Source organism: Numenius arquata, chromosome 20 (assembly GCF_964106895.1).
Source record: "Numenius arquata chromosome 20, bNumArq3.hap1.1, whole genome shotgun sequence".
In the NCBI taxonomy this organism is placed as follows: Eukaryota; Metazoa; Chordata; class Aves; order Charadriiformes; family Scolopacidae; genus Numenius; species Numenius arquata.
In genome coordinates, this window is record NC_133595.1 from 2,487,078 (window position 1) to 2,554,615 (window position 67,538).

The 67,538-nt window shown below is 47.6% G+C and overlaps 8 protein-coding genes across 11 annotated transcripts in view; 2 read left to right on the forward strand and 6 right to left on the reverse strand.

Annotated features, from left to right (window-relative positions):
- TMCO4 (transmembrane and coiled-coil domains 4) overlaps nt 1-15,995 on the reverse strand; it is a 38,530-nt gene extending 22,535 nt beyond the window's left edge. The window contains exons 1-8 of the mRNA XM_074161480.1: nt 15,666-15,995; nt 14,964-15,138; nt 10,239-10,266; nt 8,143-8,275; nt 3,603-3,700; nt 2,761-2,904; nt 2,130-2,249; nt 1-121 (exon numbers count right to left, since the gene is read on the reverse strand). The exon at nt 1-121 is cut by the window's left edge and continues 44 nt beyond it. Of these exons, the coding sequence (XP_074017581.1) occupies nt 1-121; nt 2,130-2,249; nt 2,761-2,904; nt 3,603-3,700; nt 8,143-8,275; nt 10,239-10,266; nt 14,964-15,138; nt 15,666-15,844 (998 nt within the window). The 5' untranslated portion in view covers nt 15,845-15,995. The remainder of the gene's footprint in view (nt 122-2,129; nt 2,250-2,760; nt 2,905-3,602; nt 3,701-8,142; nt 8,276-10,238; nt 10,267-14,963; nt 15,139-15,665) is intronic.
- An 8,298-nt stretch (nt 15,996-24,293) lies between these two features.
- On the reverse strand, nt 24,294-25,214 carry RNF186 (ring finger protein 186). Its single transcript, XM_074161805.1, has one exon. It carries the CDS (start codon nt 25,212-25,214, stop codon nt 24,294-24,296), a length of 921 nt encoding a protein of 306 aa, XP_074017906.1.
- A 3,689-nt stretch (nt 25,215-28,903) lies between these two features.
- On the forward strand, nt 28,904-40,701 carry OTUD3 (OTU deubiquitinase 3). Of its 3 annotated transcripts, XR_012463609.1 has the most exons (10): nt 28,918-29,110; nt 29,860-30,008; nt 30,760-30,872; nt 33,963-34,085; nt 34,806-34,931; nt 36,373-36,469; nt 36,740-36,921; nt 37,267-37,703; nt 39,977-40,263; nt 40,365-40,701. XR_012463609.1 is itself a non-coding variant. In XM_074161482.1 (8 exons), the coding sequence occupies exons 1-8, from the start codon at nt 28,941-28,943 to the stop codon at nt 37,441-37,443; spliced, it is 1,137 nt and encodes a 378-aa protein (XP_074017583.1). In that variant the 5' UTR covers nt 28,904-28,940; the 3' UTR covers nt 37,444-40,701. The 3 variants fall into 3 exon arrangements, 2 of the variants coding, with proteins under 2 accessions (XP_074017583.1, XP_074017582.1); XM_074161482.1 differs by having other exon boundaries at nt 28,904-29,110; nt 37,267-40,701; XM_074161481.1 differs by lacking the exons at nt 39,977-40,263; nt 40,365-40,701 and having other exon boundaries at nt 28,941-29,110; nt 33,963-34,084; nt 34,799-34,931; nt 37,267-38,240.
- Nucleotides 40,702-42,006: 1,305 nt separating this feature from the next.
- On the reverse strand, nt 42,007-43,694 carry LOC141473836 (basic phospholipase A2-like). The gene is made up of 4 exons (XM_074161441.1): nt 43,664-43,694; nt 43,373-43,520; nt 42,753-42,859; nt 42,007-42,149 (listed from the first exon to the last, which is right to left on the reverse strand). Exons 1-4 carry the CDS (start codon nt 43,692-43,694, stop codon nt 42,007-42,009), a joined length of 429 nt encoding a protein of 142 aa, XP_074017542.1.
- A 4,919-nt stretch (nt 43,695-48,613) lies between these two features.
- LOC141474043 (phospholipase A2, membrane associated-like) lies at nt 48,614-49,488 on the reverse strand. The gene is made up of 4 exons (XM_074161725.1): nt 49,449-49,488; nt 49,037-49,181; nt 48,815-48,921; nt 48,614-48,741 (listed from the first exon to the last, which is right to left on the reverse strand). Exons 1-4 carry the CDS (start codon nt 49,486-49,488, stop codon nt 48,614-48,616), a joined length of 420 nt encoding a protein of 139 aa, XP_074017826.1.
- A 1,937-nt stretch (nt 49,489-51,425) lies between these two features.
- LOC141474071 (phospholipase A2, membrane associated-like) lies at nt 51,426-52,985 on the reverse strand. Its single transcript, XM_074161763.1, has 4 exons — nt 52,901-52,985; nt 52,241-52,385; nt 51,889-51,995; nt 51,426-51,571 (listed from the first exon to the last, which is right to left on the reverse strand). The coding sequence occupies exons 1-4, from the start codon at nt 52,935-52,937 to the stop codon at nt 51,426-51,428; spliced, it is 435 nt and encodes a 144-aa protein (XP_074017864.1). The 5' UTR covers nt 52,938-52,985.
- A 5,404-nt stretch (nt 52,986-58,389) lies between these two features.
- Nucleotides 58,390-60,714, forward strand: UBXN10 (UBX domain protein 10). The gene has a single exon (XM_074161741.1). It carries the CDS (start codon nt 58,390-58,392, stop codon nt 59,257-59,259), a length of 870 nt encoding a protein of 289 aa, XP_074017842.1. The 3' UTR covers nt 59,260-60,714.
- A 1,827-nt stretch (nt 60,715-62,541) lies between these two features.
- LOC141474090 (ATP-dependent RNA helicase DDX19B) overlaps nt 62,542-67,538 on the reverse strand; it is an 11,802-nt gene continuing 6,805 nt past the window's right edge. For both annotated transcript variants that reach the window (XM_074161794.1, XM_074161795.1), the window contains 6 exons: nt 67,234-67,348; nt 66,885-67,062; nt 66,206-66,443; nt 65,009-65,171; nt 64,031-64,222; nt 62,542-63,619 (listed from right to left, as the gene is read on the reverse strand). In XM_074161794.1, coding sequence (XP_074017895.1) covers nt 63,558-63,619; nt 64,031-64,222; nt 65,009-65,171; nt 66,206-66,443; nt 66,885-67,062; nt 67,234-67,348 — 948 coding nt within the window. In that variant the 3' untranslated portion in view covers nt 62,542-63,557. The remainder of the gene's footprint in view (nt 63,620-64,030; nt 64,223-65,008; nt 65,172-66,205; nt 66,444-66,884; nt 67,063-67,233; nt 67,349-67,538) is intronic.

A 67,538-nucleotide genomic window follows, 5' to 3' on the forward strand; every position in this document is an offset into this window, starting at 1 on the left:
ACAAACCCATTCAGCAGGGAATCTAAGGCGTTGCCAAGCTCCATCAAGTACTTGGATTCCCAGGCCAGGCAGTACTGCTCCCTCGACTGCAACATGCTGCTCCACGGCGCGGTGAAGCTCCCTGAGAAAGGTCGCAGAGATGGAATTCACATTCAGAGAAAACACAAGAACTCTTCTTGGCAAGAGGAATCCAACAAAGAATCAGAAAAGAAGCTGCAGGACACTGAAATATACTGATATACTGTGATAATCAGGAACCGTATTTTCAAATACCGTTAGATTTAGACTCTGTATTTCCACTGTTTTACAATAAATTTGGGGTTTGTAAATAATGCCACAGCTTTAGCTGCCTTGGCAAAGAGTCTTCAGTGTGGACAAGCTCAGACTTCATGATCCATTCAATTGCCCCAGAGACTGCCAAGACAGATGGACGTTAACACTAATTATGTCAGGTATTAAGGACATTCCTCCTATCATCAGATCAGGCCAACTCCTGCAGCTCTGTCTTCTCATACAGACCAAAGGAGAGCCTGCACTGAGAAAGCGCTGAATGGCTGCACAGACTGACTTCGGTGGGACCAGAAAAATGGAAAATATGCAAGATCTTGTCAAAAATAAAAATCTATCGCAGAGCATCTTCCCAGCACTTCATTTAGGTGGGCAAGGATTGCATTAATGGTTCTGTCTGAAAGCAAGGAATCTGCATTTTCAGATCCAGACTGCAATTACTTTCACTTTGCCATCTAGCCTAGTTAGCCACTTCAGTTTAATTTTTTTCCCTCCAGATGCTAATGAAGAGAGATAATGGATGATTTACACTGTGCAAGCCTCATTTTTGGCTGCAAGAACAATTTTGAAGCCATACTCTCTCTCCTGTTTGCTGTGTAGCTTGTACTGAGCGGCCAGGAGGGGCCTGGCAACGCTATTAATGGCAGATGGACTCTGAAGGGCAGAGCAGAATTTTTGTTTTAATTAACTCAAACCCTTCCCACACTGTTCCTTCCCCAACCAAGTGCAGGACAGGTGGAGACAGCTGCTGACCTAAGTGGCACAAAAGAGCCCCAGGCCAGGTCACAGCCTGATATACTGTACAGGTAGGCAGCTAGTGGAGCTCAAAGATCAAAAGGTAATAAATTCCATAAAAATCTCATCCTCAGTCCCTCTGTTTTAAGGAGTCACGAAAGCATGCAAATAGAGCTGTAAGGAAGAAAACGGATGACAGTTCTAGTTTGGCTGTTTTAAACACTATAGCAGATTGCTAGTTATGGAAGAAGAATGCGTGTCATTTGTAACTCCCTTTTAAGGGCAAACAGACACAGAAAGGTTCCTGAAGGGACCCACTTGTCTCTGTAGGAGCCCTCCAACCCCAAGGATTCGGACCCCTTGGCAAGCAGACAATGAGACAAGCCAAAGCGCCGTACTGCAAAGTGAAAATAACCTTACTCTGACAGCAAGCTGCAACCTAACAACCAACAGGATGGAGACATCCTTCTGCATTAATGATATCTCATATTAATTATGATGCTTCTGAATAAATTGGCAGCTGTTCAGTCAGGTTGCTGAACGCATCAGCAGACAGTTGACATATTTTATATGACAAGCTATACTGGAAACTAAAACACTACAGACCTTTCAAGGTTGCTGCCTCTAACTTCACCTCCTGAGTGCTGTGCTTAACAGGATTTACTTGCCAGAACTTTCTTGCCAATAAACCTCATTAGCTGGCAGATACTGAGAACGAAAAAAGACACTATTTTCTGTTAATTGCCAGAGGATAAACATAAGGTCTCAGAGATAGGTGAGACACTTTGTACTCCTGCTGGAAATCATCCACCCCAAACAGACCTTTCCTAGCAAAACCAGACAGCATTTATTAACAGAAACAATCTGCTACGATTACTATTAATTCTGCTATCACTGCTACCAATCTACTACCCTCTCTCTTTCCTCCGTTTTAATTGGGATTGTGGATTGGGTTACAAAATCTTATGTTGAGAGTCGATCTGGTTTAGTCACCAGGCCATGGAAGTGTGGGGAAGACACGGTGCTACGAGCGCACAAACACTGCCTGGAGTGGAATGGAGACGTGGCTCTCCAGGTTCCTCTCAGCTTCCTCGCCTTGTTCTTACCATATTTGCCAGTGCACAGCCATCCAGTAATTGCTATGGTGATATGAAGCTGTTTGCCTTCAGTAAGTGGGAGGAATTCAAACTCTTCTATGGCTCCCACACGCTTCTTCATCTTGTATCCTACACACAGCAAGGCAGAAACACGAGTCTCAAGAAATCACAGGGCAAGGACAGACTCTGCTAACAGTAGAAATTCATAAAAAATTACTTGGGTAATTTGGATAGAGTTTTTTTTTTTTCCTTTCCAAAACCCTCAGCGAGTCCATGCATTACTTAGGGCTTGGTATGGAGCCAACATGATCCTTCTGAGCTTGTGTGATCTGAGGAAATCCCAGCAGAAGGCTTTTTTGCTGCAGACCAGACATTAGCTCTAACAGCTGCTGCTCTCCACGACAGCATCTTCCTAATCCAAAGCACCAAGCTTTCATTTCCTTCATTAGCTGCATACCAAATTTGGTCATCAGGGGTTACACAGTATCTTAATCAGCATTGAAATACAAAGTTCACAGTTGTAAGATTACATCTCAAGTGCCTTCCCTTGCCCTGCAGAGCTGAGTTAAGTCATTAGCTCTGCATTTGCAGACGTGATCCTGTCCCTCAGTAGCTGGGAAATGTGCGGTCACTCTCTTACCAGTAAGACCAGCTCCAGCTGCTCCAAAAAGCGATGCCATGACAGCAATTCCAGCAGTCGAACCCAAAGCAGCCGCTCCAGCACTTCCAATGACAGTAGCAGCTCCCGCAGCAACCAGAGGGGCAGCGAGACCCCCCGTCAAGCCTGAAGATGCAACAAGTGATATCACCGATTTATTATCACGTACAAAATCCAGACAGTCATTTCCCAGGGCTGTGTGAGTACTCCTAATGCTACTGAGCACGTACAAATGATGGTCTTTCTTGCATCACCAATAAAGGGTCTTTCTGAGACCCTCCACAGGCCTTGAATCTCTGCACAGATTCTTTGACTTCAGTAAAAACGAAGAATAATTTAGAAGTCAAAGGAAGAATGTGTGGTAGACTGGGGTGACCTATGCCCTATTTGCTTAAGAAACATTGATCCAGTCTCACACTGTTCTGAATTTAGAGGTGAAGATCTGATCCCCTTATAACACAAGAGCAAAAGAAGAGAAAACATATTTATGGGTGACAGCCTCAGACTGATATTTCCTCCAGCCAGTGAAGCTACACTGGAATAACATTTCTAGCTCATTCTTTCAGTTTTATTTTCGTGTGGCTGAAACTTTTCTTGGATTTGAGGTTTCTTTTGTTGGGTTTTTTCTTTTGCTCGGGGTGTTTTTTGGCATCTGAAGTCACATACTACCTTCAGCCTGGCAAAGAAAAGCAGTGAATGCTTTAAAATTAGAGCTTGGGCTAAAAGGCATGATGGTTTCTGCTGCTGAATGTATAATTCAGACCCCCCCTCCTCTGCCCCTGGTGCTGTGCATGCAATTCAGGAGCAGCCTTGGGCAGCCTCACCGATGACTGTTCCGCCCCCAACGGTTGCCAAACCGATCAGCAGGTATCTCTTCAGCTTTTTTCTTCTTTCTTTCTTTTTTCTTAATACTTCTGCGGTTCTGCGGGGGGGTTAGAAGCACAAAAGCTGATGAAAAAGCTTGACAGATAACAGTGCTGCATCAGAATCTGCTTTTATTCTCCTCAGTTTAATTTCTTTACTGCGAACAGTAAAAAGTAACATGCAGGTGTGGACTGTGACAACACACTCAGAGATTTATGAGCATGGACATAAACCCACAGATTTAAATGGAAACGATTTAATTGCTGACAAAAGCCAACAGATGGTACTTACTTGGAAAACCCTTCCTAATAGGGCTGAAGCTTGTAAAAAAAGAAATGAAAAGTTAAAAGCATTTCAATAACTTTATACTGTCCATGTGTCTTAAAAAAACACAAGAAAGCTAAGTGGAAACAGAGGAAAGTGATTGAAACAAAAGGGAATAGGGGTAATTTGTGCTAACAAAGAGATGGAATTAAACTATTTTCCAACAACAGTGTTTATAGTGAGCTGCTTTCTAATTGCATGTCACAATATAGTAACATAATAGGTATTGAACACAGTCATTAGTTCATTTGTCTGTGGGCATTTAAGCTGTATTTTAACAGGCTTATCAGAAACAGGTAAATAAACCTAAAAGGAACAAATATAACTTATTAGGCAGTACTTTCGGCTTCTCTCTGCCGTCTTTGGTTTCTCTCTTAGAAGAAATACTTCCCACTTCAGAGGAAAGTGCGAGAAACAGAGAATACTGGAATAAGTTGTTTACAGAGGAAGGTTCCTTCTAGCCTGCTTACGCAGCGGTTAATCTGGGCCTTGAAACATGAGAATTTATCTTGCTTCCAAACTTGGATATTTTCCCTCTTAATCCTAGCCTAATTGTGGATTTTCATTATCCATATAATTGCCTAATCCTTCCTGGAATCCCCTAAGCGCGCTGTAATTTTGATAAAGACAATTTTAGATGAGTCCCAAACAATACGCAGCTTTGTAAAACACAGCAGGAGGAGAATGAAGCACAGTGGGTGAAATCCCCGCCTCGCTGAAGTCAACGGCAGAACTCCCACTGACTTGCATGGCACGGAGACATTGTCTCCGCAGAGATCCTCCGAAAAAAACCATCGTGTATTACCTTCTGCAGCTGCAAACATGACCGGCTGCAGAGAACAACAGCGCAGCCTGCCATGGCTACCTCTTCAGCAGTTTCTGTACAACCAAATTCACTTTCACACGATCACAGAATGATATGGGGTTGGAAGGGACCTCTGGAGATCATCTAGTCCAAACCCCCTGCCAAAGCAGGTCCACCCAGAGCAGGTTGCACAGGAATGTGTCCAGGCGGGGTTTGAATGTCTCCAGAGAAGGAGACTCCACCACCTCTCTGGGCAGCCTCTTCCAGGGCTCTGGCGCCCTCACAGCGAAGAAGTTCCTCCTCACATTGAGACGGAACTTCTTATATTCACGTTTGTGCCCATTTCCTCTTGTCCTATCCGTGGGCACCACTGAAAAAAGACTGGTCGTCTTGACACCCTCCCTTTAAGTATTTATAGGCATTGATCAGATCCCCCCTCAGTCTTCTCTTCTCCAGACTAAAAAGACCCAAGTCCCTCAGCCTTTCCTCAGCAGAGAGATGCTCCAGGCCCCTCATAATCTTTCTAGCCCTTTGCTGGACCCTCTCCAGCAGTTCCCTGTTCTTCTTGAACTGGGGAGCCCTTTCTACAAGGCCACGGTCAAAGCAATATTTGGATGTGCCCTAGTTTGTGCCTGCAGCCACCAATCATGCCTGGCATTGGAGAAAATTGCTCCTGGAGTTCTTTAAACAAGTGCTGCAGTCTGACTGTTAGTACCTAAGTTGGCACTATCCAGCGATTTCTGTTCCACGTAGTGGTTCCTCAGCTTTTATAGTCGATGTGCTGAAAATAATGACACTGAGAGAGCTGAAATACAACTAACCTGGCTCTAGTTGCAATAATGAGCAATTTGAGTTACGTGGGTTGAAAGATAGTTTGCAGCTAAAGCCTGCCTGAAGATGCAGGAAGAACAACTACTGTTATGAGAACTTTTACCTGTCACGTCTTTCCTTCCGTAGCTGCTAGCAACTGCTTTTGACAGTCGCTTTCCTAATAGCTTCTACATTACAATTACCACTTGATTACCAGACTGCTTTTTATCCACTACGGTAATTAACTGCCTCTTCTGGTACTTCTCTACCCTCAGTGATCTTGGATGTGCAGCTTCTTGCCTGAACTACAAATTATGCTCAGAGAGATTTTATAGGTGGAATGACAGGTCATTTTCCAATGATGAAAAGAGGCAGGAGTACACATCAGGAAGCAACTGATGGCATGTTTTCCAGTTTCTTACAGAACTGTGTACAAAACAGAGGTTCACACCTGCAAGTCAGAACATGTTTGGTGGTAGTAACATGGATTTAAGAGCATTGTTCTAGAGATGATTGTACATTTACGATTAATGGCTAGAGAGCAGCCCTGAGGAGAAGGACTTGGGGGCGTTGGTGGATGAGAAGCTCAACATGAGCCGGCAATGTGCACTGGCAGCCCAGAAAACCAACTGCATCCTGGGCTGCATCAAGAGAAGTGTGGCCAGCAGGTCACGGGAGGTGATTCTACCCCTCTACTCTGCGCTCGTGAGACCCCACCTGGAATACTTTGTCCAGCTTTGGAGTCCTCAACACAGGAAGGACATGGACCTGTTGGAACGAGTCCAGCGGAGGGCCACAAAAATGATCGGAGGGACGGAGCACCTCCCCTGTGAAGACAGGCTGAGAGAGCTGGGGTTGTTCAGCCTGGAGAAGAGAAGGCTCCGGGGAGACCTCACAGCAGCCTTCCAATATCTGAAGGGAGCCTACGGGAGAGCCGGAGAGGGACTCTTTGTCAGGAAGTGTAGTGACAGGACAAGGGGTAATGGTTTTCAATTGGAAGAGGGGAGATTTAGATTAGATATTAAGAGGAAATTCTTTCCTGTGAGGGTGGTGAGGCACTGGAACAGGTTGCCCACGGAAGTTGTGGATGCCCCATCCCTGGAAGTGTTTAAGGCCAGGCTGGATGGGGCTTTGAGCAACCTGCTCTAGTGGAGGTGTCCCTGCCCATGGCAGGGGGGTTGGAATTCGATGATCTTTAAGGTCCCTTCCAACTCTAACCATTCTATGATTCTATGATTCTATGATTTAACCTTGCAGGTTCTGGGCCACAGGCCAACACATCCACAGGCAGAAGCAAAACCTCCTGTTAACAAATACCAGTAAAAAAGGCCTATGCAGAAGCTGCCAAACCCCTCTTTGGTTGTTACTGCTCCAAAACCTCTTGCAGTGGATGGTCAAAGCTGGAAGCATCCTAAGGAGATGTTAATGTATTCCCTGCCCCCAAAGTCTGTGAGGTCAAAGCGGTGACAGGTTTATATTCTGCTTCCTTCCCCCATTGATTCCTAACTTTAAAACAAACAGAGGGTCACCGATTCCCCACAGATCTCAGCCTTGTGCCAAAAGCCACAGCGAAACAGTCCCCATTAAGACCAACCCTTGCTCCTGCATGCCAAATGGTGGCCTGGTTAGCAGTCCATGATCTTTGAGATTATTTTGATTTTCCCTTTTTACAGTGTGCTGTAAAGTTAAGCTTTATTAAATAAAGCTATAACAGAATGATTCCCGTCACAGGCTGGGCCCCACAGTAACGTCTGAACTGTACTGTGTCAGGGACGTTGATTAAAGCCTTTATTAGCACTCAGGTTAATCTCATAACCTGTTTGCTGAGTTGACAGACAAAAAATATTCAACGGTCCCTCGAAAGTCCACTACGAGCATGTTTACTGCCTCACATATTGCTAAACCTTCACACAATCCCTGCCTGATAACTGGGATGAACAAAAATACTACATTTCTTATAGGTACCAACATTTTGGCTGTTTCACATCTAAGGACTGGCGAATAAGAGAATTAATCTTATATTAATAAAGCAGAATTAGGAGTCAGGTCCGTAAGTATCTACAGATGCGGGCTGTTGCCCTCAGAGATGTACCTTCAGTAGGAGTTAGACAGCTGGCTCTTAAAGAGGACACAGAGAAGGACAGATCCATAGAAAATCAGCAGCTGAGGATCTAATCCTGAAATTTGTAGGAATCTCATGTTCTATCTGAAGAACATTGGGCCGAGACATAAGAGACACAAGATCTTTGTGATGTATTTAAGCATAATCTACAGTCTAGGAGAGGCAACTGGCACAAGGAAATGAGGCAGTTCAGCACAGAGTGGCCTTTACCAGCTTGCAAAGTTGCGTCTCAGCTCTGATTTTAAGAGTGCTGAGCTTTTCTGCTTCTCAGTGCAGCTGAAGTGCTGCGAGGGCTCTGCAACCCTAATCAAGCCATAAATGATTATGCTATTCCATGGAGGGAATGATCAGAGACTGGACTTAGGCACAAGTAATTACTGCTAAGCTTTCAAGCACTGGCAGTGTTTTTTCATCCCATAGTCAACCCAAATGTTCTTACTCTGACTCTTCTTCTTTTTGCTCCTTCAGGCTCTCAAGCAGAGATTCCTCCAGGACTTCCAGCTCCTCCAAAGGGATTCTCAGCAGCCAGATGATGTGGCAGATCAACACCCTCGCTCGAGCATCGTAGTATCCTAAAACAGAGGGAAGCCCAGGAAATCAGTCTTCATCGCACCAGATTAAATAGCAAGCAGTGAGCTCAGCTGTGCTAGAGAGCCACGTCACATACAAGCATTACTCCTTCCCTCAGGCCCTCTTTGGCTTCCATGTATTTGAAAACAACTCCTATTATCTAGGGAAGAGAGCAATAAATGGAAAATCCTTCTTCCCTGCAAACCTCACGCTGCGAACAGAGTCACTACCCCAGGTAATTGCCTCTACAGCAGAAAAAGGATCTCAAATCCTTTGGTCTTCATCCTCTGTGATAGAGGCCTTTTGGCTCTAGGTAGGCTGCATCTTTCTTCTTCACAGAGAAATGCTGCAGCAAGACCAGTCCTAACTGGAAAGATCAAATATATATATATGTGGGTAATGTGACACAGTACACTCAACTATGCACCAATGCAAGATATGGTATTTTGTAAAGGTGCAGCTCCATACTAAAGCTTTATATTCAGCTCATCTTGTTGCCAGCAGGAGGGACTCTGGAAATTAAGACTCCACACCAGCTCACCCAGCAGCATCACTGACAATGGTCTGCATTTACACCTCTGCTGGAGATGCAGGAGCAGACAGTGCATTCAGACAACACACGATAGGAGAAATGATTACTCCTGAGCTCATAAGCAGGTGTTCTTAAAGAAAAGACATTTTAAATTTAATAGATTTTAAATTATTTGTGCCCACTCTTGCTTTTTATATGTGTTTCTCTCAATAGCACCTGCTGCTTCCTGAGGGTAGGCTTTTGTAAAGGGTTCTTGGTGCGTTCTGGATGAAAAATTCAATTGCTTTTCTAGCGGTGGGTGAAGACACCAGCAAGACCCAACTACGTACTCCGATACCCGTTGCACGTAGATCATGTATAGCATTTGGCAATCTATTAAGTTTATTTATTTATTACCATCATCACCAAGATACCGAACTACTTCGGTAGGCTTTGATGACTCCACTTTTAAGATTCGTGCTTAGTTGAGAAATAAGGATAGTATTTCTCTTCACTTCATCCCCAATATGTGCCACGTCTTGCGAGCCCCAGCAGGTGTTTTAACGAGCAGCCTTCTTGATTCCTGGCTGCTAAGACACAACTTCGCTTTTGACTCAGCCAGCTTGGCAGTAAGTCAGCGAGGCTTGAAAATATATTTCTTTTAAATTCCAGCTTAGCAAAATAAGCAGTTTTGCAATAACTAACTTGTCAATTTTCCATTAAAAATAAAGCAAGCACAAAAATGGTACTTTGTTCTGCCCTGAAACAGGCTAATCAGCAACCAGTGAGTTCTTTCCTGTGAGAACATGTTAAAACAGAGATTCAAAAAATGCAAGCAGTGATATAAAACAGGCTTCTTTTAGAAATGAACATTTTGCTAAGTAGGCAGTCCTTATTTCCTTAATTTTATCAGACTAATCCATGCTAGGGATTGCAAACCAGAAAATTGTTTCACGTGTAATGTAATATACGAGTAAAATCACATTTATTTATAACAGGCTTCACAGAACACTCTGGAATTTATTCCCTGAGTATTTTTTTTTCTTTTTAGGCAACAAGTGATCTGCAGAAAATTTTCTAGGCTGAGATTTTTCACAGCAGCTTCACTGCCTTCCTGAAGGAAGAGGTGTCTGCTCCCCTGGAAACACTGCAGAAAAAAACACCCCAGTATTTCACGTCAGAACTTTTCTACCATCACATATAATTGCATGCCAATATGCGACGTGAAGGTAAGGAGGTAAACAGTTGTTTAATTTTTAATAGGCATTATTAATCATTCCTAATATAATAGTTGCTTTTCCTGTAGAGGACGCAGGGAAAGAGTGTGCTGCTTTTGCTATAAGGGAAGCTAAGATAAAATAGGATGGTACCTTGAGCTTTTTGAGCATTTTAAAGTATCAGATGTAAACTCATCTGCATGATTCTTACAAAGGACAAATGCTAGATAAACTTACCATCTCTAAGAGAGAAGGCTAGAAGGTCCTAAAAAGAAAAAAAAAAGAATATTCAAGTTAAAACTGATGATGTAAACCTGGAGGTATCAAAATAGAGGCATGAAAACCCATCGGATTATGATTTAATTACTGCAGCATGACAGTAATTCCCATAAACATGGGAAGCCAGCAAGCTATAACTCCGCACGGCAGCACAGAGCAAAGCCAGATGCTTCCAGGACAAAATTCTCCATATGCAGGTACAAATGGCCGGACAGAAGTAGATAATGCTTGGTATATGCTGAAGTATCCCTTATTTTTTTGTTATTAGTGATCCTGTTGATCTGAAAGCACCATAATTACACCAGACTTCAAAGTCTGGAGAAATAGGGCTCTAATTCTCCTACCACTCTAATGCTTATATATATATATTCATATATACCCATATTTTCTAAGTAACAGGTTTGAATGCTACTTGAATGGACCAGTGGCCCCCATTTTCTTTGGCATTCTGGGAATTCATAGCTCTAGGCCATAAGGCTGAACTGGCATGAAGTTCTTTTGGATTAAGTGCTCAAAAATAGAAAACTCAGAATTTTATGGCCATCTGTCAAGATTGGGGGACTTGACTTCTGTGTTGGCTCCTCACCATAAAAAAAATCAGAAAAACAGATCAATCCCATAGATGGTTTCTATGGGCAAATCCATGAAAAAAGAGGCCAGTGTTTTTACTACTCTGTTCTCCTCTTTTATTATCAGTGGATAAATTTTAAGTTCTTTATGTAACTACAACACTAAGTACTAGCTCAGTCTAGCTACTTCCCTCTCCTGCACACAAATAAAGCACAGCTGAATTTTACAGGGAATCCTTCAGCCCTTTGGGAACACAAAAACATGCAGCCAAAGATGTAGGATGCTGCCAAAGAGTTTATGATTATTAGTCCCATAAGCTCCTAAGCAAAATGTGTATCGTAAAAATGTCTCTAATCTTTTCCCTACTGCATGAGAAGTGTAGAACAGAGAACGAGCCATCCTTAACTAGCTCCTACTAGAAGAGTGGCAAACTGTAGATATTATCCAGGCAAAAGTAAGTGCCTGGACTCTGAATATTGTTTTAACACGAAAAGAGTCTGCTATTTGGTGAAGGAGGAGAGAGTTTTTGCATAGCACTGGGGAAGCCAAAGGATCAGGGCAGCTGAATTCCCACCTATGGGTGCTTTCTCACAAGATATAGGCCCAAACCCTTCGCTCTGCTGCTGCCTGATGTTTTCACACACATCTCTACTGTTGAATATCTGGGTGGCTGTTCCCATGCACAGAGAAAGCCTTCTTTTGCTTGCCTGTCCTGCAAGTCCTAAGGAGATAAGCATTTCCAGAAGGTATGCGTTCGGCTGGGCTCTGCACAAAGCAGTCACCACTGCTCCTTCATCCTGCATCCCAATGGCCAGAGTGCTCACCCAAGAAGAGGAAGGTCCTGGTTCGCTATCTCCAGTGTGTGAATAACCCTTTTAATTTAAGGTAGTCACTGAATCAGAGCTCTTCTGTTCCCCCAGTCACCACACTGCTAAAAAAAAAAGGCTCCTTTTTAGCTTCAGCTACAATTAGTACACACACAGCGCAGACTGTTCCCCAGGGCGGTTGGTGGGATGTGGGAATGGGAAACGTTCATTCCCACAGGCAGAGGGAGGAACGTAACTCTGGTTTCCCAGAGCCCAAGTACTGTAACTACCCAAGTATTAGATATGGGGTCACCATCATCTCCCCCCCGGCTTCAGGTTTGTGAGGAAGGGGTGGCTTAGAGGTGTCGAAGCCCAGCAGAAGGTCCCGGGCTGGGAGTCCCAGGCAGAAAGCTGACCAAGCAAAGAGCCTTAAATCTAGAATAAGGTGAAGCCTGTGGCTTTGCTGCCATCATTTTCCATGGGTTAATGTAAGCAGCCTCTTGAACAGGGTTACTGGTTTGTGCAGAGTCCGTTTGCAGGCAATAAATTCTCCCCGTGTGCTACAAAGGGAGCCGTGGGTGTTGACTCAGGTCCTGTATGACACACCCAGGATCCTCTGTGGCACCTAATATCAAATAACCTCTTTTAAAAATCTGGCCTAAGCATTTACATCCATGCATTTCAAAAGCTGAGGGATGGAATCAGGTAATCAGGTGACAAACTGGAACTACTGTTTTTATTGCATCTGTGCCAATTCGCATTCTCAACTATTTCTAATTGGTTTAGGCTCTGCACGTACTGCTGTGCAGTCATCTGGAATGCAATCAGCATTGATTAGATTAGCTCACGAGTAGTTTGCTTTCCTCCTCTAAGCAGCAGTTATTACATTTCAGTCTTGTTTTGAATCTCCCTGTGAACTCTATGCACAAGACTACCCATCCCTATGATTGAGAAACCCTAGAAAGAAAGGGAAGCAATCTTTATTCAGTCTTTGCCAGCTTTTTATGAATTGCCGCAAGTTCAAAACCCATTTCCCCAACAACAGAGAGCACCCAATCCACATCGCAGTGGGTGTGTGTAGAAAAACACAGGAAAATGAGCATTTAAAATATGTTCAGAGAAAAAAACACCACCTTATTCATAGTAAGAGCTTTCAACATTTTCTAAGCTATCATCACTCCTTCACCTTTTATTGTCGCACTGCCTTCTCATACCACACCCACAGCCTGTGTGTTATTGACTACTGTCCACAAAGGCATTCAGTTAACGAATGTTTGCCTGCAACGAATGCAAACAAATATAAAAACCCATAATCCCCCAATTCTTATTGAATCAACGGTGAGCTCATCGCTCATCTCCTGACCTCATGTATCATGCCTTCAGCACGGCTGAGACGGAGGGCATTCAAAACTGCAGGCACTAGTGCCAACAGGACCCTGCCACTGAGCAATTAAAGCATGCGCTCATTAAATGAACAGTAAATGTTGCGTCAGTAGCATCTGAATACAAAGAAGCAAGAGCACCATAAAGTAAAGTGTCAAGATACCACAGAGCTTTGTCCCGTAGCTTGTTTATTTTCAGGTAAGAAGGAAAAAGATGATCTCAGCTTGATGCACTGAAGTTTCCCACACACCAGTCTGCCTTCCCCAAGACCCCTTGCAAGCCTCTGCTGCCCTGCTCTACAAAAAGCCTTTAATTCTATCTTTCCTTTGTTGAAATCAGTCACCTTGCCCATACACATGATTGCATAAGGTACTGATGTTGTGGCATTAAGCCTGATAGCGATTACTGATCTTTGCTTTCAACTAATCAAAGAATTGTTATCTACGGCTTCTGTATTTCACCTGGATCTAGGTGATAAGTGCCTCGGTTCTCTGGCTCAGAGCAAAATGCCATGTACTCCCATTGATCCAGAGCCGCTTTTGTAAAAGCACAAGGAGACCTTAGGCAACACAAGCTAAATTTCACCAAAATTTCACCCTTAATTAACTCAGCAGCAATGCAGGAAGACTTCCCTAATTCTAGAGAATCCATCCTGAAGCAGAGAGAACGAGGGAAACAACCTGGGAACTACCAAGCCATCTAGATGCAGAAAGAACTGAGAATGGATTTATTGATTTTGAGCAAACAACATCAAAACGGCGGCTCTTATTTTAGAAGAGCTGTCCTAACATATTAATTAAGCTTAAGATTCTCTGTAACTGTTCTCCTACTGTTACAGGACTTTGGGCATTGTAACATTTGGATGTTTGGAGCAGATACTCTGATGCCTTTTATGGAGTGACTAGAAGACACGAAAGATGGCTGAGATAATGGCAGCTGGTTGTGATGACCAAGAAAGTTCACTCCTATCATATCTTCACTTGCGCAGCCCTGTTCTCGCATCTACTGTTCCCTCAGGCCGTTGCTAAAGGTGAGTGTGCGATAACTATTACCCAATATCAGAGCGCTTGTCTGCACACAGGATGCCTCGCTGTTTCCTCGTGTGCGGTACAGAGCAAAGGGTGCGAAGTGACAGTGGCCGCGTTACGGCTGGCAGCAGCAGCAGCCTACCCTGCTCTTCGCCCCGCACAGCATAATGTGAGCCTGGATGAGCAGATATCCTCCCCAGCTGAGACGCTGCAGCAAAGGTGAATGCCACCAAAATGCTTCGCCTTTTTAATCTTTACATCAGCTTTTACATCAGAACATGACAGAGTAGTCCCAGTGTCACTAATACTTTCTCAGTGAAAGAAAATAAAGTCACGATAACTTAATTCCCTTGTGGCCAAAGCTGACTCTGGAATCATAGAATCATAGAATTGTCTAGGTTGGAAGGGACCTTTAAGATCATCTAGTCCAACCATCAAAAAGAAAAAAGACTCTGGAACTTGTGCTATTTGGAGCACGTACCTAGAGATGTTCTGTATTAAAGGTATGGTGAAAGGGCTTTGAAACAAATGAAAATCAGGTCTATCACGTTTAGTGTTTCACCAAAATCTGTAGAATGCACCTATGAATCAAAAACACTGCAATAATACAGTCAAAGTGAAAAATTTGTCAGTTCTCAGTTCTGTAGAGCAAAGGCATCAAAGACACAAAACGTTAATTCAACACACAGTAACGTGCCTCACGTTCATCACTTCCAGGAGCTGTTAATGGAGAGAGAGACTGACGGGCACCCACACAGCTGCTCGGAAATATATGCATATCAGAAATATTGAATTGTTTCCTTGACTGTACAAACAGAACTTCAGTTGGAAAGAGAGAAGTGTGACAAATCTCTCGTGCAAAAGCAAACAAGGGCGAGGGGAGCATATGAACTTACCTGGGTAATGACAACCGGGTTTTCTTTTACGACGGGATCCTTCAGCAAAATCTCAGTAAAGGTTTCTGTGCCCTCACCTCCTAAGCCACTAGCGAACGCTCTCATGGCAGGTAAGACAGCATCGGGCAGGTCCAGCCATTTCACAAAGCCCTCAATGAACTCAGTCCTGAAGGAGCTGTAAGGGAACAGTAGCAGTTAAGGCTCCCTAACTGGGTATTTTTGCAAACTTTGAGTGGCCCCTGCTTTCAGATGTTGATCTGTTGCCATTCACACAAAAATCAGAGTGTGGTAAGAAGTCAGCAGGTGGTGAGCTGCTACACGAGCTGGCTAAACAAACAAGCGAGCGATCTGAATGGGGCCAGCCCTGTCTTCAATATAAGGGATGCAATTTGGACTGAAGTATAAAAGTCTTAAAAGCGTAAGAAAGAAAATCGATACCATTAGGAAAACACCTCATGTCAGGGTGTGCTTTGCCTTTCAATGGGCTTCAGAACAACACCGACAGAGAAACAGTGGGAAAATGTCAACACCAGCAATCAGCTTCTAGGCTCTTTTTGTGTCACCTTCCTGAATCTGAGCATTCATCTTCGGGAAGACACCCAACACCAGAAAGATCTTCCACTCCCCTACATTCAGAAGATCCCCCCCCTCCGGAGTCTGATACCACCCCCTTTGCTCACCCCTTGCTATCCCGTATGGTACCTTTGCTCGTTTTCAGGGAAGAGCCATGCCAGGGATATCCCACAAAGCGCCGCGTAAGCAAATCTTCCTGGCTCCCCCAGCCGCTGGCCCAGGAGCACACATGGTTCCTTTTCACCTGCCTCTTCAGCCCCACTGCGCTGTTTCGAAGCCCAACCTTTCCAGTTCTCTTCCGCAGCCATTTTTACCTGCAAATTCAAAGAGGAAAAAGCAGAAGGAAAAAAAAAAACCAAATCAAGAAACAGTTGGAAACCAGGAAGTAAGGAGACAAACTGCCTGTGTTTTTCCACTGTCACACTTGCTTTCGGTATTGTCAAGTCTTTCAAGGTCGACCTTGTGTCTCCCCCGCACTACATGGTGCTGTGCCCAAAGAAGACAACAGACTTTCTGTTCACCAGTTCTCAAATGCTTTGCACAAAATGAGCCGACAATACTTCACACAGCAAAAGGAAAAGTCCCCTTCAAGATGCAAAGAGACTGGTCTCCACTCAGGTATATCATTCACGTTTACCATAAAAATAACGTGTAAAATAAAAGCCCTGCACCTGGTGCAGGGACCAGTCTACAGCTGCCCGGGAAATAATTTGCCTCTCTCATCCTCAACCCAAATTGCTGCTCTGTTCATTTTGCTGATGGCGCTAAGAAAGTTGAGTCCAGCTGCAGCCTCTGGTGAGGAGACTTTTAATGGGTCCCATGGACATTGCTAAGCTTTGCTCGTAACATTCTCTCCTCTATACAACCCGCCGCTGCTTTTTCCCTAATCATAAGATCCCTGCACCACACAGACCGTCAGCTGGGCCAAAATACTGGTTTTTCAGAGCATAGATGTGCACATTTCCAACTGAACGGCTTCCAACTGCTCCCCGGCGCTCCCCTGATTCTACAAGCAACGAACCGAGATGACTGACATCAGGCAGATGGGACAACAGCTCATTTCACAATTCAACGTGGGTAACAATCTGCACCAAAGCTCACTCACATCATCTGAAATTTCTACTGACTTCAGCGAGATTCAGTCGGTATCTAAGGGCCCATACCACCTATTTCATTATATACTTCCTATTTAAATGTTTCCTTTCTTTCTGAATCCTGTAGAAAGTGGCTAAATAGGAATTAGGAGCCCATACTGAATCAAATACAGAATCTCAGAGGATGCAGACACCTTTTATGGGACAGTTTTAGAGTCCCAGAAGAAAGAAATGCAGCACAGGAGCAGCTCTTTTTAAAGAGATTTTATTATCTGCTTGCCGTCTGGCATGGTCTTCCAGGAAAGGTGTCTGTCTTGCCTTCCCGCTCAGAAATTTATTCGAGGAGATTCGTATTTCTCAAGGTTTGCACTATTTAACTGCTGATGTATAAATGGAAGGCAAATTCATCACTCAAGGGCCGATGGTTATCGTAACTCGCACCTTTCTCCCTGGGAGAGCTCAGTTCCCCACAACACGTATCTCCCGATGCCGTCCGGCTTGAGCACACGGGTCTAAGGCATCTCGGTCTGTTTCCATGGAAACATCACATTCCAGCAACATGGGAGCACAAAGTCCACAGGAATAAATAAACTCTGTTGTTTCCGTACCAACTAGAGAAGGGAAGGGCCAGATTATGCTTCTCCAGGGCACCTGGGATCAATGGTCCCGGCAGGTCCCAGCAGATCCCTCGTCCCGGCAGGACCACTCCGATACCAACCTCAACAGGCAGCACATTTACGCTCCCCGAATCCCAGCTGGGAAGGTGGCACAAGATACGTCTCCCTGCTTTCCAGGACTTTCTTACAAAATCCCAAGATTGTTTTATTACCTCAGGAGCTCCAAACCCCTCATTTGGACCCCCAAAATCCACTTCACATCTCTCACTGGGCTCTGATCTTCCTAAAACATCCAGACTTAGGGACCAATTTGCCCAGGAATAATCTAACACTTCAAGTTTCGATAACTTTACAAATACTTGGCATGTCTACTCACCTCTGGACACAGATTTATTAGCTTGTTATGGGAGATGACATTGAAAATAAAATTCCCTTCCCTCCTGTGATAGATTTATTGATTTGTTAACACAGGCTCATATGAAAAGTGAAGCAGCTAAAAATGACCCCGAAACAGTACAACTGTTTAACCTTGTTTCGCAGTAATATAGAAGATGTGAGCAATTATGGAGTGACACCATAGTGGCTTCTCACATGCAACTTTATTGCCCTTATGCAACAAATAATTCATGATGCTAAACATCTAGAACACCCTGAGAAAGATATTGAAAGACTTTGCTCTGGAGATGCTCTGATCAGTATGTGCGATGCGAGTCCCTCAACATAGATATCTATTACTTCATAAGTAGCCAGGAAAAATGGGCTTGGATTTTCAGACATGCAGCATAAAAAAAAAGGGCAACATGGGATTTAGATGCCCCATCCCTGGAAACATTCCAGGCCAGGTTGGACGGGGCTCTGAGCAACCTCATCTAGTTGGAGATGTCCCTGCTCATGGCAGCAGGGTTGGACTAGATGAGCTTTAAAGGCCTATTCTATTCTAGTCTAGTCTATTCTAGTCTATCTCTAATCTATGATTTAGTAAAGAAAACTTGGGCCATGACGTTTTGCCCCTAAATCCAAGATGAGGGAATTGAGAGCTAGAAATATATCCCCAAAGTTATTTAGAGTTTGTAGCACTGGAATTCACGTCTCTGCCTCACACAATGTGATCCAGCAATCAATAGCATTGCCGTAATCTGAACTGTCACTTGAAAGAGAGATTTTTTTATCACTGCCAGCGCTCACTTTTCACACAAAGCCCTTTGTTTTCTTGAGAGGTGGTGTATTTTATATAGCGTCTCTCACAATCCTCTTTGGAAAGCAGAAAGATAATCCTTTTGTGGATTTAAAGCCGTACAATACACACGTGCTTCCTACTGCTGGAAGAAGAAGAAATACAGAGATGCTGGCATCATGTTTGCCCTAAACCATGACAGAAGTGACCAAACTGTTAATCTCAGAGACCCTCAGAAGTTAACGAGGCATCTCTTTAACCTCAGAGAAGTAGTTGTAGATAATTATTCAGATGGGGTTGGCCAAAAAGTCCCTTACCAAGGTACATAAGAGGACAGTACGGCCGAATTGCAGTTAAGCATCGGACACAACGCCGTGACCGTGGAAATATTTGGGCAGATGAGTTTTCCTGGGGACGTGTGGAGGGCTCCAGAGCCCCACAGGTGCTTACACGCTGGGAGCAGCACAGCCTTCACTTTTAATCTGTAGATACGAAGTACAAACACAGAATGCAATTAATTCAGTCCCCGATAAAACCATGTCTTGACGTAAAACGCAGGAACGTGATACAGGCGGCCACCGCAGAGACGCGTGCTAAAATCAGGGACCAGGGACTGAGGGGATGGGGATGTGGAAAAGGTAAAAGCTGAAGCTGTTGCAAAACTGTGTGCCTTTGATTTGGTGCATCCAGAGGCTGGTAGCGGCTGCGGTCAAAGCTGCGGAGGGAGGTGACCATCGGAGAGAAGCCACCAGTGGGGAGTGCCTGAAGGAAACACCTCAGCTGGGAAAGCTGTGAGGACCCACATCTCCACAGCTGCTAAAGCTCACTTTTATCCCAAGCCCTCTGTGTTTGCTGCTAGAACACGGGATTGTTGGGGTTTTTTTTTTACAGGAACTAGCACTTTTGACAACCCCTAAGGAGAGGAAACCAGCCCCGGCAGCAGAGGGGGGACGCCGCCGCAGCCCTCCCCTCAGGGAGCGGCCTGAGGAGAGGGTCCCGCCCGCTCGCCCCCTCAGCCCAGAGCTGCACCCCAGCCCTCCCCAGCCCCTCTCCCCACCTCTCCCGGCCCGGACCCGACCTGCTGCCGGCCCGGCCTCAGAGAGGAGCCGCCGCTCCCTTCCGCCGCCGCCGCCCGCCCCTTCCTGCCCTGCCCGACGCCACTACGCAATTTGCGTACGGCTGGCGGGCTGCTCTGGGCCGTCCCGCTTCCCTACGCGGCTGGCGTAGCGAGGCGCGTAGATTGCGGAGCGTAGGGAGGGAGCCGCGGTGGGCTGAGGGGATGGCGAGGAATGGCGGTACCCCCCCCGCCCCCGGCTGGCCCTTACCCGGTTCCCGGCCCCTTCACGGGGTTGGTGGTAGGTCTGTCTCCACCACGAGATGGGTATAGCTGCTCTTTCCTCGCTGCCCACCTTTATCTGCAATCTCGGGCCTTGTCCGCCACATTGGTGCCTCACTCAGGGTTTAGGCCTACCTGGATACCGGGCCTTTTGCTCCTTTTAAAGCCTTTCTTCCTCTACGAGAGCGCCTCCTTCTCTGAGAAAGGGTTACAGAGAGAGGTAGCGAAGTGCATGTGGTGAAGCTGCTCTCAGGTTGCTGCCCCAAGATTTCTTTGGCATCTCCCTGCAGGACAGGTTGGTGTCTCTGGTGGTTACCCTGAGGAAAATTAAAGTTTCAGTGGTGTCTCATTTCGTGCTGTGTTACCAGGTGGGATCCCGAAGACATACGGACAGAAGCTGGAGTATGTGCATGTGTGTTTATAGATACATGCACTCATCAGGCAGATAGGAGGGCCACGTATGTGTTGCTTCTGATAGCAGCAGGCTTACTGGCACAGTCCGCTCAGGAGGCTTTGCTCCGTTGTTGTTAATTGGCCTTGCAGAAATCCTAAAGCTTTGGAGTTAGTTCAGCTACCCGAGCATAACACTTTTGCATTGTTTTGGGTTTTTAAGAAAAGCGTTTGCTCTGAGAGCAGTATCAGGCTGGAACCCCAAGTCCAATGTGCAGTGATTTTTGGATAAATTGTTTTTTCAGGGGAAGGAGAGCAGTTTTCCTGCATGGTCGAATTTCACAACAGCAAAACTAGTTTTGGTTGCTTGGTAGCTGGGGTAACCAGTTTATGCTTTAAAATGTGCTATGTGTGACAATAGCTATAAATAACAAAAAAGATAATTTGGGTACCAATTCTGTTTAAACACCGATTTTGATTTGGCCAACTGTCTTGTCCTGGTTGCTTACTACTAATATTAGAGCCCCTCAGGTTTACTCACACAAGCACTCATGTTACATATAGGTGTTTTGAGCATCATCGTATATAGTCGTTAAATGTGACACTGAAGTTCAGAAGGTGAGTTCTGTTGATCCCAGCTAGGGCACAGAAGGTGTCTCCTCTACTTGTGACTGAGGTAACTGCACAACACAACGGACAAGTTGCAAATGGTTCACAACAAGAAAAGAATCTCCTGGACAGCAAATCTCTGCTCTCAGACCAAAATCTGCAAATTAGTTTCTTTACAGATTTGACAGTTCTGTGTTTGAGGACCTAAAGTTCTCTTTGTACAGAATCTGAGGGATGTGGAAGTGTGAAATGTTATTTATTCCATGTTTATTTTCACCTGTTTATATCTCTCTGATAACACAGAAAAGCTGTTAAAAGCGGCCCAAAACATTGAATGGAATGACAATTGGGAGTGGGTTTTACCAGATGTTGTAAACTTGGGATCTCATTATATAGTTTAATGGTAATCAAAGCCAGCAAAATTACGGATAATTTAAAGTTCTGTAGATAAAGTGGGACTTCTACATTTAACAGTAATTTAGAACACCTACACTCAAAAATTTTTCAGGCACCTGTCTCACAGTCTTATATAAGCAACTAGTGACTGGTGGGCGATGGTGGTGGTGTTCGTTGATGAGAAGCCTGAAAAGGCATGGGGATAGGGAAAATTGTGGCTTTCGGAAGGGTCCTGTGGGCAGGGGGCAGAGTGGGAGCACAGCGTGACAAAAAGAGAGGCGTATTTTTCAATGAAAATTGGCTGGTGTATATGCATTGTTAAACAAACCACCTTTGAAGTTTCTGGTCCGGGATTCTGTCTGTACAGACTAAAATCGTTAAAAAATGCTGTTGGGTCTTGCCATGCTCTTAATATCTCGATGGGGTTCTGTCTTTGTAAGTCACAGTTCTCAGATATTTATGCAGTTTGTCAGGTACAGCTGAATAATACTGCCCAGGCCCATTTCTCATTATAAACCTTTCTTTCAGGCTACAGATTGTTACCTAATCACTATCCAAAATTGGAAGCCAGCTAGGTAAGGTAAGCAAGGCAAGGTAATTCGGAGTTGAAACTTTCTTGCCAAAAAGACTGGCATGAATTAAAACTGAGTACAGGCAAATCCTTTACATTTTAGAATAAGAATACGATTTTGTTGGCCTTTTCTCCATAAACTAATTGCTGCTTCAAAGGTTTGCGTTGTCATTGAGCCTTATCCTGTCCGATGAGATGCAAGAGCTGTTATAAAGACAGCGGGTTGTAAGGCCTGATGACTCCCACCTGAATCAGCTGGTTTTTAGAGGCTCTCAAAGGCTGAAGAAACGTTTCGGTTGAACTGCTGGAAGGGGCTGGTACAAAGCAGTGGGGATGAAAACCTGGACTTCCAGGGCTGATGATATTACTGTATGGATCCATAGGGGTTCCCCCTTTTCTTTTGGCCATTTTTTTGACACTGTAGAAATTAGTGTAATAAAATTGAACGCACCCCTTTGGAAGGGCAGGGTGATGCGTAACAAACTGATTTTTCCTGTTCACATGAATTCTCTGATGTCGTCTGTTCACACCCCTGTGCTGAGGAGCCCACACAGGCTGGCCACGCTCCGTCAGGAGTGATACAGAGGACAAGGGACGCTGCGTTGAAAATCTTCATTATGTTTCTTGACTGGTGATGTAAAACTGATACTGGGTGCGACTTACACACCCTTCTGGAGCTGGTGGTGTTTGATATCTTGCTTGGTCTCATCCCTCTTAGGCAGAATTCCCCAAGCTTTATCTTTTTTTTTTAATTAGGATTATTTTATGGCTCTAATCCAGTTCATCGTTGTCATCTTATCTTCAGGACAGTCTGTTTCTTCCTCACTATCTGGTTGTTTGATTGAGATCAGTGTTCTGTAGCAATTAGCACATGATTTTCCTTTAACCCTTCTAGTTTACTCTGGTGCATTCATGTGTGCTGTGTTCAGGCCACTATCATATATTTGTAACAAATCTCTCCAGTACCAGTCACCCAGTGCTGGTGAACGGATCTTGGCAGGAAAATTGTCTGTGAGCTGAAAGACTTGGCAAGAGTTTCTGAAATTATTTTCGGTACATGTGAATAACTATTATGGTCTTTGTATTTAGAGTAATACAGTTCAATAAAATACTTGGGTTTAAAGCTACCTGCATTTTCCCAATTGAAAAGCCTTTTTTTCTGGTTGGTTATTAGCAAATGTTACTACATACGTACTTTGCAATAAGTCAGTTGCTGTTTAAATATACTAGAAAAAACAAAGCATGTATTTCCCTTGAAGGTCCGTGTTCTTAGGCAGAAAATAGTCCTGTTTTTTCCAAGACTCCAGGAGGACAGCAGCTCCTTACCCTCTAAGCCTAATCTGTTTTATCTGCTGGTGAGACACTATGTATATTTATATACTGAGCAACTGGAGTACATCTGTTTCCATTCTTATCGAACACAAATATTTACCACAGGCCTGATCCAAGGTCTACTGAGATCCTTGGTACTCTTAAAAATGTAACTTAACTAGAGCAAACTCCTAATTTTTTTTTTCCAATTTAATTTTAGTTAGGTTATAGGGTATTCTCTTAGCAACAAAGTATTCTTTTAAATAAAAGGGAACATATTCCTTTTTTTCCTTTACTCACCAACTCAGCCGTACAGATTCCCTAATATGCTTTCTCAGCTGTAGTTCCTGTCAGTGAAGAAACTGTGAAATGTTTTGACATTAATTGTCAGCAAGGAATTGAAACACAGAAGTCAATGAGCAATTAACATTATTAAACTTTAATGGACACATTCCATATAAAAATATCACACCAATGGCATAGCAATTGACAGATTTCTCTTTATCTCTGTGGGTATCTCCAAGACAAGAAGAGAGACGGTGCAGGGAGCCAGATAAAGGAGTTCAGATGAGAGGAATAACGTGGGGAATTTGGAGTGTCATGAGCTTTTGAGAGCCTTGCCCTTTGCAATCGCAGGCTCAAGGTTAGGAGTGTTGATTTTTGCCTCTTCCTCTCTAATTTCGTGCGTTACTTAAAAGTGGCATCAACTGACATCCCCTTTTCCCAGTCCCTTTCCCATCCCTGCCAACAACCGTTTGGGCAGGGATCGGGATTAAAGTGATAACCTGGGTTAGAACTACTCTCTTCCATTGAGGGTAGGCACCCAGCCCCTGATTTAGCAGTCTTATTTCCCCACATCGTCACAAGAAAAGGCGTATGTGTGTTAAAAACGCAACCACAGCCAGGGATTTTCACAGGACATCATCTGTCAGGTGTTTCAGATAATGTTCTGCGGCGCTAATCAGAAGATGGTACGAACAAGAACAAAATGGCCAAAGCAAAACAACAAAATGATTAGCCTGGGATAAAAATCGTGTGGAAAACCTACAATTTTTATCTCATAAATATCAACGTATAAATATTTGACTGTGTTTCCGTTAATGACATTTAACGAGGCTGTGCGTTGCCATTGAGCCTTAGTGGGATAACTTAGCCACCTGTTGAATTTATCGCGTGAATGATTGCGTTCAAAGTCCAGTAACGTGCAGCTTGGCAGGCAGGACCGGGCCCTTCTCTCTGGGCGGCTCGCGTTAACCGCCTCAGGCAATAGCAGCGATGTGGGTCTCCTTGTGGCAGGAGGTGAGCGAGTCCCTGTTACACCTCCAGTAGAATTTAGGAGTGCAGCAAAGCACCATCGACATGACCAACCCCAAACCAAGCATGAGACAAATTACCCATTTTATCAGCCCGGAGTATATAAAGGGGAGGATGAGGATGGTGAGAATCACCACAAGCAGCAGGAGCAGCACCAGTCTCTGGACAGCCAGTCTGTTGTCTGCTGGAACGTCCTCCTCCCTGTATAAAGCGTCTTGGCTGCTCAGAGTCCAGCTATTGCTGTCCAGCCCTACGGCAGAGATGTGCACCTCGAGATTCAAATCGGGGTTTTCCAAGTGCTCCATGATGTCTTCTTTATTTTGAAGTGTGCGGATGAGTCCTCCTGAGACAAAAGTGGCTTTTCTGCAGAGGGGGCAGGTGATGATCCAGGTGTTCTCTTCTTTCCTGAGGATAAGCTTGAGGCAGACAGCGCAGAAGGCGTGCTGGCAGTCCAGGAGCTTTGGGACTCTGTAGATGTTGTACTTGTTGAAGCAGACCAGGCAGTCCATATCAAGAGATGTTGCGCTTGAACACTGGTGGTTTGTTTCCAAACCGAATCCTTCGGGAGAGTTTTTGTTCGTTAGCATAACGAGAGGCTCCGAGTTTGGACAGTCTTGCTCCAAAATGGCTGGTTTAAAGGCATCAGGACTGTCGTGCTCTGCGCCTGAAGGTCTCTCCATGTCTTTAATACATTCTTCAGTAAATTCCAGCGTCTTTATGTCTGCGGCGTTTTCTGTGAGGGCTCCTGCCCTGCTTATTTCTGCAGCACCTTCGGCAGCAGGCGCAGGATGGTCCTTCTCAGCCTGCGGAACCGCAGGAGCCGTCGATCCCTGTCCATTGTTTACCTTGTCAGTGGATTTCTCCATGGAGATAAACCTCCGTGCAGTTTGTCTTCCCTTTGCTGAAGTATTTGCTGAGTTTCTGGCTCCTTTTATGTGCTGCTTTATTCCCGTTGTATGCGTGATTGATTAGTGACAGTTGGCTTTAAGCGTGTTGTGCTCTTACAATACGATGTTTTTATGAGATGGGGACCTGAGTTAATGATTAACTTCGTGGCCAGGACATTTTACAACGGCTGATAATGTCACTGAGCAATTCCCGTCCGGAAGCTGACCCCGTGGCATTGGCAGACTGCAGCTTTGTTCACTGCCAGAGCCAGACACTTCCATTAGTACTAAATTAGTACTTTATTTCTTGAAAGTGATTTCATTGGTCTCTGAACGCTGCCTTGCTGGAGAGTGACAGACTCCGAGGAATTATCTAATATTAAAATTGGTGCACTGAATGCAGTGCTGTGATTAGAAAGAGTCTAAGTGCCACCAATTTTGAGTGCTCTGGGTAGGAAATCTGTTCTTGCTTTAGCAATATTCACTACCCTGGAGCTGTTACCCTCCAGCACAAAGTGAAGGATGAGACTGAGATCATTAATGTTGAGCGTTGAATGTCTGATTAATATCAACTCTTTTATCCTAGGAGCATCCCTGTTGGTTTCAGTCATCGGCAGGCTTCAGGTGCGAACTGAAGCATGATGGAGGGTCACGCGGGGTCTCAGAGGGTCCACGGGAGGTTTCTGGAAATTAAAAGCAAGGTTATTGTCTTGGTGTGACAGTTTGAGGAACCCAGAACAATCTATTGTCGTTCAGACAATTATTCTCTCACCCAAGGACCCCTCCCCAGCTGGGAGGGGGGATCGAGGAAAACAAGGAAACCTGAGGGTTGAAATAGAAAGAGATTTAATAGAATAAGACTAGGTAATTAATGTTAATAATGCGAAAGAACCAGTATTGATCCCGATGCCAATATGAAACACACCAGGACTATCCCCAGCCCATTCCCCAGCAGAAGCCGTGCTCTTCCAGCAGGGACAGCCAACGTGGGACCCTGTGAGCGCTGCGGCTTCGGGAGGAAGGGGAGGGCTCAGGGCTCCGGAGTTCTCAGGATGGCAGCCATCAGGGGAGAGACAGAGAGAACTCCTCAGCAAACTTTCTAATTGATATTAAATGTGACGTTCATGGTGTGAAATAACCCTGTTGGCAGCTTGGGTCAAGCGCCCGGGTCTCGCTCCTCCTCATCCCCACACCTGGGGAGCTCGAAAACACCGAGACCTTGAACCCCACACCCCAGAGCTGGCTGTAAAGTAAAGATTGTCACCAATTCACACAGCAGAGTCTTCGAAAAGTGCAGTTTTCCCCAGCATTAGAAGTTAAATCAGTCCTGTGTCGCTCAAACCAGGACACTTGGTGGGACCATCTTCTTTTTCTTGGCATTTGGAGGACAACCTCATGCGCTCAGGAACGCCTTGTTGGGTGCTTTTGTGAATGTTGTGAAAAATAAATGCCTGAACGAATCCCTCACTCTTTAATTTCTCTCTACCTTTTTATTTGAGGGATAAAATACCTCAACTGGCTTCTCAGTAAGAACCCTGTGGAAGGAGGGAAGGTAGAGAAGGAAGGGTCATCATCCCAGAAAGCTGGGCCAGCTCAGCATTACCGTCAGAAGACACGGAGTACCGAGTCGGTTGCCTCAAATGCACCGGAACGCTCCGGCTGTCTGCGCTGTCCTGTACCGCCCCTCCCTTCGACAGAAACCCGTGAAACAACCCCAATTCGGGACAGCAAGGAGTTCAGGAAGATTTTAATCTCCTGAACTCGGTGGTAGGGAGAGCAGGGTGAGAAGAGCTTCTTGTTCTTCTTTGCTGAGAAAGAGGAGGAGGTTTGTTGGAAGCAAAGTTTGTGGAAGCGTCTTGATGTTCCTGCTGAGGTGGCAGGCGGCAGTGTTTGAGGGACTTTTGGGTCACCCCACGTTTTGGGAGCCTGAAGGTCTTCCCGTGGGACGCACGGTTGAAGTGCAAGAGCGTCTGGCAACGGGTTTTGAGTTTAAAAATCGAAGAATTCTCTATTGCAGTTCACCCACCTCTATCTTAGTAAGATAACGCTGTTAAAAAGAAAAGATGTGGGAAAAGAGGACAAACCTGCCATTTTTACGATGCTTTAGAAATTTCAAATTTAGTCGGTCACTTCCCGTGTCCAAAATGGAAATATCTTAAAATTTACAGACTTCTAATCTCTCGAATGGTGCGAAACTGGCTTGTGGGTGCTGGGGGGGCTGGAGCAGACACCGCCGGGGGCGACGGCTCTCCAAACTCAAATATTTCGGTTTAAAATCGGGTGGGATGAATGTCTGCCTGCCCTGGCTTCTGGCAGCGGGTGGCAGTGACATTTGTGTGCCTTTCCACCGCGTTGGAGTCGAGCGTGGGCTCCCCTGCCCGGCTTTTACCGGTCGTTTTGGGTTAAAAAAGACACTTTGATGACATTTTCCACCGGGCGCCCAAGGACCTGCCCCCAGTTTTGACTCAGTTTTGTCCTTGGCGTCACGAGCGACGTTGGCTGGCCTGCATGCAGGATTGTGCTCAACCGAATTGCCTGTTGCCCCTTGATGCTGCTTAAGCTAATTAACGGTTTCATTAATCATTTGCTCGTTTTCCTGCTTTTACAGTGTTTGCGTAAGAAAAGGTGTTGCTGTGAAATGCTTCTTACAGACTCGTTTATGGCAGGAAATGGATGTAAAGGAGCACCAGAGTGAAATCCTCGCTTGCCTTAGGGCTTTCAAGAGAAGTGTGGCCAGCAGGTCACGGGAGGTGATTCTACCCCTCTACTCTGCGCTCGTGAGACCCCACCTGGAATACTTTGTCCAGCTTTGGAGTCCTCAACACAGGAAGGACATGGACCTGTTGGAACGGGTCCAGCGGAGGGCCACGAAGATGGTCAGAGGGATGGAGCACCTCCCCTGTGAAGACAGGCTGAGAGAGCTGGGGTTGTTCAGCCTGGAGAAGAGAAGGCTCCGGGGAGACCTCACAGCAGCCTTCCAATATCTGAAGGGAGCCTCCAGGAGAGCCGGAGAGGGACTCTTTGTCAGGAGATGTAGTGACAGGACAAGGGGTAATGGTTTTAAATTGGAAGAGGGGAGATTTAGATTAGATATTAGGAGGAAATTCTTTGCTGTGAGGGTGGTGAGGCACTGGAACAGGTTGCCCAGGGAAGCTGTGGCTGCCCCATCCCTGGAAGTGTTTAAGGCCAGGCTGGATGGGGCTTTGAGCAACCTGCTCTAGTGGAGGTGTCTCTGCCCAGGGCAGGGGCGTTGGAACTCGATGATCTTTAAGGCCCCTTCCAACTCTAACCATTCTATGATTCTATGAATATGTGGACCGCCCAACACCCCGTGCAGGTGACAGTCCCCTGGGGTGGCTGTCCCCTCTGCTTTGGGACGCTGGCACTCTGGACGAGAGGAACTTAAAAAAAACACGCCACCGGTTGTCGTTTTCTCACTGTGCCCCTCTCTCCAGCCCCACTCCGCGGTTCAGAGTCTCCCTCGGTGCCCGGGGCTTTAGGAGACGAAGGTTTAGCGTGTCCCCGCCTGTGACATGTCGTTAATTGCGGCAGCTTCAGCCCCGTTCCGCTGCTGCCACCTGGCGGGGTCTGCGGGGGGGACCATAGAGAGGAGCAGGGGTAGAGCGGCGCCGCTCGGGCCGCTCTGGCGCCAATCTCGATGGTGGCACGGTCACGTGAGAGGCGCCGGCGGGCGCCCGGCGGGGAATGTCCCGCAAACAGGCGGCCAAGGCCCGGCCGCCAGCCGGGGCTAAGAAGGGGCGGCGGAGCCGGCAGCCCACAGCAGGACCGGCTCCCGGCACCGGCTCGGGAGGCGGGGGCCTCGCCGGGCAGCTCCGGGCCCTCGGCCTCAAGTTGCGGGAGGTACCGGGCGATGGGTGAGCGCCGCGCCGGGTGTCTCCAGCACACCCCGGGGACGGTGCTTCCGCTGGGGCCTCCTGTCCCCAGGAGTTGAGGGCTCCCCCGGGTGGTGGCGAGCCGGTGTACCTGGCGGCTGAGGGCTTTCCCCTCGGGGTTGAGTGGGGCCAGCACAGGGGCTTCTCCCCTGTACCCCACAGGGATCAAGGGGCTCCACGCTGTGGTTGTGCGGAGCCTGTGTCCCCTGGGGCTGAGGGCTCTGCCAGTCCAGGCCTGATCCCCAGGGGGACTGAGGGCTTCACTGGCCTGCTGAGTGGTAGGAAGGTCCATAAGTATTGGAATTATTAGTAAGTATTAATATAAATCATTATTAAGTATTGGAAGAGGAATTAGACCTGTTTACTGAGAAATTGCTTGGTAGAACATTGGGTTGTCCTTTGCTGCGTGATGTCATTTGTCTCAGTGTCAGTTTAAGACAGTTTGGCCCAGTGCTGCTGCCGCCGCCCTTGATTTATTCTGTCAGAGCTGCTGACATGTTCACTCAAAACCTCACGTTCCTACCGGTATTTCTCATTTTAGCACCTGTTCAAAGCACAGGGAATAGGTGCTACTTCACATTCATATCCTTGTTGAACTTACTGGGTAGAAAGAGCTCTTTTCCTTTCCCATTAACACTGTGTTCTTTCTGCCGCTACACCCGTTACCGGTTTAATGGTGTATCTGTTAGCTGCCTTTCAGACACACTAACTTGCATTTTCTCTTTCGGTAGCAATTGTTTGTTTCGGGCGTTGGGTGACCAGCTCGAGGGGCACTCGCGGAACCACCTCAGACATCGCCAGGAAACAGTGGATTACATGATAAAGCAGCGAGAGGATTTTGAGCCTTTTGTGGAGGATGATGTGCCCTTTGAGAAACACGGTATAGATGCTAGTGGAAGGGTTATCGTGTAATGTGGTTACGTTTCATTTGAACACCTTCATACTAAACAGTTCCTCATCCTGGAACTGTGTTAGGGCTCCTCTCTAGTTTTTAGAAACAGTGGGGACACATTTCTCTCTGTTATGTTTCTGTAGAAAGATGAGCTATTAAACTTGTATTAAATTTGTCTTGGATATTGTTTAAATTCAGGGGAAACTTGGAAGGAGAGGCAAAAAAAGGCAAGAAGCAAAAAATTGGTGTTTTCAAAAGGAACTTGCAAAAGTTACCTAGCTCTCCTTGAAAACCGGTGGGTGTTGAGTGGGTTTCTTTTTCTGCTTGACCCTGGATATTTTGTGGTAAACCAGGGGAAGATCCAAAGCAGAGACCAATGCAGCCTTTGTTCTAACAGCTTGGAGGATGTGCCAAGTACCACGCAGGTGATGCATGAAAGTGGTTTGGTTATTTAGTACATGGCTCTCTTCTGTCCTAGCTAGCGCAGAGCTGACAGCCTTGCATAACCAAAGGGTGTACTGCGTTTTTTTGGAGGTTTCTGTGGTCATTAAAGATGCATTAACTTCTGCTGCTGCCAAATTCTTGCCTCAACAGTCACTATTTCACAGTTGGGATTTCCTTTCCAGAATTTCTTGGGCTTGTGCTGGAAATTTTGTTACTTGCTATCCCTCCGGTGCTTTTGGAAGTGTCAGAAACTAGGTTTCCAACTCTTCTGAATGTGTTTTTGTTTTTCCTTTAGTTACCAACTTGGCAAAGCCTGGTACCTTTGCTGGCAACGATGCTATTGTGGCCTTTGCGAGGAACAATCAGTTGAATGTGGTGATTCATCAGCTTAATGCTCCACTGTGGCAGGTGAGAAATAAAAGTTCTATAGTTTGGCCTAACTTTTAGCTGATGAATACAAGTGGTGTTGAAACTTGCTGATCTATTAAAAGAGAGCAGACGGCAGCCGTAGTGAGCTGGAGACAGTGTAGAGCTGTGCTTGCTTTGTCAGCCTTGAAGGAAAACACTCCAGATTTCATCCAGGAGGGGACAGAATGAAAGAAAACAAAGAATGCATGAAAGATAAGTATGTGGAGACAGAGCAGCATACTTTGGTTTGAAGCTACTAGCTTCGTTGATGCATTCCCCTCTCCTGAAGATCGGACCACATACGAGGTGACTTTTCTCATAGGAATTTAAGCCAGGCTTGAGAAAACCTGTACAATAAGGTTCGGGAATATGGAGGTGAAGGTACAGCAGGGCAATCCCTGCAGTGTGCTGGAATGAAGCTCCATCAGTTCTGCCTGGGATTTGGAATGAGGAGGTTTCTGACGGCTCGAGAAATGAGGTTCTGGACTGGGCAGAAGAGGGAAGAAGTTTTAAAACCTTAAGGTGATGTTAAATGAGTTTCTGGAAAGGACTGAGTATGGTTTCCCCTGACAGCGGGGCACTAGAAGGAGTAATCCATCAGGTCCCTTCTGCTCTATTTTTTGTTGTTATTCTGTGGCAAGTCCACACTGGAATGGGTCCAGGCTCGATCTCTGCCTTTTCATTGAGCAAGTGAGAAGCTGTATGCAAGTCAGAATTGTTTCTGGCCCCGATTTACAGACAGAACCAATGAAGTATATAGATTAAACAAGGCAATAAAGATAAAAGACCAGATGAAAGCTGTCAGTGGTGTCTTAAATACATTTGAAACAGTGTCAGGCGGATTCCTGAACACAAACAAGTTTAAGCTCTTATTTATATGGCAGCCATGGGCTTTAAGACAGCTAACTTGCATATTTAAACAAAAAGTATAGCTGACAATGACACAAACGAGTGGGAATACTCAACTGCTTGACCTGCGAGAGCGTACAGAGGTAATGACCCTGCAGGAGAGTTCGTGGGGGTGCTGTTCGTGTTGTGTTACTGTGTTGAACCGGATGCTCACCTCCGTGTGCTTATTACCTCTTATCGATATTCTGTGTATCCTCTCAAAAACCTTAAACTCTTTTTCCGTATTCATTGACCTTCCCAGGGCTGTAAATACAGAGTTTGTGATGAGGTTCTGTTTGGCCTGGGTGTAGTCTTGTTAGTGAGAGATTGTCTTAGGTCCTTGAGAATGGTGTGAGTAAAGAGACCTGTTAGTAGTTGGAACATAAGGAGTCCCCGACCCACACAGAGGATACATCAGGGCATCAAATAACGTAGGGGATCACAACATGGTGGCAATGTTAGCAACTTGCTAGACTTGACTAACCCAGGACACCCTGTTTCTTAATTTTATATACGTCTGCATGGTTTTCCCCCCCTGTCTCTGCTTTGGAGCCCCAGCAAAATTTTAGATTAGATTCCAGTGAGAGCATTTCCTGAGAGGCAGATCAGCAAGATGCTTAAAGCAGATGGTGTGAATATCTCCTTTGGTCCCAGCTCTAAAGCAGATGGTGAGTTATGCTTTAATTTTAACAGAACCATTTCTATACACTTCAGCTAAGCTGGAAAAATGTGAGCAGCAGTGTTCAGGACCTCCAGCTGTTTCTCAAGCTCTGGCCTAATCAAAAGCTCTTTGGAGGTGGCCATCTCTGCAGCGACTTTTTAGGGCTTTAAACATCCTTTACCATTTTTGATAGTGACTGTAAATATAGAGCTTCAAGTTAGCTCAGATGTGTAAGTTATTTTATTGGCATTTTGGATACCTGCTTACCTTTTTTCAGCGATTTTGCCTTTTTTTTTAATCTGCAGCTATGTTTTACTTACAGTTCCAGTGTATTGTGGAAAGCGCAGGCAAAAAGAGGCTTCACTACTGAAAGCTAAATTGGCCAATTTTCAGAATAATCTTTCAAGAGCTTTGGGATTTGTTAAATACCTACTTAGGCTCTCGCAGAGGAGAAATGTTGAAAATAAATCTTACCGAGTTCCAACACGTTGAATAACTTAATAGGATAAAAGGCAGGAGTTAAGTATAACCAAGTGTTGGGTTGGAACTTAAAGGTGAACAAGTGTAAAGTAGAGGAATGGAGAATATCTGTTACAAAATCTGAAGTCATTAGCGCAACACAAACTGCAGACGTGGTTGAAAGGTGACTTGGTGTATATTCTGTAAGTTGGGATAAGACGTCAAAGGATTGGGAAATTCTGGAGCCCTAAAGCAAGCATTTCTTGTCGTTTGCTTGCTGACGTCTTCTCCAGGAAAGCTGTCAGATCTTTGAACTCTGAGATGATGGGTAAGCAAAGGAGATCTGCAAATGCAGTGTAATTTTCTGCATTCCTTGCAAGAGCTGGAATGCTGTGTAGCTTTTAGGTAATAGTTTGAGACACTGATGATCAGGGTAGGAATTACTCTTGTATCAGTACAGATAATGCTCAGAGCAGGAATTTTTGATGGAAAGTGCTGTATTTGGTGCTGACAAAGCAAAGGAACGTTCGGTTGTTAACAGTGCTCTTGAACGGAGTTAATACATTTTCATGGTTTGGGTTTATTGCTGTTAGTCTTTCTTTTAAAAACAAAGCATATTCACTTCGAATGCCAACTGATAAACAGCATCTCGTTCCAGCTGCAGAACGAAACTTACTCTGGTGACTGTTTCCACCGTGGTCATAACTTGAACAGACTCTTTTTTTCCTTATGTTCGAGAGGAAAAAGGCATTGTACCCTGAATGGGAGCTGTCACAAATTGGATCTCAGAAGATGATCAGAAAACTAATAGCTCTTGTGGAAAGTTTAGAAAATAATTTTGAGCTTTGCACTGAAATATTTTCATGCCGTGGTTTGTTTATTATGATGTAACAGAAGCTCTGCTTTCACTTAAGCACATCTGGACTATTAGATCAGCTCTTCATGTTTGAAGGTGCTTCAGTAGCTACGTACTTTGCTTCCGATCACAGTGTTTATCGTTACTTCAAAAAAATAACACTTTGAAAAATACGATGCTGAATTTGATTCCAAATCCTCATTTGCAATTTATGTGTTTCACTTAGATTCGGGGCACAGACAAAAACAACGTGAGGGAACTTCACATTGCGTATCGTTACGGAGAGCACTACGACAGTGTGAGGAGAATCAATGATGATTCTGAAGCTCCAGCCTATCTTCAGATGGAGGTTGGTTACCACAGAATGACCTGAGTCAGCTTCAGGTGATAAATAAAACAGATGAATATTACCAGTTGATTTCCTTGCTCATTTCCATTGAGACTGAGAAAAGAGTTTGGTCCCTGTGTTGTGCTGGGGATAGAAGAGCCCCTGAGGTCATTGTAACTAGTGCTGCCTGCTCTCTGGAGACAGGCTGGGAAGTGTTTGAGTTACTGGGCTGAAAATCAATCCCAAATCGGACGCTGGGATGTGGGCTGTAAATGTCTTGAAGCAACCCCATCTAAATTACGTACTCACACACCTCAAATGGAAGAACAAAGGGAAGGGAGGAAAGAGATGGAAATGCAACAGCTGGATAAGAAAATCTTCTTCATATCTCACTTTTTCGTGTTAAGGAGTAAGATGTGATTTCCTTGAAGTTCTCTGCACACAACTGTATAATGTGTGGCATTGTAAAAAAAATAATACCTTGCTTCAAAAGCCAGTGATTGTTTATTGGTGTGTATGATCTTGTAGTGAGAGTTTGCTCAATAGTGTGTGAGTCGTGGGAGATGGCGTCAAAGACGATGGAAGTGACTCAATTTCCAAGGTGCTTTGACACAGGATATTTCTGAGAAAAGCGTGCCATAATAATTAAATTTATTATCATGTCAGATGTTTTTCTTAACTGCCTATGATATAGTTGCTGCATGTGCTTGTGTGATGTGCTGGGCTTTGCTTTTCTTGCAGATGCTTTGCAAAAATGATTTGAATAAGGAGGAGGGAGTGAAGCCACAGAAGGGTGACTCTGAAGATGAGATTGAAGATGAAATGGAAGATGCTGTACGAAAAGTGTGTAATGCAACTGGGTGCTCAGTAAGTATTGAGTAGCCTTTTTATGCTTAATGTTCAGACCTTCTTGATACATGAAAGTAGCCTTAGGAAAAATTCTGAAAAGAACTGTTCTTGAACTATTTCAGTACCACAGTCACAGATCAGGATGGTTTTCATCCTAGAGTCAACCCTTAAATGTGGATGAAATACATAATCTGTGTGTATAATTCTGGGAGGTCTGTCTTCTCAGAAAATTTACTTTGAAACAAATTCTCTAAAATTTGAAATCCTTTGGGGGTGTGTGTAGTTGAACATCCCAAATGACTGGATACTCTGTGAATCTTAGCTGCTGTCGCTGGATGGCCTGGGTGGCTCTTGCAGATTGCTGCTTGTGCTGTGCACATACATAGAATAGAAAGAGCCAAGAGTGGAACAGCACATTCCTTTTTCCTTATGTCTTCAGAATGTTAAGGTTTTCTCCCTCACCTTTGTCAGAAATGGGACACAGGCTAATTGAACAGTGAGATCTGGACAGGCTGGAGAGTTGGGCAGAGAGGAACCCGATGAAGTTCCACAAGGACAAGTGCAGGGTGCTGCACCTGGGGAGGAATAACCCTCCCAAACCAGTACAGGTTGGGTCTGACCTGCTGGAGAGCAGCTCTGAGGAAAAAGACCTGGGAATCCTGGTGGACAACAGGATGCCCAGGAGCCAGCAATGTGCCCTGGTGGCCAAGAAGGCCAATGGCATCCTGGGGTGCATCAGGAAGAGTGTGACCAGCAGGTGGAGGGAGGTCATCCTCCCCCTCTGCTCTGCCCTGAGGAGGCCCCATCTGGAGCCCTGGGTCCAGTTCTGGGCTCCCCAGTTCCAGAAGGACAGGGAACTGCTGGAGAGGGTCCAGCAAAGGGCTACAAAGACGATGAGGGGCCTGGAGCATCTCTCTTACAAGGAGAGGCTGAGGGACTTGGGTCTGTTTAGTCTGGAGAAGAGAAGGCTGAGGGGGGATCTGATCAATGCCTCTAAATACTTCAAGGGTGGGTGTCAGGAGGATGGGGCCAGTCTTTTTTCAGTGGTGCCCAGTGACAGGACAAGAGGGAATGGGCACAAACTTGAACATGGGAAGTTCCATCTAAACATGAGGAGGAACTTCTTTGCTGTGAGGGTGGCAGAGCCCTGGCAGAGGCTGCCCAGAGAGGTGGAAGAGGCTGCCCAGAGAGGTGGTGGAGTCTCCTTCTCTGGAGACATTCAAACCCCGCCTGGACCCGTTCCTGTGGGACCTGCTCTGGGTGACCCTGCTTTGGCAGGGGGTTGGACTGGGTGATCTCCAGAGGTCCCTTCCAACCCCTTATCATTCTGGGTGATTCTGTGTGTGTGTGAAAGGTCATAAAAGTAGACCACCCTCTCAGTGGTGCAGATGGTTGTTAAATGAACGTATGTCAGTGGATTGAACTCTCCTCAGTGTTATCTCTCTCCTCTGGTGGACAGGACATTGATTTAGTAAGCCGGATTCTAGAAGTGGAAGACTACAACATAGAATCTGCAATATTTGCTGTCTTTCAAGTGAATGAAGTGGAAAGAAGCGGTAAGTAAGAGTTTGTTACCTAGTGCTTCAGGAGAATGCTGTCTGCCATTAGTGTTCACTCTAAACAGCAGTTCAACAGGGACAGTAGCAGTTGAAGCTTGCTGTCAGCTGTGCTGCTGCCGCAGCCTTTCTGTGCTCAGGAAGGTTGTTAGTGAGGGCAGATTCAATCCAGCTTCCAAAAAACCCCACTGTTGCAGGAAGAAGGAATTGGCTGACACTCAGGCAGCTTCTGGGTAGAGTGTTCCTGAGAAAAACTTCTGTTGTTGGTAGGTACCGAAGAGCAGTGCGATCCCCAAAGCAGAGATCAGAAATGGTGTAGCAGAACTCCGCAGGAAGAAAATGGAACTGGTTCAAGAATCTGTGGAAATCGGAGCTTGGATCAAGATGAGATAGACAACAACAAAGGACAAGCTAGATCCGATGAAGAGAATCGAGCTAGCAGAAACACAAAGGTATGCGAAGGGTGGTTTGGCAGTGATTACATATCCTTTAACAATTAGGGGAATGCTTAGGATTGCTTAATCAGCAACTATCTTCTCATTTGAATCAAGAAGAGTGTCCGCATACCAGATTTTGTTGCTGCTACAGCTGTGACTTCTCTGATAGAAACATTTATTAGTGACATGTGGCACTCTTCCCAAAATGACACAAAATGAAGTCCTGATAAGTTGTTTGGAATAAACATTCTCTGGCGTCTGCTTTGATATCTGCTTGTCTCCTTTCCAGCGTATTATTTTTCTCCAACTGAGCAGAAAACGTGTGTTTTCAACTTTGTGTTTTCATCCTTCCCTTTTCAGGTGTCTAAAAAGCAAAAGAAGGAACAGCAGCGGCTGGAGAAGAAGAAGCGGCAGGAAGAAAGGCACCGACAGAAGGTCTTGGCCAACAAGAGTGACAGTGCAGACAGCAGGGGGAGAGAGACGGACTCAAACAACCACGTCACCTTGGTGAAGGCCACGGCAGCTCTAAACATATGACTGAACGTGTTCTAAGTGCTCTGGTGAGAAAAGCAAATAAAACCGATGAAGACCAAATTCCCCTTAAGCGAATTTCCAAGCACCTGTTGTCTTAAAATCCGTTTCTGCGGAGATCTCTCAGCACACCCGAACTTCCTGTTTCTTCGGTTCTGGGGCGAACAATTATTCGGTAATTCTGCATCAGCCTGTATGTGAGAAGAGTTGTTTGAACTTAACAAAAAAGTAGAGACTTGTTTGTATAAGTTTGGAGTTAGATGAAGGTGAGAACCTTTTCTTCACACGGCAGTGTCAGATTTGCTTTGAGATCTCTTGATGTGCTTAGATTATTTTATTTTCTTATAGCAACTTTTTACTTGTCTGTGCTTGGAGGGGCTTTATTTTGCCTCGCCGTCAGGGAAAGCTCAACAGTTCTCAACTCAGGAACATGGTTTGGGTTTTTTTTTCTATTTAAATTTAAATTAAGTAAGGGAACAGAATTCCAGAATCCTTTCCAGAGCGAAGCGTATCAAACATGATGCTCCTCATTTCTTTCCCATGCAAGAACTCAGTGACCAGTTTTAATCTCACTGGAACTGCTTGTGTTGCACTGGGCTGTTTCAGAAGGGATTAATACATGAAGGGCGAATAGAATTCCTGCATTCACACTTGCTTCTTGTTTAAGTGTGAGATCAGCTCGTTTGCTACCTGTTGAGACCTTTAGAGAAAAAGAAATAATAACGACTCGTGAGACCGCAGAGCCAATTAATCCGATCTGGTGGGGTCTAAGGAGGTAGTAAAATGTGACATGAGCAGGCGTGAGACTTGTGTTGAGTGTTGTTACTTGGACATCTGGAATTTCATCTCCTTTGCCAAACTCTGAAGCTTTTGGGCTACTCCAGAGCTTTAATCCAAGCCAGGAACTTGGTAGTTGTTCGTCTCCAAACGAAATTAGTATAGCCAAGGGATCAAGAGTCCTGGGAACAAGCTTCCAAGTAGCAGTGATCACTAGGGTCCCTGCCTACTTCGCTCTTCATAAATCAAGCTTTTTCCAGGGTAGGATTTTTTCATCTTAAATTCCTCTTCGGTAGGGTCACCGAGTACCGTAGAACGTACAGCTTGAATCCTGTGATGCTTCCCACTATAGGACGGTGAATTTGGACTGAAGTGTAATGACTGTGGGACTTGGCCCTTGATTTATGGCTTGCAGTATTTCAGCCTCACTCAGGTTTTTGGACCTGAGTCCAAAACCACTAAGCTTGAAGAAAGCACATGTGTGCTTAGACACACAATAGATAACAGGAGACACCTCATCAGGCAGGGCAGGGACAAAATAGATTTGTTTGAAAGTAAGGAATGTTGCTTTTGAAAAAATTCTGTGCGTTCTTTAAAGCTTCCAAATGAGCACAGAAGTATAAATGCCTTTTTTGACTGAACTGCCAAGATCTGAGCTAGTATTTCTTCATATGCTCTGCTACCGTTTATCAAGAGCATTGGAAGAATAAAAAGAAAGGAGTTTTGCTTTTAAGTACTGGTGGTGCAGGAGAACAGGCTTTAGTCCTGGAGAAGTTGTTCCTTTGGTTCCTGTAGTGAGCTTGACGGAAATAAAAAGTAATACAAAGCAGCTCTTATGCTTTGTGGTGGGACACAGTGTCCGGCAAGTGAAGCAGCACATTAAGTGCCAGCAGCAGGCACGAGTAAGCGCTGTAGAAGGAAGTCTGAGTGGTGTTTCCTAGGTAAGGAAGAGCATGGATGAGCCTTGAATTTACAGTACTGTCCTTAAAGTGAAAAATGACTTTGGTAAAATCCATTTTATGCCAGCCTTAGCCTGTTGTCTGCAATGTTACATCCTGGGACTCTTCTTCACCCAGTCACTTTTACATTAGTGGAAAGAATGGCAAATCAGAGCTTAATTAGGAGAAAGCGCGAGTCACTTCACAGGTGTGATGAGCTGAAGAGAGCGGGCACATCAAGGTGGTTCAGGTAAACATGTCACCTCTGGCTTGCCCAGCTGTGTTTGGATTCAAAAGCTGGGTGGGTTCTGCAGGTCTGAAAAGATGGTGAGAATTTGCAGTTGTTTGATGTTAACGAGTTGCTCGTTTGTCTTCCTGAGCCAGAGTTGATACGAGGACTGTTGTTGCTTCGAGCCTGGGGAGCTGCAAAGAGAGTTGTCCTGTATCCAGCTGAGCTTCTCCTGTAGGTGTGAAGGTCCCTGCAAAGCAGAACCTCATCTGTGGCCAGGACAAAGGGGCAGCCCTGCAATACAGCAGCAGAGAGAGACCGACCTTCAGCTCACGGCTTCTGATACCTATAACCAAACATGTGGCTGGAAATGCTTGCGTTTCCAACCGTAATACGATTAAAACAAACTGTTAAAGTGCTGGGCTCCTAAGTCTTGTTACACCAGACAAATTCTCTTCATTTTTCCCAGGATAGCTTTGTTACCTGCAAAAACATTTTGTATCCAAAGATGTTAAAGCTTTCATTTTGTCTGCTGTAGGTTTTTCTTTTAGCTATTGACATTTCCACCTGTCCTTACTGTGTGTGTTTTTCCTAGGGAATCCTTGCGCCACCTTCCTCAGGGAACTCGCTTCTATGCAGAGAATTTGCTTTGTAAACAGGCGGTGGATTTTCCTTGCAGCAGGAAGGGAGGTGAGAAACAAGAGCAGAGAAACACCATGATTCATAGCTGATGTTTACTCTTTGGTGGAGCTAACTGTGCTTCACAACATGCCGTCATAGGACAACAGGCGCCGCGTGTTCCCCTGGTATTCGAGGAGGATTTACTGTTTGTTACAAGCTGGAGGGTCACAAGTGGGCAGGGTTGCTGGCAGCCTCTCCAAGGTGAGGACACAGCAGGACAACATAGAAAGCCACTTTCCCTGCATCCCGTCTACCACCATCATTATCCCCAGCCTTATTTTTCCCAAATCCTGCCCCTGCAGGTTCTGTCTGCTGTCCCTGAGCATGGCTTGGCCTTACAGGAGGGATTTTCTGCTTGTACTGCTCCATTTTCTGGTCTACCCTGTTCCTTCTTGTTTATTTAACAACAGCTTCGCCTCATCTGCGGTGCCTGAAGGACACAAATCGCGTCGTCTGGGGTATCCACGTCTGTGGTGCTCATGGATTCCTCCTCTCTTGGAGTCTCTTGAAACTACAGGAGAGTTTTCTTCTCCTTTCCCCCTCTGGACTCTCAGCAGGGCACCCGCTTCTGCTACCAAACCAAACCTCTGTTTTTTTGCAATTCTGAGTGCAATAAAGGTGACAAAGATGTGCCAGCTGAGCTGGGCGAGTGGAGTTGTGTGTATGAGGCGCGCTGTGGGTTAAAAGGCAAAACTTTCAGATTAATTTAACCAGTCTGCACAACCTGGGGATGTGATGGGGCTGTGGGGTGTACACTCACCTCCTGGCTTTCATGAGCTTCCGGAACTTTGCTAAAAGTGAGGGAAATGGGGTCATTCTTCATGTTTGTATCCAGCGTTGTATGAAACGGAGATGGCTTATGCTGGTGTGGAGCTTTTTGGAGCCTGTTTGCAGGCACAAACCTTAGAGGGCAGCATCGGCCTCAGCAGCTCCATCTCGGCTCTCTCATCTCATCCCTTGAGTGGCGCCAGAAAATGAGTAAAAGGAGAAATTTGGGGTTTATAAGGATACCCTGTTTACTGTAGGAGGTGTGGGGAAGGGGAAAGGTAGGGACGTTGCTCGTGATTAAATGCTTAATGGCGTCAGGCAGGAGCCACCAAGGCTGAAGGGAAAAAGAAAATACCTTTAAAGCACCTTGATTTTAGGACCCCCTCACCCTGCAGGTGTGCAGAACACGTCTCCAGAGATGGCCATTAAAAGCAGAGGTGCCTCCATCGAGGCCCAGGTGTGTGAGGCAGCTGGGCCTGGCTCGTTAGGGCTAATTGCAGATCCTGTGCAGCTCCAGGGAGGGACGAGGTGGCTGCTGCTGAGGAGACTAGCCCAGCCAGGACCTGCTGGAGAGACTGAGTGCAAGAAAGAGCCACCCCCTGAGACCACCACCACCATGCTCCCCCGTGGCTTTAGTGAGTATTAATTGCTTAAATAGTCGTTAGGAGCGGGATGGGGCTGTGTGGTGGCCAAGCTCCCTGAGGGGACTCAGGTTTGGGGCCTGGTTCGGGGTCGGGGCCCAGCGGCCGCTCGCTGTTTCTGTGGATTCTTTTTTTATTTTTGCCAAAGCTCTTAAGTTTTACTGGTTGGCTGCTAAAATGTCACTGCTGGTAAAAACGTATTTTAAGAAAAAGATAGAAAACTCTGTGCATGCATAAATATTTACCTCAGAAAATCAGCCGTGATGCTTCGTGCCGTTTCCTACCCCTTCCACCATGGATTCCCAAAACATGACACTGGACGCGCTTTACAAATTGCCTTTGAAAATGTATTTTTATTTGCAGGGATTCCTTTGGTTTTATGATTAATTTAATTGTGGGGAGCGGGTTTTCCCTGTGCCCTGGGGAACGGTGCCTGTTGAGTGCTGCAGGGCCATGCTGTGCCCTGCCTGCCCACAGGGAAGGCAAAACCACCACAATTTTGACCGTTTCCATCAGGTTTTGAGTCTGGTGTGTTTCAGCAGGAAGGAGTTCGGCCCTTGCACAAAAAGCTGGGGTAATTCTTGTAACGGGCGTTGTAGCTCCTGGCTGTCCTTTGGAAACACTCTGCCGCCCGCTTGTCGCACTCGCAGCTCCGCATTTGGCACACAGTCCCGGATCCTGGAAGAAAATGTGGAGGGTCTGGAGTCAGGTGAAGGCTGCAAGAGGCAGGGGTTGTCTTTTGGACCGCCCCCGAGGTGTACGCAGCCCTCCATGTTGAGTGTGGGGTGTCTTGGGGTTAAGTTTGGAGTGTCTTGAGGAGTCCCCTTACCGCTGGTGCATGGAGCTGCCTGGGTACACACCACGCGTGGCCCTGGAAGGACCATTTAATTTACTTTATCGACCTGTGTATGTGTAGATATTTGCTTTGATCATGGGGAAGTGCTTTGTTTTGATCCACTCGCCATGAAATAAGTGTTTGCTCTGGGGCAAACGGGGGCAGCAGTGCCAGGTCTCTATCCAAGATGGGAAGGTCACCTCCAGCCCTCAGGATTTGGTGCCTACAGAAGGGAGCTTTGAGAGTTCTCCAAGTTCTAGACTTCATAGTCCTAGCAAAGAAACATTTGCCCTTTTCCTGGCACTTTGCCCTCATTTCCACCCTCTTCCTAGAAAGTGATTTCCACGCCAGGATGGTCTAAAGGACATCTCGGAAGAGAGGTCCCCCAAGAGCATGGATGGTTGTGCCTTCCCGCTTGAGGGATTTGACCCTGTGCCGCCTCTTACCGCAGGTTATTTGGCTTCCCCAGGTGTGGTAGTTGTATGTGACCAGCTTGGGTCTGCACAAACCGGATGAGATCCTCTTGTAGCAGCAGTCGTGGGCATGGCAGCACCTGCGAGCACAAGGGTTATGGTCAGGGCAGGACGGGGAGCGGTGGGGACGATACCATGGTGGTGAACATCTGGTGGTGCTCAGCCCCCATGAGAAACATCTTGCACATGTGCCCAGGTTAGATGTAGCAGCCTTCTCCTTGGCATTGCCCTTGTGCTCAAGTCCTGGTGCCGCAGGAGGGAGAGAGGGTGACTCATGCCTTTCTGGCATCGTCAGCACAACGCTCTAATTGCTTTCCTTTGAAGTGACTTTGCAGAACACCTAATGGCTGCTTTTAATTAGCCCAGGCGGTAGTTGGATCCCGATGCATTTCTGCCTATTACTATAAAGGCTGATGTGTGCTGTTCCCACCAGCTACGGCCGTTAACCAACTTTTAAAGAAGCGTTAAGGGTGAGCAAAGATTTTTGCATCACTCTCTCATCTTCCAGGAGCGGGGGCGAGCATTCCCCTGGCCGTACCCAAGGCGAGGGGGGCTGTGGGCATCTGATCTACCTTCACCAGGTCCCGACTTACCTGTCGGTGGCATCCACCGGCTGTTTGGATCCCCCCCAGCCGCAGTAGCAGCCGTAACGGTCATAGGTGAATGGCGATTTCCCGGTCTTGTGCTTAATCATTGCACCGAACTGAAGCAGGTTGCCACCGGTGGGGGCCAGCCCTGTGACTGGAGACAGGGGGTTAGGAGCATCGGGAAAAGCAACCTTCTGTCCCACCCCTCTGTAACAAAACCGAGCCATTTCACCCTCCCCAACTTTATTGCTTATGGGGAGGAATTGCAGGGTGAGAGCTGGCAGGGGGGGTACTCACGGCAGAGGAGCAGCAGCAAGAAGAGCTTCATCTCTGGTGGTGGCAGCTCCGGTGTTTGGGTGAGCCCCAGGTGCCACCAGTCGCACATTTTATAGCCACCATCTACCCGCTTGACAGGGCTCCTCCTTTGCAGATCCCAAAGTGGGCAAATATTGACAATCCTCACCATACTTGTCCCGCTACATGTGTGAGTCTCTCTTGGCATTGCTGGAGGCCTCAGCTGCGGGATGCCCCACACTGGGGGAGGTTTCAGTGGACTGGGATGAGTAGGGTAGACTGGGATTGAGTCCGTGCACAGCTCTGGGTATCTCAGCACTCCGATGCCTCCCTGAACAAAACAGGAGAACTTGAGGGAGAACGGAAACCACTTTGTTCCTGGACGACTCTTAGTTTTTTGATGTCTTGGTTAGAAAACGCCATTCTGTATCTCACTGCTTCCATCGTGACTTACCTGGTCAGGGAGAAAACACAGCCAGTGTAAAGCATCCTCCGTTTCTGACTGACCAGAGTGGGTGAGATGCAGCGTCGTGGGCAGAGGAAGGTCCAGTGGTCCTCCAGAACGGGCTGTGGTTTAAAGTAGGACTGAGCGAAGACCCTGGATGCTGGTTTTCTTGTGAGCAGGAGCTTGTCAGTGCCCAGATGCTCCTTTCACATGGGGATGGTCCATCTCTTTCTCCATGTGCAAACAGAGCAGGCAACGCTCACGGACCATTGCACGAGGTGTCTGGTTCACCTTTATACAGAAGCGAAATAAAGCAAGCAGCAGAGGAAGGAAAAAAATAATAATGCAAGTGGTGTGTAATGGAAGGGTGAAAAAAGAGGATGGTTCTGTCATTTGCTTGGAGAGAATCTTTAGTTAAATAGGTGATGCTGAACAATCAATTTGGTGGTTTTCTTATGGCAGAGATTGCAGGCATGTAGTGCTCTGCAGGGACCCCGGCACAGGCAGGCACCCAGCTGGGGGACTGGAATTCCCTCCCGTCACTCAGAGGGAAACTGAGGCAGGGAACAAGGGTGCAACTTGTGTGGGCATCAGAGAGATGGTGAGAAAAGGGAACTCAGGTCAGGGCCTCAGCAAAATCTCTTCCCCTGTCTGGCACGTGCCATTTGCCTCGTCAGCTTTTCGGGCCAATTTAAATAGACCCCTGGGACGGCGGTGAGTTAATTAACTGAAACAGGGCTTGCCGTAATTCAGGATTTTCGGAGTCCGCGTCCAGTTTTTATCACTGGGGAATAAGGTATATTTTTGTGCACCAAACTGGTTGAGCTGCCAGGTTGAAGACCCTCCACCCCAACTCTGCTCCTCGCAGGAGGTTTGCAATAGCCCTTCTCCAAATGTGAAACAACATCCTCCCGGGGCTGAATCCACGCCCCTGGGAGGATGTGGATCTTTTTTCTCTTTCACAATAGGCAAAACACAACTTTTCCAATCCAATTTATTGCGATGTACCGAGGGGATGCAATATCTGAGCCAACACATCAGCACTTGGAGCTCCATATGAATGGATTGGTACAGCCAGGTGTCCGAGCAGGAAAATACATAGGTAGTTAAAATTCACCCAGAATTTAAACAGGAAGAGTGTGTTTCAGCTCATCCTGGCCTGCAATCTGTTTGTGGGATTGCTCCTCTCCCTTGTCGGCGAGGATTTGATCCTTGATTTATGCCTTGCAAACAGCAGCTGTTGGGCGAGGGGCTGCCCACTCCTTCCTCCTCTCCCTTAAGACTAAACGCTGCTGGAGGAGGAGGATGGTAGAGGTTGATGCCTGGGTTATAGCTGGAGGGAAGCACTTCTGATTTAAGGGATATTTCCTAGTGCTGTTGGCTTCAGCTCTGGGGCAAGCCAGGGTGGGAATTCCATCTGCCAATGCCCAGGGCATCAGCAGTGGGGAAAATGGCATTTTGTTGCTGATTCTGTGATTATTTCATTGCTGAGCCCCGCGGGGTTTTGCAGCACTGAGACCTCCCAGGGGGTCAGCCCCATGGGGCAGAAAACTTGCACCGTGGGGATGCTACGGTGGCTGGGGGGGAGGCAGCCACAGCCTGACCTGCCTTTTCCTAGGGGATGTGCTCGGGGTTGTTGCAGAATTGGGCCAAAACATTCTTTTCTGGTGAGAAATATGTTTTGTTCTGTGCTGGACGTTGAGGCAAGCTCCCGGCCACCCTGTCACAGTGAAGGTTGCCAGCACCCGGCCCTCCCACAGCATTGCGCCCTCCCGCAGCCCTTTGCACCAGCTTTAATTTCTCTATTTTGGAGAAACTGCAAATTTCCAGAGCCTGAAAGCTCGGAGTGAGGTGGGGGAGGCAGTTCAGGGGTGCAGAAGAGTGTTGGCAGGAGACACATCACCTCTCAGGTGTCATTTTTCTGGGGGTATTTCAACAGGAAACCCAGCTAAGAGGGGTGGTCGCTGGGCTCAGCTGAGTCACGTCACACCAAAGCCCGATGTTTTGCGCTCTCTGGTTTTATTTTGGAGCAACGGAAGAGAATTTGCAGTGAAGCAAAAAGCAGAGGGAGCTGACAAGCTGCACGGGGAGCCGGAGCCAAGGGGAAATGAGTGTCAGCGGAGAGGCTCGCGCTGGTTTCCACCTCGGTCTTTGCTGGGACAAGGCACAGGTGGCCACCCCTCCCTTGTTTTTCTGCGCTGAAACATTACAGCTGCGCCGCTCTCCCTCCTCGGATCCAGTGTACAGTGACGCAACTTCACGAGAGGGTTGTTGTCCTCATGCCGAAGCCAAAAAAGCCCCGAGGAGGAGACCCATCAGGGTTGGGAAATGCTCCGACATCCCTTTTCTTACCAGCTTGGAGGTGGTTTTGCCAAAAAAAAAAAAAAAAAAAAAAAAAAAAAAAAAAAAAAAGCCTTTTGCTTCAACACCGCCCAGCTCGTCCCCGGCACTTGCTGCGACGCCGGGGCATCCCCCGGCCACGCAGCCGGCAGAGCTGGGCTGCCCGCTCGCATCTGCAGGCACCTCGCTGGCACCAGGTCCCGGACCCTGTGGGAACCGGAGAGAAAGCACGTCTGAGACCATCTTTTTGGGAAGATCCCTGGGGTTCTGCCCCATAAAAGGGGAACCACAAAGGAGGGAAGTGGTCTGGAAAGAGGCATCCCAAACCGTGATGGTGGGGACTCACTGCAGGTGGGGATTCCTGCCCCGGGTGCCAAGAGGGGCTGGATTGGTCCCAGGCGGCATCGCCGTGCAGCCAGCCTGGCGTAGCAGCAGGCACGGAGCCGGCAGCACCTGCGGTGAGAAGGAGAGAGCCCGGCCTCATCCAAAACATGGCACTGGCTGCTTCAAACCTACCTGAAACAGGCTCTGCATGCCGGGAGGGAAGAGCCACCAGCATTCACATCCTCCTCTTGCTCTAAATCACCCTTGAGCCGCTCTTACTAGCCTGTTCCCACACCAAGCCTCTTCTCTTCTTCCCTGCACAGCCCCTGCCCTTATGCACCCCGGCTTTGGGACTGTCCCTGTCCCCTGCTGCCAGCCCAGTGACTTCAGCCTGTAGTTGCTGGCATGACCCCACTGACCACAGGGAATTAGGGGTAAACACTGCCTCGCTTTCCCCCGTTCCTTGAAACCTGTTCCCTTCCTGCTGCTGCCCATCGCCTGGTCTGCATTTTGCAGATGCTACTGGTGCTGCCCACAAGCCCCAGCGTTACCCCGGGGCCAGCGTTAGCCATCTTGGGGCCAGTGTTAGCCATCCCCGGGCAGTGTTGCCTGTACCGGTCCATTGAAGCCCTCGATGTGCCATAGCAGCTGTGGGCCGTCAGATTTCCTACGGTGCTTCCCTCGAGTCCCGGTGCGAACCTGCGGGGGTGCTTCCCACGAGCCATGAGCACACCTGGAGTGACCAGAAAATGTGATTTTTGCAAGTTGTATGCAGAAACGAGGCCTGGGGAACCAGGAGGGAGAGGAGGGCTTTGCTGGGGGGCTCCCTGTGACGTTCATGGGGGTTTGGGGATGCTCCCCACATTGATGTGGGGCTGCAGCCTGGCTCCTGTCCGTGGGTCAGGGAACGGCTGCACTTACTGTAGGCAAGCAGCACAGCCAGCGTCAGCAGGACCTTCATCTTCCTCTTCCTCTCACCTGGGCCTGGGAGGAGAAAGAGACGACAGACTCAGCCAGGCAGCGTGGCCGGTCAACAGGAGGCTGCCACGCAAACCTTGTCCCTCTGAAATCAGGTCAAATCACCCCGAAATGTGTAGGGAGGAAGCCAGCCATGCCCCCTTGCCTCTGTCTTGCTGCCTCTTGGCTGAAAGAGCTTTCTGAAGCTGCTCCCACCACCCGAGCATCTCCCACCTCCCGTCCCACTGCTTCTGGCATCCAGGGCATCGCTTTGCAGCAGCAGTGTCACTGTCCCCCTGGGGCTGCAACTTCCCAGCTGGGTTTTTACCTGAAAGCAGTGACACTTTATCTACAGACCTGGGAAACAGCAGAAAGCAGCCTCCCTGCTGCCTCCTCCCTATGCCTCCCCCCCATAGTTTTGTTTCCGCAGCAGCGGGGGCGAGGGTGGGAGTCGCTCACCAGGGGATCGCTCCGGCTCCGCTTCCTCACTGCCAGCCCGTCCTCCCAGGGAGAGCACTGCTCTCTGTGTCCGGCCCGTGGGCTCTGAACTGGAAGCTCTGAAATGACTCGTCTGTCCCCAAAACACTTTATGCTACGCCCCTTCCTTCGCTGGCCAAGCCCCCCCCGCCCCCCGCAGCCCGGAGTGACGCAGGGGCCGAGACCGAGTTTTTGCAAAGTTTGGGGAAGATGATGCTGTTGAGTATGTACAGAGATTTCTCCTTCTGCCCAGCAGCAGCTCACAGAGGACCAGCGTGGTTTAAGCACATTGTTTATTTTCACATTGATTAAATTTACAGCAGCGTTAACGTGGTTGGTGTGGGCAGGGAGGTAGGACGTTCCGGATGCGGAACCCATGCGCCTGCTCCGGCCCCACATCCCGGCTCCCATCATCGGCAGCGGTGCTTGAGGTAGAAGAGGTAACGTTTGGTGTAGCTTTGTTTGCTTCTCTTCAGGCAGAGCACCAGGCTGCGGTCGCACTCGCAGGAGAGCTGAGAGCACCAGGAATCCTGTCCAGCTGGCAGAGAGGGGCCTGGGGTCAGCCCCGGCTTTGGGGAGGGTGATACCCCCATTGCCAGGGTCCTACTTACAGCAGGAGGGGCTGCTGCCGTGCCAGCTGTAGCGGTAGCCCTGCATCTTGGCATGACAGCAGTAGCTCCGGAGGTTGTTGTAGCAGGTATCATGCAGCTGGCAGCATCTGTATGGGACCTCAAGGCTTTGGGCGTTGGGTTTTTTTCCCTTCTACCCCCTCCCCAGATTTGAAACCATCCAAGGATGTGTTGGGGCAGGGGGATTTTTAAGCAGGTGCTTACCTGTCCGTGGCATCCTTGGGCTGCCCCTTGCCCCCCAAGCCACAGTAGCAGCCATAGAAGGAGTAATGTAGCAAAGCGTTTTTCCCCGTCGCCTTCGTGATCATCTTCTGCAGCTGCCAGAGGTTCCCATGAGCCGGGGACAAGCCTGGGGGGGAAAATCGGCAGGGCTAACCCTGACACCCGACTCCCCAGCAGCATCCCCATCCCTCCGGCCCCCAAACTGGTACCCGGCTGGTGATGTCTTATAGATGCAACGGAGAGGAAACTTCTTCCCAGCTCAGTGGAGGAGAGTTGTTGTGTATTTGGGAGAGGTGGTGATGGGGAAAGGTTAAGAAATCACCAGCCTGGTCCTAATTTCCATGGCTGTAACTGCACGGAGAGCCATGGGACTGGTGTGAGCGAGGACACTTACCCCAAGCAAACAGCACAGCGAAGGTGAGGAGAGAGTTCATCTTTCCGACAGCCCTGGGAGAGGAAACCAAACAATTTCCCCATTACATCGACCACTTTCTTCTTTACTTCCCCCCTTGTCGGGGGGCAGAGATGGTCCCCACCTCCAGAAATTAGGGGAGGTGAGAGGGGCAAGGATGCTCCCGTCGCCATTGCTTCGGCACAGAGCACTGCTGCCTTGGGGGTGGGAAGCGGTGGGAATCAGATGGCAGAAGGGAGGGAAAAGGCAAAATGAAGGGGAAGGAAGGAAAGTTGGAGGAATGATCAGCCCTCGAGGGCTGCAGCCCACCACTCTGACTCTGGGCTGGCATCTCAGGGAGCCTCTCCTTTGCTCCTGCTTTCCCAGCATGGACCTCGCTCCCTGCTTGCACTGGGCTTTTAGGTGAAGGAGGAAAGGGAGGAAAAGCCTTCCTCCAGCCCCACTTACCTCGGGAAAGCCACCACTTGCTTGCAAGGCCCTGCAGCTGGCAGGGCTTGCTTTATATAGGCTTTGCTCCCTGCTGCTGGATGCTTGTTTTGCCCAAATGTTGCTGACTGGGCATTTCTGTAAAGGAGAAGGTGCCCTCCTTCCCCTTTACAGGAATGCAAGAAACCCCCCTGACACCCCGTCTCCGTACCCCACGCACGGGAACTGGCACCAGGCAGGATGAGCTGGCAAAGCAGCGTCATTTCCAGCCAGAGGAAGAAGACAACGCTCTCTGCCCCTGGCTGAAGATGCCTGAGGGCCTTTTTCTCTGCCCCTCCCCAGCACCATGGTGCTCTATCAGGGGGGAAATAATAGCCCCGATTCCGCTTTTGATCCCAGCTGCCGTGAACAAAGCAGATTTGGTGCTTTTGAGGGGTCGTACAGTTTGGGAACTGTCCCTCTGCCACGCTGCAAAGGTGATGGTGATTCAGGGCAAGTTATTGGTTCTTTGGGAAAAGTATAAGGACAACAATAAAAGCACCTCTAAATGTGCAGTTTCCAGAAACATGGGGTTGTGCGGATACTGTATGATTAAACGCTTGCCCGCTGTGAGAGGAGAAGGAAGAGAAATGGGTGTTTTGGGATGGGTGAATGCAACCTCCCTTTATTTCTTTCTGTATTTCCACCTCCTCACTGCAGCCCCTGTGCAGAACTCATCCCTTCTGGAGAAACCACTTAGTCACCAACTTAACTGCCCTCCTAAATTAGAATCCGCCTTGGGGTGGACAAGGCTTTGAAATCTTCCCTCCTCTGCAGGTAACTATTCTTTAGCTTTAATTTTGGCCACCGTTTTTATGTGAGTAGGGGTCAGAGGAGAGTCTCAAACCGTCTCCTACGTCTCCCCACTTCCATTATTTATGTAAAAACACCTTTTGGCTGTATCTAACCTGTCCCTTAACGCACCGCTGTGTTTTAGCTCCAGGAGTGAGTTCAGTCTGGGGGGGTGGCAGTGCCAGGAGAAGCCAAAAAACCCAAACTTCCAGCTGGATAATTATTTTCTTAAGAAAACCCACAGATTTTTACCTGGTGGCATTTATTTGTCCTCATTTCCTAGGCTGTTACTGGGCCCATGGAAATACTGGGGTGCCAGGCAGGTCGTGTGGCTGAGGTGCGAGATGCAAAAGTACTCCCCAGGTTGCCACTGTTGCAGTGCCTCAATCTCAGTGGCTTTTACAGAAAAGCACCACAGAGAATAATTTCAAATACCTTTTATTGAATGATCTTGGCTGGGAAATAAAGTCGAGAGAGAAAAGAAAGGAGGAAGGGATGAAAAAAGAAAGGAAGCTGACGTCTTTGTGGGAACTGGTGGGATTTCCATCTGTAATGTGTGCGTGCCCTTCCTCACCCTGGGCATCACCGTGCGGGGAGCCACGCTGTCTCCGGCTCCGCTCAGCCCTCACATCAGGCTTTTGTTTCCGTAGCGATGGGGAAAACCAGTCAAAATCTGCAACCTTGGGTGCAGATTTCTCCTCCTCAGCACTGGAGCTTACTTCCTCGGCATTTCAGCTTGAAATAGAAGAGGTAGGATTTATTGTAGGAATGCAAAGCGCTAGCGAAGCACGAAGCCACCGCCTTGTCGCATAGGCAGGTCTCTCTCTTGCACCAGCTCTGCTCGTTACCTGCGGGGAAAGAACACGGTGCTCTGTGGTGGCTTTTCCAGCTGGTATTGGTGATGGGGGTCCCCTTGGAGCACCCCTGATGCCTGGAGCTGCCCAGGGGAAGTGCATGAAGAAGCGTGTCCCAGTGCTTGCCCTCTCCAACCTGCCCACAACCCTTGCAATGCCCGTTTATTTATTATATGCACCTGCGTGGGTATCAGGCTGGTTTCATCCCTGGGGGGACACCCTCCTTTGTACCCCGCTGCAGGGCTGACGTGTCCTGGGAAGAGGTGCTGTTTCCCCACCTCTGTGGGACCCCCGCACTCAGCGTTACTCACCGCAGACGATGTCCCCATCGGTGACGTCGAAGTGGTAGGGGGTTATCAGGGGGCTGCATTTGCCCTCTCGCAGCTTCCTATAACAGCAGTCATGGGCATGGCAGCACCTACAGGGGGGACACCATGTCAAACCGCTGCCCCTGAACTCTCCCTCACCACACTAGGAAGGTAAGGGAAGGTCCAGCCTCACATTTAAGGTGACCAGGAAGAGGAGATGACAAGGCAGCAGCAAGATGTGGCTGGGGACGGTGCAAAACCAGCATCGGCAGGCTGCCAGCGGGGAGCTTTTTTAGCGACCCCCCACACACCCTGCACTGGGGGGGTGAGTGGTGATGTTTTTGCAGGTACTCACAGGTCAGTGGAGTCCACCGGGGTTCCTCTGCCCCCAATGCCACAGAAACACCCGTACCAGCTGTAGGAGAGCAGGGCACTCTTCCCTGTAGTCGACCTGATCATCCGCTCCAGTTCCAAAACGCTGCCACGAGCCGGCAGCAGCACTGCCAGGGGACAGAGGGGACGGGCTCGCACTGCTGCAGAGCGAGGAGGCAGGCGGCATTTCCCACACCTTGCACCAGGCAGAGGAATTAAATAACCCTGGTGTTGCTGGAAATACATGCTTTCAGGCACATGAACCATGAGAAGCCCCCCAAAACCCCTCAGGATTAAGTCTGGTTTCTGCAGCTACTGATTCAGTCTGGCAGAAGATATTATTGTGCTCTGTACAGGCTGTGCCGCGCTGGCATCCTGCAACCAGCCACATTGCCAGGATCAGTCCTGGGCTTGGCACAGGCAGGAAAGCAGGTGACAGCAGGCTCCAGCGCCTCTTAAAATACATATGGATCCGAGCATCCCAAAGCCTCGCCGTCACAAAGACCTCTAGGACTACATGAAGCATGAGAGAGAAACTGCAAAATTTAAACAAAAAACCTGAATCGCGCCCAAAGACTCTGGGTTTGTAAGTCTTTTTTGCCGATGAGATCCTAGCCTGGCCCGGTGAAACTGGGGCACTTACCGCAAGCCAAGAGCACGGCAAAGAGGAGATTCTTCATCTTCAGGCTGGCCCTGGAGGAGGAAACCACAATGGCAGGCGATGAGCAGCACCCCAAGGCCAGGACAGACACACCGAGGGCATGGAGCCGGTTGGGTGCACCCTGGCAGCACCATGCGGTGCCATTAGTGTCACTGTGCCCGAGTGTGCATAGCTCGATAGGGCCTTTTGACTCCCTTTTTGGGATGCGGCACTTGGCAGGCACGTGTAGAGGAACACGGTGGTTGTGTTGCCCGGGGCTGATGGAGAACCTCACCATCAGCAGCCTCCCACTGCCGCCCCCCCGGCTATCTGATGAAATAACAGGGCAATAAATCCCCCCACTCCTTACCCCACCTGGACTTCGCCGCTCCAAGACTGCTGGCTTAGCGGGTTTGCTTTATATAGATGGTGAGGTCCACCCCCTCCTCTATCTGCGCTGACGGCGCTATTCGTCGCAGAGCAGGACCCGCCGAGTGGCCCCTCGGTAAAGGAGAAGGTTCCCATCCTTCCCCTTTCCAGGAAAGATGAGTTTCCCTGAGCGGTTTTCCTGATGCTCCCTCCGTTGCCTTACTCCTGCTCGTTAGTTGGGTACCAAGCTGTCTCCATCTCAGGCCAACGCAGCTTCTGGATGAGGCCAGTCAAGCTCTTGGCCGCGGTTTTAAAATCCGTGGGGTTCAGTGGCTGCAGAGACAGGACAAAAGCGGTTTATGCCCAGGAGGTGCAGAGCTGGCACCACGGAGGTCGTTCCACCCTTGTTGCAGCTGCAGAGGTGGCACTTTGGCCTTGGCGTCATCTCGAGTTTTCCCAACTCATGCCCTGTGACCTCAGAGATGGTTTCTCTTAGGTTTTTCCTTTGCAATTGTCCCCCCCAAATCCATGTCTGCATCCAAATCCAGCCCTGCCGAATGGGAAGGGAGGACGGCAAACGCCGTGGTCCCATTTCATAGGTCTGTAGTTCTCCTGTTCTGCCCTCAGGTTACAGGAGACCCCGGGAGCGCGTGGGCAAGGGGTCTGGGAAATTAAACCATCAGCAAAGGCTGGAAACGCCATGGAAACCCGACTTGGAATGGGTTTTTGAACACAGTTTATTGAATCACCGTCACTGAGACATGGTACAAAGACACAAGGGAGGCAGAAAGCTGGAGGAGATAAGAAACAAAAGCTGCTATCTTTCCTGTGAAACCGCGGGGCCGAGGGCAAACACACACACAAATGCAGGGTATCAGGCGCATATGCAGGGCTGAGTAATTAACCACACTTCTCTGGAAGGGAATTGGGGGGTGATTGTGAGAAAATGGTTCAGGGGACTGCAATCAAGAAGCAAATCCCTTGTTGAATTTCTTGAGAGCTGCCAAAGCTGCTCGCTGGAAGGGATGTCACCTCCTGTCTGTCCCCCGAGGCCTGCAGAGATGTCTGTCCCAGGGCTTTTCTTACCTCTAACCTTTTATTTCCTGCTGCCAAGTGGAATAAAAAGCCATCCAGGCCTGAGAAGGAAAGGATGGGGATCAGCAGCTTTCCTGTCTCCCCACTCAGGTGTGCCAAGTGCCTTACCCTCACCATCTGCACCAGAAACCACTCTGAAATGCCACGATGTGAACCGATGGGCATCACGCCGACACCCAAATCCCCTGACTTTTAGAACCACAGCATCCCTAACGATTAAACATCCCCTTCCCATCTTCTCCACAAAAAAAAACCCCTTCCATTAGAGAAGATTTTCCCCATTGTGATGGTCATTATCTGCACCACTCATGCTCACGCACTTTGGTGTTGCAGGTCCTTGCCCTTGGGGGCAGGTTTGTTGCCGTGTTGGCCCTGATCTGGGTTTTTGCTGTAGAATTTGGCTAAACCTGCATGAAAGGCACTGTCTGGGGGCCAAAACGGAGCCCAGAGGGCTGGGATCATGCAGATTTGGGATCCACAGGTGGTTTTAACCAAATCCCCTCATTTTAAGCCACCCCTCTCCTTGGAGGATCTCAGGAGAGGGAGCATCAGAGGAGCGAGCTTCTCAGAGAAGCAGCAAAACCCTCTCTTGGATCGAGCCATAAACCTGAGGGCTTAAAAACCACCCGTGGAAGTTCTTATCCCATTGGAAATATGAAACATTTCAGCCATCCCATGGAGCAAACAAAGAGGGGATCAACCCACGCCTCGGTTTGTTCAGGGCCTTATTGAAATGTAAATATCGTATAAATGTAAAGCTGTTGCTTTGATCCACAAAGCCCGGCTCTTCAGGGCGATATTCCCAAACATCCTGTGGATGGGATTAGCCGGTGGGCAACTATTTTCTGACCTTTTTAGTGCACGGCTACGCCTTGATCTTCCCCCGCCCGCAGGGTGGAGATCCCCAATTTGACGGTAGATAAAGTTATCTTCAGTTATTTATTGCTTCTTTCTTGCTGCCTTTGGTGGGCATCTGTCAGTGGGAGAAGCAGCTGGTTAACTAGAAGTGGGTTTAAAAAGGGATTAACGGGGAGAGATGGAAATGTCAGCGTTACGTGGCGTGTTCCCACGAGGAAAACTGATTCAGGGGCCGTTTATAGCCCCGGGGGACGGGGAGGACTCCCCCTCCCTGTCAGCTCTCCTGGCACAAAGCGAGCTTAAAAGCCCCCCCGGAGAAGTTGTTTTAGGTCCCCGGATGTGTGTAAAATGTAATTTTTTAAAGCCGTTCTCACCAAAGGGAATGAGTTTGGTGTTGATTCGTCTGGTTTTACTCAGCCATGGCTCAGGTGGAGCCGTTCAGTCCCACCGTCGTGAAACTCATGTCACAGGCGGGGGTTAAAACCTCATCCCGTTGTTCCCGTTGAGCTGCCTTTGCTCAGGAGAGGGTCTAACACTGTATTTTTAAACTTTTAGGCTTTAAAAAACATAAGGTTTCTGTTATTCAAGCGGGGTGAAAATAGCACGGTTTTGCTCCTGGTGGGATGGCGGAAAGCAAAGCCCCTGGGGAGGGACAGGGGATGACCTGGGTATCGCCCTCACCTTCGGGGTGTGGAGCAGCTCTTTGGGAGAGGACCCTGCCGCCACCTCACCCCTGTCTCCTTCTGCCCCTCAGGATGGAGCCCCCGGCCCCGCATGAGGTGCTGGGGCCACCCCTGCCCCGTCATCGAGGCCTGACACCACGTCCCACCCCAGTGCTGAACCCGCACAGGGACACGGCTGCCATCACAGGTATGTCCCTCCTGCTGGCACCAGCGTGTTGTGGCTGTCCCCTGGCCCAGATATGGCCCACACCGGGACATCACAGCTATCCCCAGGCCTACTGACACCCCTCAGACCCACACTGGAACACCACGGCTGTCCCTGGGCCTGGTTTCATCCCCTCAGACCCACCCTGGGACATCATGGCCGACCTCAGGCCTGGCTATGGGCCCACGATGGGTCATCACAGCTGTCCCCAGGCCTAGTGACACCCCTTATTGCAGCCATCCTGGGGCCCATCCCACAGGCCGCTGTCACGTCTAGAGAGCCAGGCCGGGCGGTTCACTGCAGCCCCGGCCTCACGGCGCTCCGGGAACCCCGGATCAGGGACCGAGGCCGCGGGGACCCGGCCCAGCCCTCGGGGCGCAAGATGGCGACTGGAGGACCGCGACATGGCGGCGCTCCGGCCGGGTCGTCTCGGTGGTTGTGGGGCGGGGCCTGCCACGGGACCGGAAGTGGGGTCGTCGCCGTGGTAACGCGGCTGTGTTTGGCGGCGGGCGCGGGCGGTCCGAGGCGGTAGGTGAGAAGCGGCGGGGCCGGGGCCTGGCGGTGGGGTTGGGCTATAGGGCCGGGGCCTGGCGGTGGGCTTGGGCTATAGGGCCAGGGCCTGGCGGTAGAGTTGGGTTATGGGACCGGGGCCTGACTATGGGGCCAGGACTGGGCTCAGCTGTGGGGCTGCGGCCAGACTGTGGCAGTGAAGGCTGTGCTGGGGAGCTGAGCTATGCTGTGGGGCTGGGGTTGTGCTATAGCACCAGGGCCTTAGGGGCTGCCTGTCCTCCCAGGCCCTGGCATTGCAGTGTTTGGGGGTTCCTGTGGGCACAGCCCTCCCTGGCTGCAGTTCCCCATCCCAACCCCTCACCCAGGTACCCAAACTTAAAATGGCACCTGAATGTAAACCATGCTGTATTTAAAATAGCTCCTCACACTGAATCTTGAATCTATACCGTGCTGAAGTGGTACAGACCCTCGCTCAGGAGAGTCCCGGCTTGGCTTCTGGCAGTTTGGTTGTTTGAGGGTTTTTATTCTTCAAACTAGCAGTGTAAGTAGTGATATCTGATAAGTGCTCCGATGGACTTCGGAGTTCCTGTTCAGAGGATGCCGAACTACAGCTTGTTGCCTTGGAGTTTATTTGTTAGAGGCAGTTCATGAAAGACACACACTCCGCTCCCTCCCGCAGGCTCCTAGGAAACTCCACTGAGTCACTTGGGTGGCGTGTCCCGGTCCATAGCTCTGCTCCAGGCTTGCACAGGGACAGGACTCTCTGTCTCCAAGCAGCTTCGTACGGGTGCTAGTCAGAATGCGCCTGTGTGCTGGGACTCTGCCTTGGCTTTGCTCAGTGGTGGTTTGCTGAGCATTTCCATTTCATGGCGGTGGAGGAAAAAACAAGCGATAAATAACACATTGCTAGCAAAAGGTTGTGGAACAACCACAGTGGCTGTTCTCTTCTGTTTGTTTGTTTTGGGGTGATGAGCAGCAGGCAAGTCCGACTTTATCATCACTGGAGAATGCCAAGCAATCAAAGTTGACCTTTTTTTTCCCCCCCTCTTGAGAAATCCTGCTACGCCAACCACAGAAAAGGAAGAGGAGGTGTGTGACCCTGTCGCGCTTCTCCAGAATGTTGTTGTGAGGTTGTGGCTTGGTTCTCTGTGGCTTTGTCCTGGTGAAGCACGAGGTCTGAGCGCAGCTTAAGTTGGGGAACACACGGCAGAATATGGTTTCGTTTTTAATGGAGGTTAACATCAATCTCTTTGATCACAGGAGAAGTCAGAATGGGTTTCTCAGACGTGTTCAATTTCGAAGGTTTTCAGTGACTTTTGAAAAGTGAAGTGCAGTCAGTCTTACCCAAAAGTCCACAATAGGAACTTAATCTGTCACTGCAGGAACAGCGAAAAGGCCAGCTCTCTGCTTTGAAGTTCAGTCATCTCCTATTTTCACTGAGTTTCTAGCTTCAGAAAAAAACCATTTTTGTTCTTTCCATCAAAAACTTTCTTTAAGTTGGGAAGGGCACAACTTCCCGGTGCTCTGGGTCAACTTTAAAGAATGCCTGACAAAGCCAGCACCTATAAATACACATCGTCTCTGACTCAGCTGTTACTGAACTGTAGGATTGCTGCCTGCCTACACAGTGATACACCAGATTTATTGCTATTATTAGCTGACATGCAGCACGAAAGTGGGAGCTGTAGGGAGATTAAGCTCTCTGGAAGCTTTCTGGCCAATTCCTGTAACTTTTCCTTCTGCTACCCCATCTGCAGGTGCCTTGAGAAGCAATGGCCACAGCGGCTCTTCTGAACTTAGCACCATCTCACCGCAACATCCCTTCAAGCACAGCAGCTGCTTTCCTGTGGGCAAACACCATCGACATGCACGTTGCCAGGCCAAAATCTGCCAAGGGACGCACAAGGCCAAGCTTCAATTACTCTCAGAGCGTGGAAGCCTGTCCTTGCCGAGTGCCACCTTCCCTGCCACCAGCCGCTCCCCAGGAATTAGTGAAGAGCCGGAAAGCATCGTCCACAAAACCGGCATTCCTGTCTGGCCAGGTGTCTCCTGAGGAAATCCCAGAGCTCCTGCAGCAAGTGCCTTTGAGGACCTCCTCTTCCCTCAACAAGTACAGGGTGCTCCCCTCCATTGGCCAGAAAGACGTAGGGAGCAGCGCTGTGGAAATGGTGGCTGAACAGATCGACCGGCTGAAAGTGAGTGGGAGGCAGGAAGATGCTCCGAAAAGCAAAACTCTTTCTGGAGAACAAGGATCTGCCAGTGTATTGTCACAAAATGATGTCCCTGATGAAGAAGGCTCACGCACACAGAGTCCTCCTGAGAAGCCAGGAAGGAAAATGAGACAAGAGAACCCTTTAAGTTTGGAAGAGCTGCCAAAAGCAGAGTCACACTTGCTGCTTGCTATTCGATCTCCCTCCGGTCAGAGATTTGAACATCATTTCAAGCCCACTGACAGTCTCCAGGTGGTCCTTGCTGTGGCCGAACAGAAAATGTCAGCCAAATACAAACGCTGCAGTGTTGAAACTATGGAGGTGCCCCGAAGGAGTTTCACTGACCTTACGCGGTCCCTCCATGAGTGTGGGATTCTCCACAAGTCTGTGCTGTGCATCCGACAGAAAGAGCAGCACGACGCAGATCTTTAGGTGCTCAGAGACGCCGCTCTGAGTTGTTCTGCTGAGTGGGATGCATGACTTCTGAAAAACTGAAGTTTCCTGGGCCTGCTGCTTCATCTTGCCAGCTTCCAAAAATCTCCCTTGAGGCAGACTCGTGTAAAAGTGTTGAAATAGTATTTCAAGTGTATATACCTGCTACGTAAACAGCATCTTTTTTCACGTGTGCCATCACAAATTGCTTCCTGAGCACCACCAACCTTTGGCCTTTTTGGTTTGTTGAAATTGCCGATAATGTTCTTTGAAGTTTCCGAGACCTCTCCCCTTGTCCTTCTCCATATTTCAGGAAGGTGCCACTTCCCAGAGTGGATCCGGATGTAGAGGCACCCGTTTGGGAAGGCAGAAACGGAACTCTTTTACTCTGGAGGACCATCTTCAGTAGGTTATCACCATCCTAAACATCTTGAGAGTGACTGAAAAGGAGATCAAACCCCCAAACCATCTGGAAACGACAGTAATAACACGTTAATGGATTCTTGTGAAGTATTAAAATGCAAGACCAACGATAATACGCCTGTGAGGGCCCAGCTCTTTCTGGGTAACCTAATGCAGCTTTTAAGAGTGTGACTGCATCGTCTTTTTAAGAACAAATAGTTATTATTTTGGCTGTATTGGTGAGCAGCAGGATTTTCTACTCGGTTTTCCTTCCCTCATTCAACTCCTGTGATCCATAGGTAAGAACAGCTGGATAGATAAGGTGGGACGTTACAAAATCCTCCCATTGAACACCTTCACACTGAAATGAGAAAGCAAGTGGTGCTTTGAGAATTTTAAAATAAACATATTAAATTGGATTTGACCGAGGAATTGGCTCACGCAATAGACCAGATTTTACTAAACCATCCTTAAGAAAGGCCGTCGGGTAATTTGGCAGGTTTTAGATAAATACAATGTGTTTGTGCTAAAAACAAAAAAATCTTCTAGGTTTCTAATAGAAATTCTTACGGTTTAAAGACAATAATTCAATCTACTAAAAAAATGGACCACTTGCCACGCAGCTGAGGTAATTGTAGTATTTTGAGGTGAAATGAATGTTTTTTAACCTCAGTGTAACTGCCAAAACAACTCGGAACAGTCGTAGAAAGAGGAAAGCTGATGCCGGTGTTGACTCAAAAGCGTAGCATCTCCTAAAGCGAGTGGCTTTCTAAAAATGGTACCCGATTAAATAGTGTTACCGACTACTGCGGGTGATGGGAATTGCACAGAGCAATCCCGGCGTCTGCAGGGAGCCCAGGATATCGAAACGTGGGTGCTCTTAACCCAACCTCAGTGGGGAGCAAAGTATTTCACTTAGTTTCTGGAGCAGGAATCATTTTCTGTGTTGCGTTCAGTGGTTAATTCCTTTCTTCTGCTTTTGTGTATACTATGTTGCTTCGACGTTTCAGAGTGTTTTCATACTGTGTGGTGGTACAATCAATAAAACATTTTAGGCTGAAAATTAAAATGATTTCTGTGAACTGGAGCTGTAGCCATCGCATCTCCTTTTAAATGAGAAATGCCATTAATTTGATGGCAAATACCTCGGGGACCATCCAAATCAGACTGGACGCTCGGCTGCCGCCCACACCCTCGGCCACGTGCCTTCCTGGAGTTTGTATCTCTGTCCTGTATTAAATACAAGATTGCAGTGAAGAAGGAAACGCTTCGGATCAGTGACCAGAGACGTGGTGACCACTACGAGAGCGTACGAGGCCGATGCTTTAACCAAGAACAGAAGAGCAACTTGGCTCCTAAGGGACAGCACTTGTCATGCTGGAGGATATTCACAGAATGGGTAGAGTTGGACGGGACCTTAAAGATCATCGAGTTCCAAGCCCCTGTCCTGGGCAGGGACACCTCCCACCAGACCAGGTTGCTCAAAGCCCCCATCCAGCCTGGTCTTGTGACCTCCCTTGTGACCAGGTCTATCCTCCCGAATATCTAAGAGAAAGCTGAATGAGTTTAGCCCTCTAACAACCTCACCCAGGCTACAGCATCTCCAAAGACATGCATTTTAATTATTTCCTTTCCTAAAAACCACATCAAGTCTTGATTAGGCAAGCGCAGCGTGGGGAAAACACCTTTTCTCCCCCAGTTCACTCCCTCTTCCCTTCAGAATTCCTCTGGGGACACAGGGGATGTCTCAGCAGCAACTCTGCCAAGTCTGGCACATGAAGCACTTCTGGGGAAGAACAATATCTGACCTCATTTAGGTGAGGTTAAATGAGGTGGTTAAATGATACCACCTCATGGGTGGTATCATTTAACAAGCTTCCTTGTGGGAAGCCTTAAAGAATTTCAGCGTTAAATCAGGTGAAGTTCAGTCTGTCATGGGATGCTTTGAGGTCACAAACAGAAAAACTCACGAGAACTTCTGGCTGGGAATGTCCTTATCTAAGGCTTTTAAAACAACAACAAAATATTCAAGCAGAAATTAGCGGAGGCATCGTTCAGTATGTGTTCTTTATTCCAATTAAAAGTACATTAGAAACAGCACACAGGACCAGCAGCAGCTTTCATGACAATTCAACCCAATACTCTGCTGTCACGAGGTCATTCAGCTGTACTATTAAAGTAGGTGATTGAAACAAGTCTTCCACTCGACACGCAAGCACTCACTCACCTGCCACTTTAAATAGGTTTCCAACAGAATAAAAATAGATACACCCCAGAATACAAAAAGTTTAATTTTAACAGTTGTGTTTTTTTTTTTTCTTCACTAAAGCCTTTATACAAATTGATAAAAGGGTGCACGATTTCCTAAAATTTTAGGTACATTTTAAATGAGCCTTTTTTTACTTGGTAAAAGGATCCATGTTCCTGTCTTTGAACAGAATATGATGGCCAAAATTGCAAAGAAAATTCCTAGTTAAATTTACAATTTATACATTTATTTCGAAGTGATTCCTGCACCGAGTAGCGAGCCCGTGGCTGCTCACACACGTCCCATTTTCCCCAAAAAAGAGCTGTGCACCCTAAGTTCTAGTTCAGGAGCCTCCTTTCTCCTGGAAACTGGGCTGGGGTACAACCCACAGGCTTTCAGTTGTGCGCACGAGAATGGTCCCGACCGAACGAAAAGCCCGAGCCCAGAAGTTAGGAATTGTTCCTTTTCCAGCAGGATCACACTGGGGCGAGGGACCGGTGACCTCTTTTTTGCACTACGAGCACAATGGAAGTGGAGCGCTTCCCCTCTGCCATTTGGCTGAGCAATTTAACTCAAAACATACTGTAACAGGTAAATTTGGTGTTCTAAATGTATTATTATTATTTTTTTTTGGTCGATACAAGCTTATCATGACTTTTATTTTACTTTTATTCCCGTTTCTATCACTAATCGGTGAAGCCCAGCAGTTCTGTACATTATTCGCGTGGAGCTTCACAGCAGCATCTTAGAACTGGTGTCACCTGCTTAAAGGTGACCGACCCCCACTCCAACAATCATTAGCATTTTATGGAGGTGAATTTAGTCAGCAAATTAATTAGTACAGTTCCTTTCATCCTGCCCCTCCCTCCCCACCCCATCCACCTACACCTTGGTGAGGTTTAAAGTTCTAGAGTATGAACTTAAGCACTGCCACCACTGCACCGCTTTCCATAGAGTGGCTGTTCTAACAAATCAAGGACAAATTAAAAGAAAATCCTGCCCAGCAAAAGCAACACGGCACCTGTGTTTGCAAGTATGAGCTACTGGAGACATCCTCAGGACAATTTACGTAAGGAAAAGCAGGGCAAATCCATCAGGAAGCCAGAAGTGAGTCTTAAAGAGCTCAGGGGAGCGCCAAAGAGAATGACATCCTATTTTGTACAAGTTGAGTTTGTAGCCAAAAACCAGCTGCCTTGTTTGGGTTTTTTTGTGGGTTGGTTTTTTTTTTTTCCTTTCTTTTCATTACTTATATCCATTATATATTCAGCTGTTGAATTTTAACTCATCAGGTTACTGCTGAACTTTATTGCAATTAAAGGCAACAAAGTTTCTTATTTTTTTTAAATTTGTTTTCAATAATTACATATTGCCCATTTTTTGGCAAGCCTATTTCTTAGAATTCAAAAGATCTTCCCGTTTTAAGGCTAAACTAAGAAATGTTAAAAGCTTCTGTAAACATTTCCTCTTCCTCCCCATAGTTGCACAATTTGAAGTCCAACTGCGATTTTTAAAATGAGGTAATTTTTGTGTACTCATATCTTAAGAGAGTCCTTTTCGGGAGTAGCCGAGAGGCCAATCTGAAACGCTGATCCAATTGTAGTGGGAGAGCTTCCCCAGCGGGGCACGCACCGGTTCCAGCAGCTGTACTTCAGTTAGTTATCTTCTCAATTTCATCCAAGTCGTCGGTATCCAATTTGTTTATCTTTTTGTCTGGGAAAGATGAGAAATAAGTCAGATTTCGTAACACAGAGCAGAGGAGGGAAAGCTGCTTTCTTTAGCTGGTCTTGAGGAGCTCAGGTTTATCCATGAAATGTTCGGTCAGGTTTTAAAACTACAACATAAAACCTTTTTTCTTTTATCAAAGGCCCATCAGGGTACTCGAATGTTACCTATCTCTGGAATACCTGCTTTAAGGACTGTCTGGGCAGCCAGAAAATAGACAACTTCACTTCTTTCTGCTCCCAGCATATGTAGCAGTTGACAACCCTAAGTGACATCCTAAGTGATGTGATCTGTGGTCAGTTTAAGGCTCAATAAATACGTGTTCACTACACAGCGAGGCAAAATTCTGCAGAAATAACATCTAATTTTAGAGAAAGAAGAAAGTCTGAGAGTACGTACTGAAATGTTCCTGGATTCTGTTGAGAATATTCATGCTGTGCTTGCTGTCCACCATGTTAATCGCCAGGCCTCTCTTGCCAAAGCGACCCGTACGTCCAATCCGGTGCAGATAAGTCTCGTTATCTGGATTTCCATCTTTATCCACAGGAAGGTCAAAATTGATGACGACAGAGACCTGCTCTACATCGATCCCTGATAAAAAGAAAGCAGGAGATTACACCACTACATTTAAACCAATTTATAGCAGGAAGAGCCTCCTCTGGCCTGACCTGTGTGTGGTTTGGTCACCACATCCAGGTTACCCAAGAGCAGAACTTCCGACAGCAGTCTGAGAGCTGCCACGTGGCCACAAGGTGTTAAAAGCCAGTCTCACGCTCTGAAATTGATCTTTTCCACAGTATCCTTATCAATGCTTTGAAATAAAAACTATCTAGCCGTTACACCAGAGAATCCCACTGAAACGACCAACGGAAAAGCAGCTGGAGATGCTTTAACCAGCACTTACATAGCTTGGAAACTCTGTCCTCCTCTCCAAAGCTGTAAAGGCCTCACGTTTCCCCCCCCGCCCCGGGTAAGTACTATGTTGTCTTAACTGTTCTAGGATGTCAAATTGCAACACAAATTCCACTGGAGTTCAGTGCTTTTAAAATTTCTGTATTTTGGAACATGTTTATTTTAAACACTGAGGGTCAGCAGGTCAAGCCAGGCTTGGTGCCAGAGGCATAAAGCTGTCCTGGGGTGGACTTTTCCATCCCAAGCTGCAGGAAGGCTGCAAGGAATCCTGTGTTCACCCACAGGCATCTTTATACGCACAGACACAGCCAGCAGCCCCAGAGCCCAGGAATTACTTAAAGGACCCTATTTCCTCCAGATTAGAACATTTGAGGCTATGAATTCTTTCTCTAAGCTGGCCAGACGTATCTTATCTTAGGACCCGCTGCTTCTGCCCTTTCCTGGCCCAGCTCTGCCATGCCCTACCTCTGGCACAGACGTTTGTGGTCACCAGCACCTTTTCTTTGCCCTCTCGGAAACGCTCGATCACCGCGGCTCTCTGTTCCACCATCATTTCCCCACTCAGCAATGCCACCTGATGGCCCTCTTTGGAGAGCTCCGCCGCCAGCCAGCCGGCCGTCTTCCGAGTCTGAAACACAAAGCCAGGCACGTCTTGGGGCAGGAAGTTTTAAAGCTGTAAATTGGGAATAAATCTCTCTGGGATCGACTGGAAACTCTGCGGCGCCTCGGTTTTTATATCTCAAAAAGAAACAGCTCCTAATTACAGAGTCTGCTCCCAGCTCGCCCATCAGAACTAGGAAAGAGTGCATCTGCCCCCACAGGAACCCTTCTTTAAGAAAAGCACGCCTTTTCTTTGTGCTCTGCTCCTCAGCTTGCACTCTGTGAGGGATTACATGCGTACGCCCAAAGCGCACGAGCAGCGTCAAGTAAACAAAACTCTCCGCTTGGAAAACGTCAGGGCTTGAGCTGAACGTAGCTGTGAAATCCAACAGAGGTTCTACGCAGTCTGGAATTAAACAGTTTACAATTATGTTAGTTTTTTAAGCTCTGATTATGTCTGATATTATTGCATTTCGAAACAGCATAAAAGCAGACTGTGCAGCAGACTCCAAATACAGGTTTTATCCTCGCCTGAGCTAGCTTTACGTGGCTGTTCTGGTGCTGTCAGCACTGGTTTTTTCCACGAGTTATGGTGGCTTCCAGAAAAAAAAGAATCCTCAGTATGATTCACAGGGAGACCCCAGAGGTAAATCACCAATTACCTGAGGGAAATGGAGTCCCAGGAAAAGCTCCATATCAGCTGCGGAACTACAAGACTTCCCCATCCCTCACTCTGCCCTATTTTTATCCATTTTCCAACCTCAGGGTTTTGGGTTTTTTCAGCAGTTCTGTTTAATACTTTGTTTTGGAAAACTGTACATTACTCCTAGATTTACTTCAGAGGACTTCAAGATTAAAAATGACCTGGATGGACAAACCCAAAGACAGGAAACAGCTCGTGCTATCATGGCTCTCAAGATTTCACTCTAAGAGGGAGCCAAAAAAGCCAAAGCAAAGGGCAATTCATGTTCTCAGTTTCTTTCTGAAAAGCCTGGCCAGTTTTTTTAGCAATAGCAGATGCTAACGGGGTTGTTGGGACTGACGTTCCCCAAAAGGACTCACATGGCAGAAGATCATGGCCTGGGCAATGGTGATAGCGCCGTAGATATTACAGAGAGCCTGGAACTTCTCATCTCTGTTATTGCACAGAACGTAATACTGCTTAATAGTGTCCAGCGTCTCCTCCTCTCGCTTCAGTTTGATTATGTTTGGGTCGGGAACAACTTTTTGAGCAAACTTCCACACAGAATCCTCAAAAGTGGCTGAAAACAGAAGCATCTGGCAGTCCCTGGGGAGCATTCTGCAAGAGAAAGCAAAATGGGCAGGGTTCCCACACAACACTGTTGCCCCCCCCGCCCCCCCCCCAACATCCTGATGGAATTAATGCTACGGGCAAAGCAGAACAATAACCTCAGAACCAGTTATTTCAGTGGCTGGAAAGACTAATGCTAATCTTACCAACACCTGATCGTTCCCTCACGGACCAGTGGCATCCAGACTCGCATTCTTAAAAATGAACAAACCCTGCTCCAGTGTCTGTAAGAAAATGAAACTGCTTGTCATCCCCTGACGTTCTGCCTCTATTAACCATCTGGATTAGAGCTAAATATATCGTTTTAATCTTGTTGCTTTATCGGTGAAGACACAGGTCGAGAAGCTAGGCCTGCTGTCCCTACCTTACAAAACAGCTATAACGGGAAGAAACAAAAATCACCTTGGGCAACGTACGGCGAGTCCTTACCTCTGAATACGGATGCTCTGGTCCTGATGGCCCTGGGTTGCTATCATCACATCGGCCTCATCCAAGACGAACACTTTGATTTTCTTGGGATCTATGAATTTGAGTTTGGAACACCAGTCCAACACAGTGCCAGGCGTGCCGATTACAATCTGCTCGGAGATCTTCTGACCTCTCTCCACTGCCGGGACAGAAAGGAAGGCTTTCATGAGATAGCTGCGCAGTGAAATGCTCTGCCCCTCTCCGAACTGGACTATTTCACCATCTGATTGTTCTGTTGTTCGTTTACTGTATTGCACCCGACAATCATTTTCTCATTTACAGTCTGCTGGTAGCATTTCACCTTACTCACATTTATTGCCTCGGACAGCATAGGCAAGTTTCAGCTCCGGATAAAACTTTCCCATCTGCTCAATCACTTTTCCTGTTTGAAGTGCCAGCTCGTATGTTGGGGAAAGGCACAAACACTGGAGGGACAGAAGGGTAGGATTTGAGATGTTTGAGATGACCAACATCCTGGGCAACACTATCACATTTGCTTTTTAAAATCCTTATTATTGAAGTTTTCCTGAAGACAAACATCTGAGCAGCTGAACAGTTTCTCAAAGCCCATCAGTTCTACACTCTGAAACAAGGGGAATGAGTCGATATGACACG

Bases quoted from the DNA above. Each gene is read 5' to 3' on its own strand.
- RNF186 (XM_074161805.1), bottom strand. From the start codon at position 25,214: ATGGAGAAATCCACTGACAAGGTAAACAATGGACAGGGATCGACGGCT.
- OTUD3 (XM_074161481.1), top strand. From the start codon at position 28,941: ATGTCCCGCAAACAGGCGGCCAAGGCCCGGCCGCCAGCCGGGGCTAAG. The intron at 30,873-33,962 runs GTGAGAAATAAA...TGTTTCACTTAG, and splicing joins TTAATGCTCCACTGTGGCAG to ATTCGGGGCACAGACAAAAA. The intron at 34,932-36,372 runs GTAAGTATTGAG...TCTGGTGGACAG, and splicing joins GTAATGCAACTGGGTGCTCA to GACATTGATTTAGTAAGCCG.
- LOC141473836 (XM_074161441.1), bottom strand. From the start codon at position 43,694: ATGAAGCTCTTCTTGCTGCTGCTCCTCTGCC. The intron at 43,521-43,663 runs GTGAGTACCCCC...CCCTGTCTCCAG, and splicing joins CTTGCTGCTGCTCCTCTGCC to TCACAGGGCTGGCCCCCACC. The intron at 42,860-43,372 runs GTAAGTCGGGAC...TTGTGCTCGCAG, and splicing joins CCGGTGGATGCCACCGACAG to GTGCTGCCATGCCCACGACT.
- LOC141474043 (XM_074161725.1), bottom strand. From the start codon at position 49,488: ATGAACTCTCTCCTCACCTTCGCTGTGCTGTTTGCTTGGG. The intron at 49,182-49,448 runs GTAAGTGTCCTC...TTTCCCCCCCAG, and splicing joins CGCTGTGCTGTTTGCTTGGG to GCTTGTCCCCGGCTCATGGG. The intron at 48,742-48,814 runs GTAAGTAGGACC...CCTCTCTGCCAG, and splicing joins CGGCAGCAGCCCCTCCTGCT to CTGGACAGGATTCCTGGTGC.
- LOC141474071 (XM_074161763.1), bottom strand. From the start codon at position 52,937: ATGAAGAATCTCCTCTTTGCCGTGCTCTTGGCTTGCG. The intron at 52,386-52,900 runs GTAAGTGCCCCA...GTCCCCTGGCAG, and splicing joins TGCCGTGCTCTTGGCTTGCG to TGCTGCTGCCGGCTCGTGGC. The intron at 51,572-51,888 runs GTGAGTAACGCT...CTTTCCCCGCAG, and splicing joins CGATGGGGACATCGTCTGCG to GTAACGAGCAGAGCTGGTGC.
- UBXN10 (XM_074161741.1), top strand. From the start codon at position 58,390: ATGGCCACAGCGGCTCTTCTGAACTTAGCACCATCTCACCGCAACATC.